The following is a 72,089-nucleotide window of genomic DNA, read 5'->3' on the forward strand; positions in this document are numbered from 1 at the left end:
GCCTGTAGCTCATATGCTGAGAATGCTTGTTTGTAGGCTTCCCATTTTTACCCCAAACGCTTCAAGCAGTCTTACAAATCATCACAGTCTACTTTACTGCATTGGCAAGTAGCCTTGCACCTGTTGCGCATTCTGTTCAGATGCCCTTTGTATGCTGCAACTGATCATTTTAATTTTGCTAACACTGAACCAGACTCTTCTGAACTCCCATCTGCCATTGTCGAGGTTTAATTAGGAGTGTGACACTAATTGTACTTTACTCAGTCCACCCCACAGCACGTCACGGTGTTAGGCAAGAATGAACGAGTCTCAAGGCTCCTCAACAAATTTAACGATTCCCTTTGTTATATTGACTCTACTCTAAATCAAAATGTACACTGTTAGCTCTCAAATCCCAATCGAAATGTGTATCGATGTGAAAGCTTAACCTAGCAATTTCCTGTACAATGCCAGCAAATAATTACAGGCCTTAACCTAGTCTGTGGTACAATTCACAAATCCCACATTAAAATGAGTCAAAGACAGTGAAAAATCACACAATAAAAATGCAGCATACAAATTAAAATCACTTGGTTAGCACAAATAAATTCAACAATTCAACTTGTAAAACTAAATAAAAATGTGTGTAACCAGCTTGGCCTAACTGTGCCCAACTTACTCAGTCTAGCGTGGATGGTTGGATAAGGTAAATCCTAACCTAACTAGTGTGCTATAGCTTAAACCTGGCTTTAGAACTCCCTGTAAATAATAACTAGGTTAAATCTGTCCTAGCTACTATAACTGTTGTAAATATTGCACAAGCCTAGCCTAACTATGGCTACCTTGCAAATCCACTGTAAGTAATTAACACACAAGTCTCCTACTCTGGATTACTTATAATCACTGTAAATAATTAAATTCACAAGCTTCTCTAGCCTACCTGGCCTGCCTGTAAATTACTGCAAATAACAACTTCTGTGTATAGTCAGCTTGGCCTAGCCTCTGTGTAACTTTGACCTAGGTGTGCTAACTTAACCTAACTTTTTTAAACTGGTTCCTAACTGTGGCCTAGCTATGTTAATTTTAGCCTAGCTATTCCACATCATGGTTATGAAGGACCACTTGTGAAAATTTGTCTGGAGTGCCTCCAAGTGAGTCGCCTACCCTGGCAAGCTCTGTTGACACCGAACTCTGAGGTCGGTACCTCAGCATCACAAGTGGCTTATAGGACAGATTTTCATAAATGACTGATGTTGCAAGAAACCTCGCCTGCATGCACGTTCAAAGGACTAACTTGGTGTTGCAGCATATATCCTGATCTTCAACCTCCCTAAGCTTAGCCCCTTTGGACTTCCCCTCAGAAACCGCGTGCAACCTGGAGCCTTAGTTCCTGCAATATTCAATCGATATTAGTGACCTGCCTGCACCTCAGAAATTCCTGTATCCAAGAGGGTGTGTATCCGCTAGTATAATTATGCAGAAACGGACACTAGCTTCTAGGTAGACAAGAGACAAAATCACGTACTGGTCATGAACTGTCGGCTGCACAAAGGCCACAGCTAAAATCACATGCAATTTTCCCCAGACACTGGCCAGAAATCCTAAGAAAAAGTGGAGGTCTTGTCTTACTGTATGGGCCTGACGGAGGAGGTCATCTACGGTACATCGAGGTGCCTCCACCAGATTTGCCCAGGTTTCATATGTGAAGACATGTGGGGGGCGCCGCCTGCTGATCATGGCACATGTTGCTCAAGTGATGTCTGGTCATAGAAGAAAGATCTGGCATCTTTGAGACCCGTGCCTCGTCGTTCAAACTTGGGCTGCCAGTTCTCCCTAGCTAACTTAACCTAGTGTTTTCCTACATTATCGGCCTATTACTACCTATGTTAAGGTCTTAGGTCTACATTATTATTATCTACAGTTGCCTCAATAATCCTAATATTAGTGTACTAACAGTATAAACTACCTACTTCTTCCCTGAAGGGTAAATCTATAAATTAGGAAGTACCTTCCATCTATCTCCGCCAATCTGGGAGAGTATATTTTTGTTTTTGGGTGGGTGTAAGGGCCCTCAAATGGTGTGTTTTTCCCCGTTGGGACTTCTCAGACCGAATAAGTTCCAACATAGGTAATTTACATTATGTATACTTGTATTTATGTGTACCTGTGAGACAGAGATAGACAGACAGATAGAAAGAGAGACAGATTGAAAGAGATAGAATGAGGGAGAAAGATAATTAGATAGAATGGAGGGGAAGCAGCATCTGACCCCATTGTTTTGACAGGCGGTAGGGGGAGTGAGTAATGAGACAATATGTCATTTTGACAGCTGCCAACCCCTGACTCAAAACAATTATAAGCCACACACTGGCACACAAGAAAAGCTTGCTGAATGGAGATAATAGCAGTTATATGAAAGTATCTAGTGACTACATATGTGATAATAGCAGTTATATGGACTATATATGTGATAATAGCAGTTATATGACTATATATGGAGATAATAGCAGTTATATGAAAGTATCTAGTGACTATATATATATTATAGAAACCAGAAGCAAGAAGGGAAGGCAGGAATGAAGGAAGGACAGATGAAGGAATGTAGGGAGAGGTAGGAAAGGAATAGAGGAAAGTAGGAAGGAATGATGACACACAACCATTTACCTAGGATAACTACATAACACAACTGCCTGCTAATACTTTGCAGAAAACTGCTCAGACGAGGTGTTTTGTCTTTGCACATAAAAAAAAAAGTCCACAAAAATGCACACACACTGGTTTTATGTGTGAGGAGTGTAAAACGCCATGTGTATGAAAACATGTTTCAAAGAGTTTCACAAGCTGCAGAACTTCTAGGAATATGTCCAGTGACTGTACATTGGTATATATATTATAGAACAATAGTAATAAAAAATTTTTTGTATTGTTTATTTTTGTAAACAAGTTTTGTAAACAATATATTGATAATTATGTTTGTGTGTTTATTGTGTTGTATACAACGAGTGTATATATGTACATTGCACCTTACTTTGCTCTCACAGGCCACATAAGTTGTGTGAAAAAATAAAATAGTGAAAAAACAAAAAACCTTCAAATACAAGTAAACTAAAGTTTACCTGGTGAACAGCAGTCGCCGCTGTTGCCATACGCGGCTCATTTTCTGCAAACTTCACAGCTCTATATCTCGGTAAGTACTGATGGCAAAAATTTTTTTTTGGACTAAAACACTCAGAAATATAATCTTAACATTTTCATAAGAAATTTTTTTTTTTTCAAATACTTTGCGACATAGAATGAGTTTCAGAAAGGGGCCTGCAACAGTCAAAGGGTTAAATACCATATCCTCTGTTCATTAGTCACATCTCCAGTCCTCTCTTATGTTACTCATGTTTTCTATTTTGATTTTTTATTCACACAAAAAATAGACAATTTACTGTTATGAAGACTATTGCATTATTGTAGAAATGGTATAAATAATATCAGTACACAAGTGAAAGAATATTAGACTCCCCAGTTGACGTGTAGTGGACGTGTGGTGTGATTTGCTTACTCTTGAACATTGGTAAAAATCGAACATTTCTGCTACTTTAAGCTCAATTTCAAGGTCGTTTTTTTTGTGAAACTAATCAGAATCATCTAATGTTTTCCATTCTATCAAATGAGATCAAGAAAACAGGAATAAAGCCATAAATACTATACGAAAATACATCGTAAATTCGGCATTTTAATCCAAAAACACGGTCGGAGTTTTTTTCCTCATTATCCACTGCCTGGTGCAGGAATTTTTTTATACAGTTCACAATGACCACACAGACCCATTCTCTCACATGTGGGCCTACCAGCTTTCTCCTGCTTGATTTCAAGTGGCTAGAATTATTGAGTATATACACATCCGAAACACTGGCTCGTAAGAAGTACATATACGATCAAAACAGTCAAAGGGTTAATTATAATATCAGATCATTAAGCAAACACTATGATTGTGAAGGCTTACTCAGCCCTGTAATAACTTCAGGCAGTATTACCAAGGCTGGCTCCTCCTCAGGAAAATTAATGAATAGAAAAAGAAATAAAAACAAACATAAACACTTTATTATATAGAAAATATAAAATATAAAACACTTAAATATGAAATATTAATCCTACATTAAAGAAAATGAAAAATGAAAAAAATACAAATGAGTCTAGTGATTACTGTTTGGACTGGAGCCCCACACATCACCTTTGGGGAGGGGAAGAAGGAGGGGAAGGGATAGCGGGAGCTAGACTGGCCCTACCTTAACAAGCAGCCGGCAATCAAACTATCACTTTAGGGGTGGGGGAAAAAAGGCGGGAATAGCGGGAGCTTGACTTACCCTACCTTAACAAGTAGCCGGCAATGAAACTACTGTTACTCTATACTCCCTCGCTACTCCTATCTATTGAACTTTTCCCTCACACTCCCCTATACCAAGACTTATAGTCAAGGAGTATAAGAAGAATAGGCGAGGAAAAATTTCTAATATGTGGAAGTCGCGTAAGGCAACAAATCTTCTACTGACTGTCACGACTTAACCAGTCAGAGAAATAATTGGATGAACCATTGATATACACAATATGGAACTTAAAAGCCTGGAGTGCCAATGACCACCTTAAGAGGGGACTGTTGGTTCCCTTAAAAGTTTCTAGGTATATCAAAGGTTTGTGGTCCGTTTCTAAAATGAATTCTTTTCCAAGCAAATAAAATTTAAGTTTGGAGATACCCCACACAAGGGCTAAACATTCCTTTTCTAATGTGGAGTATCTTGTTTCTGCGGGAAGGAGTTTCTGGCTTAGGAAGCATACAGGGAAGGGAGTACCATAATGGTATTGTAGTAACACCACACCTAAGCCAGTATTGGAGGCATCAGTTCTTAAACAAAATGTTTTATTAATATCTGGAATCTTAAGTATAGGGTCTTTCGAAAAGATACTTTTAATCTCATTAAACTTTTCCCGAGCTACATCTGAAAGTTCAAGAGATTCCTTCACAGACTTTTTAAGGAAGTCGGATAAGATGCCTGTAAGATCAGTAAGGTTCGGGATAAACCGTGCATAAAAATTTACAGAACCAAGAAAGCTACGCATGAGCTTCTTGGTTTTGGGGAATTTAAATTCTAATAAAGCTTTGATCTTACTGGGGAGAGGCTGCAGAGAGTTATTAAAAAGTATCAGTCCAAGATATCTAATTTTGTTATACCCAAGGAAGCATTTCTTCGGCTTGGCAGTGAGGCCATGTGAGCGTAACCTACACAAAATTGATGTTAATGTTTGGATATGCTCGTCCCATGTAGATGTCATTACGTAAATGTTATCAAAATAAACTGAAACATTTGGCATATTACCCAAGACCTTTCTCATCAGTCTCACGTAGGTGGAAAAGCGGTGTACTGCTTAGAAGAACGATCTAACATTACTTGATGATATGCCTGTGCAATATCAATCTCTGAAAAGAAGGAAGCGTCATAAAACTTGTGTAGATCGCTATCTATTAAGGGCATAGGCTCAGCATCCCACTGAGTTATAGCATTAAGGCCTGTGAAGTCAATAGCAAGTCTATATGAATTATCCTCCTTCTTAACCATGACTACTGGTGAACAATATGAAGATACTGAAGGTTCAATGATCTTCAGTTTTAATAATTTGTCTACCTCTCGGTCAAATGCATCCCTAAGGTGAACTAGAACTGGGTATAATTTTCGTTTGATAGGATTGTCCGTCACTAAGCCAATCTTATGGATTACCGTGGAGGTAACACCTTGAATATCAGTAAAGACGTCTGAAAAGTTACTCACACATTGAAGTAGTTCATGTCTCTTATGGTCATCCAAAGATTCATTAATATTAATGTTGGTAGCACCCGAGTGGTCAAGAGTCACCAAGTCATGTAGTTCTTTATCATAGTCTAAGTTAGAGGTGTCAATTACACACACTTTACATTCTTCAGTTGTCTTATCAAGTTTGTGTGGAAAAACTAAGTCAAAGTTATTAAGGCAGTTAATCGAATTTCTTCGGTAATATTTCTTAAGGATGTTGATATGATAAAGCTTAGGTTTCCCCTTGACTTCTATGAGGTAATCAACTTTCCCACAAATTTTTAATACTTTATATGGACCTTTCCATGCTACTAATAATTTATTTGACTTGATAAGCAAAAGTACAAGAACTTCATCCCCTACTTTAAAACTTCTCCTCTGACTTTTGGAATCAAAATAGGTTTTGTACTGGTCCATTGACAAGCTTAAGTTTTTCGAAACTATGTCAGAGGTCTCCTCAAGTTTGGATCTAAGGTCAAGGAGAAACTGGTAAGAAGACTGAACCTCAGCATTTACCTCCTCATTAGTCCATAAGTCATGAAGGATGGACAGTGGACCTCTGGCCTGTCTACCATAGAGAAGTTTAAAAGGTGAAAACCCCAAAGAGTCACTGGGAACTTCCCTCATGGCAAACAAAACACAGGGTAGGTAACGATGCCACTCCTTAGGTTTAAGGGAGCAAAGTTTCCTTAAAATGGACTTGAGAATCGAATGCTGGCGCTAAATCCTCCCATTACAGCTGGGATGATAGGGTGTGGTGAAGAGAGGCTTCACTCCCAGAAGTTGGTATAGATGTTGCATTAAGTCAGATGTGAATTGTGTCCCACTGTCAGACAAAATTTCTCTAGGGATGCCCACTCTGGAGAAGATGGACAAAAGGGCTTTGGCCACCTCTGTAGTAATGGTCTTTAAGGGTATGGCTTCAGGGAAACTCGAAGCATAATCAACTAATGTTAATATATATCTGTCCCCCAGATGAAAGTGGAGATAAAGGACCAATGATGTCAATAGCAACTCTTTCAAAAGGTACCGTAAAGACTGGCATTTTGACCATAGGTACTCTCCTGGTACCTCGGGAGGATGACAGTTGGCAAACTTTACACGATCTACAATAGGTAGTGACATCTGAGGACATTTTTGGCCAAAAATAGGTTTCCCTAATTTTATTTAAGGTTTTACGATGCGAGAAATGTCCGGCAACTGGCAGGTCATGAGCCATTTTAAGAACAGTCTCTCTGCATTGACTTGGAACAACTAAGATGGAATAGTCTATCTCATCTGAATTTAATTTGAATACTGACTTGTACAAGATACCTTTTATATATTCAAATTTATATGAAAAGTTTTTCCTTTGGATAACTTGATTTTGTTTAGCGGCATTATGGCAATTCTGAGAAGAGCAATTACGTTGTAACTTGACAAAGGAGTCCTTTGATATATCTAAAGGCTTAAAGTCAGGGAAAATCAAAGGATGGACAGTAGGAGAAGCCTGGGCTTTGGTCTGAGCCCTAGTCAAGACATTTATGGTATCGGAGGTGATATCTTCACTTTCATCTAACAAGTGAACCGGTGATCCTACTACCTCGCTTTCGAGAGTAGCATCACTGGTTTTTAATCCCACATGAATCTCACGAGACATTGTTTCATCTGAACTTTCGAGGGGCTTCTCTGACTCTACAGGAAGAGGATCTGAAACACTTATATCCATCTTTGGTGATGAAAGGTCAACCCCAGAAGGAAGAATGGCACCTTTTACATTACCTATTAGTACGGAGCAAGAAGTGATGGGAGCTAGTACGGCTTCAGACCAACCTGTGAACCATTTAGACCTAATGTAACAACGGATGGTAGGAAAAGTGTCCGTACAGCACAAGTAGTCTGAAAGTATAGCAGAGGAATGAGTTTCTTTAAGATTAGGGAACAGCTTATCAGAAATGACTATACATGTACATCCAGTGTCTCGTAAAATGGTAGATACATTAAGTCCATTAACTGTTCCTGAACAGAAGGGTGCTTGGTCATTACAGTCTTTAAAACATCTTCCAACTTTTTGGACCTTCTTAGAAGGACAATCTGGACGTTTATGTCCCTTAACACCACACAAATGACAAACAGGAATAAAAGAAGTCATTTTACTTTCCACTATAGGCTTTGATTTCTTAAGGTCTGATGAACCCTTGCCCTTAGGGTTCGATCCCTTTAGGTCTTTATAGGAATTGTGAGCCTTAGCATACAGGTCAGCAGCCTCAGCAACTTCCTCAGCTTTAATCAGGTTACGTTCTCTGATGAATGTTCATATCTGATGGGGAAGAGCTGTCAGGAACTGGTCAGCAACCATGAAGTCTCGAAGAGATTCATAACTGTGATCAATTCCTGAACTCTCTATCCAAATGTCGAACAAATGAAAGAGTGTTACCTGTAACTGCTGAAAGTTCTGGCCAGGCTGTAAGGTGGCATACCTGAAATCTTTCCTGTAAGAATTAGTGGTTTTTTGATATGGTTTAAGGATTGCCTTCTTTAGTGGGTTATAATTACATATGATATCCTGTGACAAAGTTGCATAGATATTCAAGGCTGTACCAGAAAATAACATTCCTAACCTGGTAGCCCAGGTGTCAGCAGGCCATTCACAGAGGGTAGCGGTATTTTCAAACCTGATAATGTATGAAGTTATGTCTTCCCCCTCTGTGAAGGGAGGTAAATTAGGTGTTGGAATATGTGCACTAGCTGCACGTTCTTCCATTACTCCTTCATTTAATTGCTGTTGTCAGAAAGTTAACTTTTTATTCTCCAATTCAAGGTGAGCTTGCTCGAGCTTGCGATCCTTTTCTCTCTCCCTTAACTCATATTCTCTATCCTTTGCTCTTTCCTCAAGTTCCCTTAATTTAACTTGTTCCTCACGTACTTTAGCTCTTTCCTCGCGTTCTCTAGCTCTTTCCTCACGATCAAGTCTATCACGCTCTTTTTTGTCTTCTCTTTCGATTCTCTCTCGATCCTTTAACTCATGTCTTTCTCTTTCTGTCTCTCTTCTCTCTCTCTCAATTCTTTCCTGGATCTTAGCACTAATGAAATATTATAAATTTTTCCCTGTTATTCCTAACTTACTTCCAGCGTTCATCCAAAACTGGTATTCATCTATACTTGCAAGAATAACTTAAACTACCAGGGGAAAACTGAAACCGGTATCAAAGAAAATGGAGGGTTCAATTCCTGCTCCGCTCAAACTGTAAATAAACCAGAGGGCTCGATCCCTACTTCAATTAAACAATATGTATTAATGAAAACGAAGGGTTCTATGCCGGCTCCGAGCAAACAGTAAGTAGAATGGGGTCACTTGACCATCCAATCTTCTCACCAACAAATCAAGAGTGTCCTATGACAGTTCCCTTGATATAATATAGAGCCCAATGAAACAAATTGTCACTGGAAAATCTCGGGTCCCTAGAGTCTAATCCTCCAAAGTGTTTCAAGCTCACAAGAAAGGTGGCAGAATTAACTATTATATCCTGCCTGACTTGACTTACAATAAATTGAGATTATAACAATCACTAAATCTTTTAAATACCTGTACCGTACCTGGAGTTTACCTAGAGAGAGTTCCGGGGGTCAACGCCCCCGCAGCCCGGTCTGTGACCAGGCCTCCTGGTGGATCAGAGCCTGATCAACCAGGCTGTTGCTGCTGGCTGCACGCAAACCAACGTACGAGCCACAGACCAGCTGATCAGGAACTGACTTTTGGTGCTTGTCCAGTGCCAGCTTGAAGACTGCCAGGGGTCTGTTGGTAATCCCCCTTATGTGTGCTGGGAGGCAGTTGAACAGTCTCAGGCCCCTGACACTTATTGTATGGTCTGTTAACGTGCTAGTGATACCCCTGCTTTTCACTGGGGGGATGGTATATCATCTGCCAAGTCTTTTGCTTTCGTAGTGAGTGATTTTCGTGTGCAAGTTCGGTACTAGTCCCTCTAGGATTTTCCAGGTGTATATAATCATGTATCTCTCCCTCCTGCATTCCAGGGAATACAGGTTTAGGAACCTCAAGCGCTCCCAGTAATTGAGGTGTTTTATCTCCGTTATGCGCGCCGTGAAAGTTCTCTGTACATTTTCTAGGTCGGCAATTTCACCTGCCTTGAAAGGTGCTGTTAGTGTGCAGCAATATTCCAGCCTAGATAGAACAAGTGACCTGAAGAGTGTCATCATGGGCATGGCTTCCCTAGTTTTGAAGGTTCTCATTATCCATCCTGTCATTTTTCTAGCAGATGCGATTGATACAATGTTATGGTCCTTGAAGGTGAGATCCTCAGATATGATCACTCCCAGGTCTTTGACGTTGGTGTTTCGCTCTATTTTGTGGCCAGAATTTGTTTTGTACTCTGATGAAGATTTAATTTCCTCATGTTTACCATATCTGAGTAAAAGAAATTTCTCATCGTTGAACTTCATATTGTTTTCTGCAGCCCACTGAAAGATTTGGTTGATATCCGCCTGGAGCCTTGCAGTGTCTGCAATGGAAGACACTGTCATGCAGATTCGGGTGTCATCTGCAAAGGAAGACACGGTGCTGTGGCTGACATCCTTGTCTATGTCGGATATGAGGATGAGGAACAAAATGGGAGCGAGTACTGTGCCTTGTGGAACAGAGCTTTTCACCGTAGCTGCCTCGGACTTTATTCTGTTGACGACTACTCTCTGTGTTTTGTTAGTGAGGAAATTATAGATCCACCGACCGACTTTTCCTGTTATTCCTTTAGCACGCATTTTGTGCACTATTACGTCATGGTCACACTTGTCGAAAGCTTTTGCAAAGTCTGTATATATTACATCTGCATTCTTTTTGTCTTCTAGTGCATTTAGGACCTTGTCGTAGTGATCCAATAGTTGAGACAGACAGGAGCGACCTGTTCTAAACCCATGTTGCCCTGGGTTGTGTAACTGATGGGTTTCTAGATGGGTGGTGATCTTGCTTCTTAGGACCCTTTCAAAGATTTTTATGAAATGGGATGTGAGTGCTATTGGTCTGTAGTTCTTTGCTGTTGCTTTACTGCCCCCTTTGTGGAGTGGGGCTATGTCTGTTGTTTTTAGTAACTGGGACGACCCCCATGTCCATGCTTCCTCTCCATAAGATGGAAAAGGCTCGTGATAGGGGCTTCTTGCAGTTCTTGATGAACACAGAGTTCCATGAGTCTGGCCGTGGGGCAGAGTGCATGGGCATGTCATTTATCGCCTGTTCGAAGTCATTTGGCATCACGATAACATCGGATAGGCTAGTGTTAATCAAATTTTGTGGCTCTCATAAAAAATTCATTTTGATCTTCGACTCTCAGTCTGGTTAGCGGCTTGCTAAAAACTGAGTCATATTGGGACTTGAGTAGCTCACTCATTTCCTTGCTGTCATCTGTGTAGGACCCATCTTGTTTAAGTAGGGGCCCAATACTGGACGTTGTTCTCGATTTTGATTTGGCATAGGAGAAGAAATACTTTGGGTTTCTTTCGATTTCATTTATGGCTTTTAGTTCTTCCCGCGATTCCTGACTCCTAAAGGATTCTTTTAGCTTAAGTTCGATGCTTGCTATTTCTCTGACCAGTGTCTCCCTATGCATTTCAGATATATTGACCTCTTTTAGCCGCTCTGTTATTCTTTTCCGTCACCTGTAAAGGGAGCGCCTGTCTCTTTCTATTTTACATCTACTCCTCCTTTTTCTTAGAGGAATAAGCCTTGTGCATACATCGAGTGCCACCGAGTTAATCTGTTCTAGGCATAAGTTGGGGTCTGTGTTGCTTAGTATATCTTCCCAGCTTATATCGGTTAGGACTTGGTTTACTTGGTCCCACTTTATGTTTTTGTTATTGAAGTTGAATTTGGTGAATGCTCCCTCGTGACTAGTCTCATTATGTCAGTCTGAGGCTCCACGCATACATGTCTGAACCTCAATTATGTTGTGATCTGAGTATATTGTTTTTGATATGGTGACATTTCTTATCAGATCATCACTGTTAGTGAAGATGAGGTCTAGTGTATTCTCCAGTCTAGTAGGCTCTATTATTTGCTGGTTTAAATTGAATTTTGTGCAGAGATTTAAAAGCTCTTGTGAGTGTGAGTTTTCATCAGAGCTGCCTCCTGGTGTTATTACTGCAACAATATTATTTGCTATATTCCTCCATTTTAGGTGCCTTAAGTTGAAATCCCCCAGGAGCAAGATGTTGGGTGCAGGAGCTGGAAGATTTTCCAGACAGTGGTCAATTTTTAACAGCTGTTCCTGGAATTGCTGGGATGTTGCATCCGGAGGCTTGTAGACTACCACAATGACTAGGTTTCGGTTCTCGACCTTTACTGCTAAAACTTCCACTACATCATTTGAGGCATTAAGCAGTTCTGTGCAAACAAGTGACTCTGCAATGTACAGGCCAACCCCTCCCCCTTTTGCCTGTTCACTCTGTCACATCTGTATAGGTTGTAACCTGGGATCCATATTTCGTTGTCCAAGTGATCCTTTATGTGGGTCTCAGTGAAAGCCGCGAACATTGCCTTTGCCTCTGCAAGCAGTCCACGGATGAAAGGTATTTTGTTGTTTGTTGCTGGCTTTAGACCCTGTATATTTGCAAAGAAGAATGTTATCGGACTGGTGGTATTGTTGGTACTGGGGGGGGGATTTTTTTTCTGGCATTAGTATCTGTATCCTACCATAGAGAATGATAACTCATGGCTGGTGGTAACCGTCTGTGGTATGCAGCCTTGAAGTTCCAATGGTAGATTCGAGATAGAATTGAATCTTGATTCTGTCGAGTTGTATCCTGGCAGGGTCGCCACTTGTGAAGGCTTACTCAGCCCTGTAATAACTTCAGACAGTATTACCAAAGCTGGGTCCTCCTCAGGAAAATTAATGAATAGAAAAAGAAATAATAACAGACAAACATAAACACTTTATTATATAGAAAATATAAAATATAAAACACTTAAATATGAAATATTAATCCTACATTAAAGAAAATGAAAAATATAAATGATAACTGAATTAAACGCTAATTTAAAACTTGGGTGTCTGGTGTTGGTGACACTGCTTGTTGAAATCGTAGCCGTTGCCGATGATGGGGGGGGTCGCAGGTGTTGGTTACAACCCACTGGCTAGTTCATCACAGTATAGCCTTGAGTATTCTATCCCGATGACAGGAAAGCAGGTTCTTTACCACTGCAATGATGAGGGGTTACGTCCTGCAATTTCATACAGGTGCACTGGTAATTAAATCCAAAAAGGGGAAGTCTCAGGACGTTAGTCCATCTCAATCAGTTCTTCTCGTTGATTGACAGGTGACCCTCTCTGTCATCCAAGCTGAAAAGATAGACAGGTTACCCACTGCTTAAAAAATCACTCTCCATGATAAGTACAATACCTAAAAGATGTGGTGATTATTACAACAGTCAACCTAGAGCAAGACTGAAAGGACTAAGTTTATTATTGGTCAAAAGTGAAGCTTTCAACCAATAAATCCACTAGAATACAAGGTAGGCATGTACTTACAGTAGTGCTGGGAGCTGTGAGTCTAGTGATTACTGTTTGGACTGGAGCCCCAGACGTCACCTTTTGGGGGGGGGAAGAAGGAGGGGAAGGGATAGCGGGAGCTAGACTGACCCTACCTTAACAAGCAGCCGGCAATCAAACTATCACTTTAGGGGTGGGGGAAAAAAAGGCGGGAATAGCGGGAGCTTGACTTACCCTACCTTAACAAGTAGCCGGCAATGAAACTATTGTTACTCTATACTCCCTCGCTACTCCTATCTATTGAACTTTTCCCTCACAATGATGACCTCCAAGAACTACTCATTTCTCTAAATATCAGTATGTTTATCATTACTCTCATTGAAACATGGCTAAAGCCTGATGTTACATACATCTATGCAATACATGGCTACACGACCATACACAATTGTAGGCCAGACCAATTAGGAGGTGGAACGGCTATATACTACTCTGATGAACTTAAATGTATAAATTTTACATGCACAAGGGATGAATATGGTGAATATACATTTGATAAATTTAAATCCAAAGACCTTTAAAAACCTTAAACAGTTGGACCAATCTATAGAGTACCTCACTCCAATATTTACTAATTTAGTGAAAAACTAAGAAACACAATAACTGATGCAGAGATGAACAAATACCACCTGATACTCACATTGGACTTATCATAAACCTCATCCATGACCATGATCAACAAGTAACTGAATTTATAAACAATGAGCAGCTGCTTACTTCTGCCAACAATAACAAAACTGACAAGAATCTCTGAGACAAATGCCTCATTACTAGACCATATCTGGACAAACACTATACACCCATTAAAAGCAGGAATAATCACAGCTAACACCACTGACCACAATCCTATCTTTCTCATAAACAACTTATGTAAATTGCCTCAGGCCACAACTAAGATCACCTTCCGATTACATAATGAGTCATCTGTTAATAACTTTATTACAGCTTTAAGTAACATCGACCGGCAAAATGAGTTAGCAGTCAATCTTGATACTGATGAATGTGTTAATATTTTTTTACCAAAAAACCCAAATCTGATACTGCCAACAAGCTTAATGTCTTCTTGACCATTGAAAAAAAGCTAGCAAGCAAAATCCCAAACTCAGACATTCAACCAAAAGACTATTTCACTGGCAACTACCAAAATACTCTATTTTTAGCCGCAACAAACCCTACTGAAATCTGGCTTATCATCAAAGCACTAAAGAACACGACAGGAGACCTAAATAACTTACCACCACTCATGTATAAAAAAGATTCTCATGTGTTGTCAACAATTATTACACTGCAAGGCTCCAGGCGGACATCAACCAAATCTTTCAGTGGGCTGCAGAAAACAATATGAAGTTCAACGATGAGAAATTTCAATTACTCAGATATGGTAAACATGAGGAAATTAAATCTTCATCAGAGTACAAAACAAATTCTGGCCACAAAATAGAGCGAAACACCAACGTCAAAGACCTGGGAGTGATCGTGTCGGAGGATCTCACCTTCAAGGACCATAACACTGTATCAATCGCATCTGCTAGAAAAATGACAGGATGGATAATGAGAACCTTCAAAACTAGGGAGGCCAAGCCCATGATGACACTCTTCAGGTCACTTGTTCTATCTAGGCTGGGCCGACCTAGAAAATGTACAGAGAACTTTCACGGCGCGCATAACGGAGATAAAACACCTCAATTACTGGGAGCACTTGAGGTTCCTAAACCTGTATTCCCTGGAATGCAGGAGGGAGAGATACATGATTATATACACCTGGAAAATCCTAGAGGGACTAGTACCGAACTTGCACACGAAAATCACTCACTACGAAAGCAAAAGACTTGGCAGACGATGCACCATCCCCCCAATGAAAAGCAGGGGTATCACTAGCACGTTAAGAGACCATACAATAAGTGTCAGAGGCCTGAGACTGTTCAACTGACTCCCAGCACACATAAGGGGGATTACCAACAGACCCCTGGCAGTCTTCAAGCTGGCACTGGACAAGCACCTAAAGTCAGTTCCTGATCAGCCGGGCTGTGGCTCGTACGTTGGTTTGCGTGCAGCCAGCAGCAACAGCCTGGTTGATCAGGCTCTGATCCACCAGGAGGCCTGGTTACAGACCGGGCCGCGGGGGCGTTGACCCCCGGAACTCTCTCCAGGTAAACTCCAGGTAAACTCTCTTTAACAAATCAATTGAATCTTTCTCCTTCCCATTCATACTTAACCCTTTCAGGGTCCATGCTGTAGTTCTTTGGCTTTGAGTTGTAGATCAAAACCGTAGAACTACACCAAAATTCTAGCAGCCTCACATTTAGTGTGAGAAGGCTGGTAGGCCTACATCTAAGAGAATGGGTCTGTGTGGTCAATGTGCGCACTATAGAAAAAATTTGGATGCCTACATGGTGTTGTGTGAACGCTGCCAAAGTTGCTTTGTTCACCATGTCTGGCAGCAAGGAAGCTCTCACTCCCCAGGTGAATTCTGACTCTCCTCTTTCAAACTTTTAGTACAAACACTGATGGAAGTGGATCTTAAGAGGAATTACAGTGGACCCTCGGTTAATGGCATTAATCCATTCCAGAGAGCTCGCCTTTAACCAATTTGGAAGTTAGCCAAATTAATTTTCCCCATAAGAAATACTGTAATGGAAATCCAATTAATCTGTTCTAGACACCCAAAAGTATTAAACAAAATAATTTTGTTTACATGAAATATACATTTCCCTACACACAATGCAATGAGACATGCACAATAAACAATACTGAAATGACACTCACCTTTATTGTGGACTTATTTATGAGTGATGAGACAGGAGGAGGGGAGAGGATGTAGTTGTACTATTGTTTGGAAGGGGAATACCCTTCCATAAAGACTTCAGGTAACAAGTCCTTTTCTGGGGTTACCTCCCTTCTTTGTTTTTTAACGCACTAGGACCAGCTTGAGAATCATTGGACCCCTGTCACACAAAATAACTGTCCAGAGAGCTGTTTCTGGCATCTCTTTAACCCCTTCAGGGTCCAAGGCCAAAATCTGAAGTGGTGCTCCAGTGTCAAAGAAATTTTGAAAAAAAAAAAAAAAAAATTCTTACAGAACTAAAGAGCATATTTTTGTGAAGGTAATAAGACAAAAAAAAAAAAAAGTTCTGATCAGTACTTACCGAGATACAGTGCCAAGAAGTTTGTCAAAAATGATGAGGTGGCAGCAACATCGATGAATTCCACATACGCGCATTACATTATTTAGCGGTTTTTATAGTTTTTTCTTTTCTTTTCCAATTTTTTTCTATTCCTACTAACATTTGGGGCCTGAGAGACCAATACTGTATATAATGTACAGTGGACCCCCGGTTAACGATATTTTTTCACTCCAGAAGTATGTTCAGGTGCCAGTACTGACCGAATTTGTTCCCATAAGGAATATTGTGAAGTAGATTAGTCCATTTCAGACCCCCAAACATACACGTACAAACGCACTTACATAAATACACTTACATAATTGGTCGCATTCGGAGGTAATCGTTATGCGGGGGTCCACTGTATATATATAAACTCACTGTATTGAACACAATAACCGCACTAAAGTTATTATCATATTATTGTTTACCACTGTTGTTTATTACAATAAACATGCACAAATCTTGTATAATACTAATGTTCTATCATATATTTACATATTTACAATCACTGGACATGGTTTTAGAACTGCTGGAGCTTGTGGAACTCCTTGAAACAAGGCACCATGCACAGAGGCACCTTACATTCCTCACACATAAACCGAGTGTCTTTGCATCTTTGTTGCCGTCGTTTTGTTTGTGCACAGACGATGCATCTCTTCTGAGCAAATTTCTTCTGAGTTGAAGGAAGCTGTATTATGAATTGATCACCTTCCCTCCTCAAACGCTTGGGTATATCCTGAGTAATTCGAGGACCTTGTTGTATAGCAGGTGTTCTTACCTGGTACTTCATTATGAGTTGTCTGACAACAGACAAACAAAATTCACCATACGGTGGTCTGTTGCCAGTCTTTATTTGGTACATATTATATGCATTGAGCATTGAAATGTCCATGAGATAGAAGAAAAGTTTCATGTACCACTTGTAACTCTTACGAACACAGTCAACAAAACCAATCTGCATGTCACATTTGTCAACCAAGCGCATGTTTTGTGTATAATCAATCACTGTCACTGATTTTCGAATACATTCATTAGTCACTCGATCAACTTTGCCACTGTCTTGCATTTCATTATGGTGAATGGTTGTCAACAATGTGACATCTCGTTTGTCATGCCACCGTAATGCCATGATGTCATTGGCAGTCATATAATTCTATGTAATTATATGTAACTGTATTGTGTATACCTGAATAAATTTACTTACTTACTTACTTATAACACCTGCACGTCATCACCACGAGCACCTGCGTTCAGCCTGGGCATATGTTTACGATTAGAACGCACTGTGCCACACACATCTGTCTTGTTCACTCGCATGAAATCACTGAGTAATGGACTTGTGTACCAGTTATCGGTATATAATGTAGGCCCCTTACCAAGATAAGGTGCCATCATGTTTCTCACTATGTCACCTGAGATACTCAATAACATCTTTGTATCTTTCAATGTTTTACTTCTCGTGTATACAACAATATCCAACACCAGGCCACTGTCAAAGTCACAGAGTACAAACAGTTTTATACCAAAGTGTTTCCTCTTGCTCGGTATATACTGCTTTAATGACAGTCTACCTTTGAACAAAATCAAAGACTCGTCAATTACAAGATTCTTGAATGGATAAAAGTATATGCTGAACTTTTGTTTGAGATACATGAAAACATTTCTAATCTTGTATAACCTGTCACTTCTGTCAGGCCTGGTTTTGTCAGAGAAGTGCAACATACGTAAGAGTAAGATAAACCTGTTCACTGGTATGATTTCACTGAAGACCGGGGTAGAAATTAGCCGATCTGTGGACCAGTATGCTTTTATATTATGCTTATAGACATGAGGCATAAGCATTATTGTTGCAAAAAGCAAATACATTTCTGCAACAGTCATCTCTTTCCACCTGTGTAGTCTTGACTGTGGTGGTATGATCATATATGCCATGGTGTACTCAAAATACTTATTACTTTCCCTGACAATAGTTTCCATCAATGGCTGGTCAAAGAATAATTCAAAGAATTCCAGTTCATTGGCCGTGGTTCCAAGGGGACAAGTAGGTAGAATTCCACTTTGATAGTCATCAAAGTGGTGAGGCTTGGGAACAAAATTGGGATTTTGCTGCCAATCCCACATACAGTTTGCTGGTGGATACTGGACATTATAGGCTGGTTGTGCAGGTGGTTGTGGTTGTGGTGGGCTGGTGGCTGACGCTCCGCTTTGTCCTTGAACTGACGAGTCAGCAGCGTGGGTCCCACCCTGGGCTGGTGAGTCACGCATGGCGGTGCCACTACCATCACCACTAACACCATCCTCTGATGCCTGTGGTCTATCCATGCCAAGTGTAGCCACATCATCCTCACTATCACTACCTAAAACTGGTGTAGGGCCACGGGATGTACTCTGGGATGTACTCCGGAATGTACTCTGGGATGTACTCCATCCCCTGGGCACAGCATAGGGTACACTACCCAAGTGCATGCAGCAGTGAACATACCGACGCTTCACTGGTGAATATAATTCCTCACTATCACTACTCGAATGATCGTCGAGTGCAATAAAATCACAATCCACATAACTATCATCATCATTACTGAAGTCAGAGGCCTGGCCACGCGAAAATATTAGTTTTCTCTTGCAGTGAGGCACAACCAACTGTGAGTCACGAGTGCCCACACCAGAGGTAGAAGGTTGAGGATCATCAGGGTTTTCTGCACTATTATCGATATCCTGGTCATTCTTTTCGGTCACTAACTGATCAAAGCTGTAGAATTCGTCTTCATTTCCACTTCCATCAGTGTCAGAACTATCATATAGGAAGAGGAGAGTCCCAATTTTCCAGGGAGTGAGAGCTGACTTGCGACGAAGCATGGTGAACAAGGGTAACTGAGCCGGTGTTCCCACAATGCTATGCGGGCGCCTAGATTTTTTGTTAATGGCGCACACCCACCACGCAGACCCGTTCTGTCACATGTAGGCCTATGAGCGCTTTCGCGCTAAATTTGACGGCGCTAGAATTTTGGCGTAGATCTACGGTTTGGACACTCAACGTGAAGCCGTAGATCTACGGGATGGACCCTGAAAGGGTTAAAATTTCCCTAAAATGGAACACAAGAGTGTCATTGTACATGTTGCCAATACAGTTTACAACAGCTGTGTCAGGATAATGTTCATCCATAAATGCTTGCACCTTTGACCACATTGTACAAATCTCCTTAATCTTTGATGAAGGCAACTTCCTCCATCTCTCTTCCTCCACCTCTGAAGCAAATTCCTGAGCTGTGATCTGCTGCTGTTGCACCTGAAGCTCTTGCAGCTCTGTAGTGGTTAACTCTTCATCGTCGTCCTCCACCAACTCTTCCAAATCCTTGTCACTAACCTCCAACCCCATGGACTTCCCCAATGACAATAGATTCCACAACTGGCATAGGCTCCTCAGGGTTAGCCCCAAACCCTTCAAAATCCCTCTCTTGTGCACAATCTGGCCACAGTTTTCTCCAAGCAGAGTTCAAAGTCCTGTAAGTCACTCCCTCCCAAGACTTGCCTATAAGAATTATGCAACTGAAGATACTGAAGTGATCTTTCCAGAACTCTCTTAGGGTCAATTCAGTGCCTGAGGTCACTTCGAAGCACTTTCCAAACACTGCTTTAGCGTACATTTTTTGAAGTTTGAAATGACCTGCTGGTCCAGGAGCTGGAGGAGAGGAGTGGTATTAGGAGGCAAAAACTTTACTTTAATGAAGCTCAACTCCCCCACAATATGCTCTTGCAAGTCACGAGGATGAGCAGGAGCAATGTCCATTACCAGGAGGCATTTGAGTAATAATTTATTTTCCAGGAGGTATTTTTGCACAGTGGGGCCAAACATGTCATAGAACCAATCAAGAAAAATGACCCTGGTGACCAATGCCTTACAGTTTGCTCTCCACATAGTAGGTTGGTAGACAGCAACCACCCAAGGAGGTACTACCATCCTGCCAGGTGACTGTGAAACAGAAACCTGTAAACTGTTTTACATCATGGTAGGATTGCTGGTGTCTTTTTTCTGTCTCATAAACACCCTGAATAACAGGTGTATCTTGCTACTTCTACTTACACTTACATCACACTACACAGGCACACACATCATATATATACAAACACACATCTAGGTTTTTTCTTCTTTCTTAATAGTTCTTGCTCTCGTTTTTTTCCCTCTATTGTCTGTGGGGAAGTGGAAAAGAATCTTACCTCCATAAGCCATTCGTGTGTATGAGGCGACTAAAATGCCGGGAGCAATGGGCTGGTAACCCCTGGGATACTTGAATGTGCGTCGATGTAGCGTGGATGATATGACACAACTGATTGCTGATGTTATGAATGAAAAGAAGTTGGATGTCCTGGCCCTAAGCAAAACAAAGCTGAAAGGGGTAGGTGAGTTTCAGTGGGGATAAATAAATGAGATTAGGTCAGGAGTACCTGAGAGAGTTATAGTTAAGGAAGGAGTAGTAATAATGTTGAAAGATCAGTTATGAAAGGAGAAGAGGGGATATAAATGTGTACATTCAAGGATTGTGGATTAAAATAAGGGCTGGATATGAAAAGTGGGTCAAAATAAGTGTGTATGCACCAGGAGAAGAGAAAAGTATAGAGGAGAGAGAGAGAGATTTTGAGAGATGTTAAGCGAATGTATAGGAACCTTTGAACCAAGTGAGAGAGTAATTGCAGTAGGGGACCTAAATGCTAAAGTAGGAGAAACATTTAGAGAGGGTGTGGTAGGTAGGTTTGGGGTGCCAGGTGTAAGTGATTTAACTTTGTATAGAAAGGGGGTTTAGTTATAGGTAATAAGTATTTCAAGAAAAAGAGGATAAATAAGTATGCAAGATACGATGTAGGGCAAAATGATAATGGGAGCCCTTTGATTGAACTTTGTATAGAAAGGGGTTTAGTTATAGGTAATACATATTTTAAGAAAAAGAGGATAAATAAGTATACAAGATATGATGTAGGGCGAAATGACAGTAGTTTGTTGGATTATGTATCGGTAGATAAAAGACTGTTGAGTAGACTTCAGGATGTACATATTTATTGAGGGGCCATTTGATATATCTGATCATTTTTAAGTTGTAGCTACATTGAGAGTAAAAGGTAGATGGGATAGGAGGAAAATAGAAGCAGCAAGTAAGAGAGAGGTGAAGGTGTATAAACTAAAAGAGGAGGCAGTTAGGGTAGGATATAAACAACTATTAGAGGATAGATGGGCTAGTGAGAGCATAGGCAATGGGGTCAAATACATATGGAGTAGGTTTAAGAATGTAGTGTAAGAGTGTTCAGCAGAAGTTTGTGGTTACAGGAAAGTGGGTGCGGGAGGGAAGAAGAGCGATTGGTGGAATGATGTAAAGAGAGTAATAAGGGAAAAAAAGTTAGCATATGAGAGATTTTTACAAAGTAGAAGTGATCTAAGGAGGGAAGAGTATATGGAGAGAAAAAGAGAGGTCAAGAGAGTGGTGAAGCAATGTAAAATGAGAGCAAATGAGAGAGTGGGTGAGACGTTATCAATAAATTTTGTTGAAAATAAGAAAAAGTTTTGGAGAGAGATTAATAAGCAGAGGAAGCCTAGAGAACAAATGGACTTGACAGTTAAAAATAGGCAAGGAGAGTTATTAAATGGAGAGTTAGAGGTATCATGAAGATGGAGGGAATATTCTGAGGAATTGTTAAATGTTGATGAAGATACGGAAGCTGTGATTTCATATATAGGGCAAGGAGAAATAACATCTTGTAGAAGTGAGGAAGAGTCAGTTGTGAGTGTGGCGGAAGTTGGTGAGGCAGTGGGAAGAATGGAAGGGGGTAAGGCAGCTGGGATTAATGGTATAAAGATAGAAATGTTGAAAGTAGGTGGCGATATAGTTTTGGAGTGATTGGTGCTATTTTTTAATAAATGTATGGAAGAGGGAAAAGTACCTATGGATACCTGGAGTTTATTTGGAGAGGGTTTTGGGGGTCAATGCTCAAGCAACCCAGTCTGAGACCAGGCCCATTGGTGGATCAGGGTCTGATCAACCAGGCTGTTACTGCTGGCCGCACACAAGCTGACATACGATTGGCTGACGTACGATTGGCTGATGTACGATTGGCAGAAAGCATGCATAGTTCCTTTGTATAAAGGCAAAGGGGATAAAAGAGTGTACAAACTTTATAAAACTGGGATGCTTAAATGTGCGTGGATGTAGTGCAGATGACAAGAAACAGATGATTGCTGATGTTATCAATGAAAAGAAGTTGGATGTCCTGGCCCTAAGCGAAACAAAGCTGAAGGGGGTAGGGGAGTTTCGGTGGGGGGAAATAAATGGGATTAAATCTGGAGTATCTGAGAGAGATAGAGCAAAGGAAGGGGTAGCAGTAATGTTGAATGATCAGTTATGGAAGGAGAAAAGAGAATATGAATGTGTAAATTCAAGAATTATGTGGATTAAAGTAAAGGTTGGATGCGAGAAGTGGGTCATAATAAGCGTGTATGCACCTGGAGAAGAGAGGAATGCAGAGGAGAGAGAGAGAGATTTTGGGAGATGTTAAGTGAATGTATAGGAGCCTTTGAACCAAGTGAGAGAGTAATTGTGGTAGGGGACCTGAATGCTAAAGTAGGAGAAACTTTTAGAGAGGGTGTGGTAGGTAAGTTTGGGGTACCAGGTGTAAATGATAATGGGAGCCCTTTGATTCAACTTTGTACAGAAAGGGGTTTAGTTATAGGTAATACATATTTTAAGAAAAAGAGAATAAATAAGTATACAAGATATGATGTAGGGCGAAATGACAGTAGTTTGTTGGATTATGTATTGGTAGATAAAAGACTGTTGAGTAGACTTCAGGATGTACATGTTTATAGAGGGGCCACAGATATATCAGATCACTTTCTAGTTGTAGCTACACTGAGAGTAAAAGATAGATGGGATACAAGGAGAATAGAAGCATCAGGGAAGAGAGAGGTGAAGGTTTATAAACTAAAAGAGGAGGCAGTTAGGGTAAGATATAAACAGCTATTGGAGGATAGATGGGCTAATGAGAGCATAGGCAATGGGGTCGAAGAGGTATGGGGTAGGTTTACAAATGTAGTGTTAGAGTGTTCAGCAGAAGTTTGTGGTTACAGGAAAGTGGGTGTGGGAGGGAAGAGGAGCGATTGGTGGAATGATGATGTGAAGAGAGTAGTAAGGGAGAAAAAGTTAGCATATGAGAAGTTTTTACAAAGTAGAAGTGATGCAAGGAGGGAAGAGTATATGGAGAAAAAGAGAGAGGTTAAGAGAGTGGTGAAGCAATGTAAAAAGAGAGCAAATGAGAGAGTGGGTGAGATGTTATCAACAAATTTTGTTGAAAATAAGAAAAAGTTTTGGAGTGAGATTAACAAGTTAAGAAAGCCTAGAGAACAAATGGATTTGTCAGTTAAAAATAGGAGAGGAGAGTTATTAAATGGAGAGTTAGAGGTATTGGGAAGATGGAGGGAATATTTTGAGGAATTGTTAAATGTTGATGAAGATAGGGAAGCTGTGATTTCGTGTATAGGGCAAGGAGGAACAACATCTTGTAGGAGTGAGGAAGAGCCAGTTGTGAGTGTGGGGGAAGTTCGTGAGGCAGTAGTTAAAATGAAAGGGGGTAAGGCAGCCGGGATTGATGGGATAAAGATAGAAATGTTAAAAGCAGGTGGGGATATAGTTTTGGAGTGGTTGGTGCAATTATTTAATAAATGTATGGAAGAGGGTAAGGTACCTAGGGATTGGCAGAGAGCATGCATAGTTCCTTTGTATAAAGGCAAAGGGGATAAAAGAGAGTGCAAAAATTATAGGGGGATAAGCCTGTTGAGTATACCTGGCAAAGTGTATGGTAGAGTTATTATTGAAAGAATTAAGAGTAAGACGGAGAATAGGATAGCAGATGAACAAGGAGGCTTTAGGAAAGGTAGGGGGTGTGTGGACCAGGTGTTTACAGTGAAACATATAAGTGAACAGTATTTAGATAAGGCTAAAGAGGTCTTTGTGGCATTTATGGATTTGGAAAAGGCGTGTGACAGGGTGGATAGGGGGGCAATGTGGCAGATGTTGCAGGTGTATGGTGTAGGAGGTAGGTTACTGAAAGCAGAGAAGAGTTTTTACGAGGATAGTGAGGCTCAAGTTAGAGTATGTAGGAAAGAGGAAAATTATTTCCCAGTAAAAGTAGGCCTTAGACAAGGATGTGTGATGTCACCGTGGTTGTTTAATATATTTATAGATGGGGTTGTAAGAGAAGTAAATGCGAGGGTCTTGGCAAGAGGCGTGGAGTTAAAAGATAAAGAATCACACATAAAGTGGGAGTTGTCACAGTTGCTCTTTGCTGATGACACTGTGCTCTTGGGAGATTCTGAAGAGAAGTTGCAGAGATTGGTGGATGAATTTGGTAGGGTGTGCAAAAGAAGAAAATTGAAAGTGAATACAGGAAAGAGTAAGGTTATGAGGATAACAAAAAGATTAGGTGATGAAAGATTGGATATCAGATTGGAGGGAGAGAGTATGGATGAGGTGAATGTATTCAGATATTTGGGAGTGGACGTGTCAGCAGATGGGTCTATGAAAGATGAGGTGAATCATAGAATTGATGAGGGGAAAAGGGTGAGTGGTGCACTTAGGAGTCTGTGGAGACAAAGAACTTTGTCCTTGGAGGCAAAGAGGGGAATGTATGAGAGTATAGTTTTACCAACGCTCTTACATGGGTGTGAAGCATGGGTGATGAATGTTGCAGCGAGGAGAAGGCTGGAGGCAGTGGAGATGTCATGTCTGAGAGCAATGTGTGGTGTGAATATAATGCAGAGAATTCGTAGTTTGGAAGTTAGGAGGAGGTGCGGGATTACCAAAACTGTTGTCCAGAGGGCTGAGGAAGGGTTGTTGAGGTGGTTCGGACATGTGGAGAGAATGGAGCAAAACAGAATAACTTCAAGAGTGTATCAGTCTGTAGTGGAAGGAAGGCGGGGTAGGGGTCGGCCTAGGAAAGGTTGGAGAGAGGGGGTAAAGGAGGTTTTGTGTGCGAGGGGCTTGGACTTCCAGCAGGCATGCGTGAGCGTGTTTGATAGGAGTGAATCGAGACAAATGGTTTTTAATACTTGACGTGCTGTTGGACTGTGAGCAAAGTAACATTTATGAAGGGGCCAGGCCAGACTTGAGTCCTGGAGATGGGAAGTACAGTGCCTGCACTCTGAAGGAGGGGTGTTAATGTTGCAGTTTAAAAACTGTAGTGTAAAGCACCCTTCTGGCAAGACAGTGATGGAGTGAATGATGGTGAAAGTTTTTCTTTTTCGGGCCACCCTGCCTTGGTGGGAATCGGCCAGTGTGATAATAAAAAAAAAAATAAGTCTGTTGAGTATACCAGGTAAAATGCATGGTAGAGTTATTATTGAAAAAAATTAAAAGAGTAAGAGAGAGTAGGATAGCAGATAAACAAGGAGGCTTCAGAAAAGGTAGGGGATGTGTAGACCAAGTGTTTACAGTGAGACATATAGGTGAACAGTATTTAGATAAGGCTAAAGAGGTTTTTGAGGCATTTATGGATTTAGAAAAGGCATATGACAGGGTGGATAGGGAGCAATGTGGCAGATGTTGCAAGTGTATGATAGCAGTGAAGAGTTAGAGAATGTAGGAGAGAGGGAGATTATTTCCCAGTAAAAGTAGGCCTTAGACAAGGGTGTGTGATGTTACTGTGACTGTTCAATATATTTATAGATGGGGTTGCAAGATAAGTGACTGTGAGGTCTTGGCAAGAGGTGTGGAGCTAAAATATAAAGAATCAAATACAAAGTTGGAGTTGTCACAGTTGCTCTTTGCTGATGACATTGTGCTTTTGGGACATTCTGAAGAGAAGTTGCAGACGTTGGTGGATGAATTTGGTAGGGTATGTATAAGATGAAAATTAAAAGTGAATATAGGAAAGAGTAAGGTGATGAGGATAACAATAAGATTAAGTGGATATCAGATTGGAAGGAGAGAGTATGGAGGAGGTGAATGTATTCAGATATTTAGGAGTGGACTTGTCAGCAGATGGGTCTATGAAGGATGGGGTGAATCATAGAACTGATGAGGGGAAAAGGGCGAGTGGTGCACTTTGGGGTCTGTGGAGACAAAGAACTTTGTTTGTGGAAGCAAAGAGGGGAATGTATGAGAGTATAGTTATGCCAACACACCTATATGGGTGTGAAGCATGGGCGATGAATGTTGCAACAAGGAGAAGGTTGGAAGCAGTGGAGATGTCATGTCTGAGGGAAGTGTGTGGTGTGAATATAATGCAGACAATTTGTAGCTTGGAAATTAGGAGAAGGTGCGGGATTACTAAAACTATTATCCAGAGGGCTGAGGAGGGGTTTTTAAGGTGGTTCGGACATGTAGAGAGAAAGGAACAAAACAGAATGACTTCGAGAGTGAATAAATCTGTAGTGGAGAAAAGGCAGGGTAGGCATCGGCCTAGGAAAGGTTGGAGGGAGGGATTAAAGGAGGTTTTGTGTGCAAAGGTCTTGAACTTCCAGCAGACATGCATGAGCATGTTTGATAGGAGTGAATGGAAGCAAATGTTTTTTAATATTTGATGTGCTGTTGGAGTGTGAACAAGGTAACATTTATGAAGGGAATCAGGGAAACTGGTAGCTCAGAATCAAGTCCTGGAGATAGGAAGAACAGCATCTGCACTCTGAAGGAGGGGTGTTAATGTTGCAGTTTTATAACTGTTGTGTAAAGCACTCCTCTGGCAAGACAGTGATGGAGTGATTGATGAAAGTTTTTCTTTTTCGGGCCACCCTGCCTTGGTGGGAATTAGCCTATGTGTTAATAAAAAATAAAAAAAAATCATACACAATTTAGTCTTGACGACATTGGGTTTCTTGAACACCGGGAATTTGAGAGTGATACACTAGTAAAGGCTTCACTTTGCAATCCCCACTAGCATTACTACAAAACGTAAGAGTTAGCCTGTCTTTCATAGGCTTGTGTCCTGGGAATGCCTTTTCCTCTTGAGTAATGTAGGTCCTGTTTGGCATTTTCTTCCAAAACAGGCCTGTTTCATCACAATTGAACACTTGTTGGGGTTTTAATTTTTCAGCCTCTATGTACCCCTTAAAGTCCTGCACATATTTTTCTCAGCAGCTTTTTTGTCAGAACTGGCAGCCTCGCCATGCCTTATCACACTGTGTATGCCACTACGATTCTTAAATCTCTCAAACCAACCTTTGCTGGATTTAAATTCACTAACATCAGCACTAGTTTCAGGCAATTTCTTAATTAGATCATCATGCAACTGCCTTGCCTTTTTACATATTATTGACTGAGAAACACTATCTCCTGATAATTGCTTCTTGTTGATCCACACCAACAACAGTCTCTCCACATCTTCCAGTATTTATGATCTCTGTTTTGTAAGCATACTTGCACCTTTTGCAGCAACAGCTTCCTTGATTGCCTTTTTGTTGGTGAAGATAGTAGTGATGGTTGAATGGGGTTTGTTTTATAACCTGGTCAACTCGGAGACAGGCACTCCACTTTCATACTTAGCGATTATCTTTTTCTTTAATTTTATAGTATTTATCACCCTTTTTACCACAAGGTCGGCACTAGAAACTTTTTTGGGCCCATGGTGGCTAATTTAGCAATTGCAAGCACTAAAACCAATAGAATACAAAATGTATCGAAAGTAAGCATGGAATCATCCGCACTGGCTTGTAAACAATGACACGCTAGCTACAGCAGGGCAGCTCAGGTGCTCAGGGCTGGCTGGACATGCTCACGATGAATGCCCATAACTGAGTTCTTGGGCATTAGCCGAGCCAATATTTTGCCACAAAAACACACCACTATCTGATTTTGCATTAGCCGATGCCGTTGTTACCAGAGGGTGCACTATATATTGTTTTGAGCCATATGGTACATAGTACCATATGGTACATTGTACCATATGGTACAATGTACCATATGGTACAATGGTGCCATATCATACAATATCATATGGTACAATGGTACAATATTGTACAATGTACTACATGGTTTGTTGTACCATATGGTACAATATACTATATGGTACATTGTACCGTATGATACAGGGACGCTAATGAAAATAAGTCTGTCTGACTTTTTTGGGTTATCCTAAGTTCTCCAAACATATGTTACTATGTACGATAATCTATGTAACTGTATTTGTGCATACATTATTAAACTTACTTATGACAATAAATATGCACTTGAGTAAGTTTATTCAGGTATACACAAAGACAGTTACATAGATTATCACACATAGCAGCATATGTAAAAAATCCTAGGATAACCCAAAAAAGTCAGGGTGACTTATTTCCATAGGGATTCCTGTATCTGTACCATATGGTACCCTGTACTATATGGTATGCAGTACCATATGATACCCTGTACCATATGGTACCCTGTACCATATGGTACCCTGTACCATATGGTACCCTGTACCATATTGTATCCTGTACCAAATGATACCCTGTACCATATGGTCAGTAAGTGGTGGTGGTGCCAGGAGGCAGTCCAGACTGAGTGTGGGTCTGAAGTCACTGACTCAGCAGTTTCCAGCACAAAGCGCTGCATCATCCACCTCTAGCAACATGTCCAGTGGCTCTACATATGTAAATATATAATACAACATTACTAATATAAAAATATTTTGCATATTTTTTGTTGTAAACAATTATTGTAAAGAAAATCATTATGAAAATATTAGTATGGTTGTGTTGAACACAACGGTACCATATAGTACCATATGGCACCATGAGCATGCAGCTCACTGCACCAGCCCAATACAACAGCATATGCAGAAAGATCCTTGAATAACCCAAAAAAATTCAGGTTGACTTATTTCCATTGGGATTCCTGTAACTGTACCATATCATAACAAATCTTGGTAAATTGCCCCAAGACACTACTAAAGTCACCTTCAGACTTCACAATGAGGCAGCCATTAATAACTTCACAACTGCAGTGACAAACACTGACTGGCACACTGAGCTAGAAATCTATGCAGATATTGACAAATGAATTAATAATTTTCTAAAAAAAGACCCAATACCTCTATAACAAGCACTGCCCTAAAAAAAACTAAACAGATGACAGCTAAGAGACTGAACAGTCCCTGGCTAACACCCAGAATTCTCAAATCCATAAATACAAAACACCTACATGAAAAACAGTACAGAATGGGTCACATAACCAGAGACCAAACAAAACATTACTCGTCAATCCTAACCAGCCTGATAAGAAGGGCAAAAAAATTGTATTATGAGAACAGATTATCCAACTTATGAGGTGATATAAAAAAGGCCTGGAAAACCCTATTAGAAATTCTAGGAACAAAAAAGATATCACGAAATAGTGAAATTAAATTAACAAAATCAGATGAACCCCAACTCCCACCAACTGAAACAGCAGACTCGATGATTTCTTCTCCACTATAGGAAAAAACCTTGCCAATAAAATCCCAAGCTCAGATACCCCACCCAATGACTACCTCACTGGCAACTACCCGAACACACTGTTCCTAGCTTCGACTAACCCATATGAAGTCTCCCTTGTTATCAACACCCTAAAAAACAAGACAGGAGATTTAAATATCTTACCACCCTTCATACACAAAAAAGCATCACAAGTGCTATCACCAATCATTGCAACACTCTTTAACAAATCCTTCGAATCCTCTACCTTCCCTACAATTCTCAAAATAGCAAGGGTCACCCCGATCCATAAAGGAGGAGACCAAACAGACTTCAATAACTATAGGCCAATATCCAACTTATACCCTCTCTCTAAAATCTTCAAAAAATTAATTCATAAGCGAATCTATTACTACCTCATTTCCCAAAACATACTCAACCCTTGACAATTTGGGTTCAGGCCTAATAAAAATACTAATGATGCTATTATACACATGCTAGAATGCATTTACACTGCAATAAAGAAAAAAGAAGTCCCACTGGGAATCTTCATTGACTTACGTAAAGCTTTTGATACAGTTGACCATGGCTTGCTCCACATAAAATTGTCACACTATGGTATAAGAGGGCACTCCCTCAACTACCTAAAGTCATACCTCAGCAACAGAAGCCAATACCTACTATCTGACTTACAACCTGCTCGACTTACGACCACTCGACTTACGACCGTGTTTTTTATGCCAAATTTCTGGGAAATAAACAACTACAGTGGTCCCTCGCTTTTCGTAGTTCTCGGCAATCATAAATTTCGCCAATCATAGGGGTATTTTCGTATAAACATGGGCTCGCTTTTCATAGGTTGACTTGCGAATAGTAGTTCGTCCGGGACGTGTACGCACGGTGTGAGCCGGGGCGGCCTCCCTACCCAGCCAGTCTGGCATTGTTTACCAGTGAGTGAAGGTCCCCTCAAGTGCTCCTACGAAATATTTCATAATAATCCACTCATTTTAGTGCTTGCAATTACTAAATAAGCTACCATGGCTACAAAGAAAGCTCCTAGTGCCAAGCCTGTGGTAAAGAAGGTGAGAAATATGTACAGTGACAAAGTCTTGAGCCATTTTAGGGAAGTGTTAAAGAGACGACAGAAACAGAGCTCTCTCCACAGTTACTTTGCGAGACAGGACTAGAGTGACTCTCAAGGTGGTCCTAGTAGCATTAAGAAACAGAGAAGAGAAGCAACCCCAGAGAAGCAATTGGTACCTGAGGTGTTGCTGGAAGGGGATTCCCCTTCCAAACTGTAAACAATCCAATCTCTCTCCTCCTCCAGTCTCCCATACACTAAGAAGAATCTCCAATAAAGGTAAGTGATATGCTGTTAATGTTTCATTCATCATTTCCCATTGTATTGTTTATGTACTATATGTATATTTCATGTAAAAAATTTTTTTGTTTTAATACTTCTGGGTGTCAAGAATGGATTAATTGTATTTACATTATTTCTTATGGGGAAAATTGATTCGCAAATCGTAAATTTCGTTCATAGTAACGGCTCCAGGAACGGATTAATTACGAAAAACGAGGGACCACTGTATTTGTGTTGTACACAGTGTTTATCCTAAACCTTACAGTATAAAATACAGTACTAACAACATAAAAAGTAAAGTAAAACATGAAATACCAAAATAAAACAATAAAATAAAGTCATTACAAAAATGTTTTGTTGATATTCAGTAGTAAAGTTCGACTTACGACCATTTCGACTTATGACTGGTTTCTCGGAACCGAACTCAGTCGTAAGTTGGATGGTAGGTGTATGTACACAAATGGGGCAAACTCTTCCGCACAGCCAATTACAGTTGGTGTCCCACAGGGAAGTGTCTTGGCCCTCTTCACTTTCTTGTTTACATAAATGACCTACCATATGCTTCGCAACTACTCAAACCCTCACTATTTGCTGATGACTCTACATACGTCTTCTCTCACCCGAGCCCAGTCATGCTAGCCAATACTGTAAATACAGAATTACAGAAAATATCTACCTGGATGAGGACTAACAAACTTACTCTAAACATTGACAAAACCTACTTCATTCAGTTTGGTAACAGAGCTACAGATGTCCCTCTTAACATAATGATAAACGAATCACCTATCACAAAGCTCACAGAGGGAAAATTCTTAGGAATCCACCTTGATAATAGACTCAAATTTCAAACACATATAAAACAAATTTCCAAGAAAATTTCCAAGATCGTAGGCATACTATCGAAGATACGGTACTATGTTCCACAGTCAGCCCTCCTGGCCCTATATTTATTTACCCCTATCTCACCTATGGAATTTGTGCATGGGGCTCAACAACAATAAACCATCTCAGACCACTAATTACCCAACAAAAGGCTGCAGTCAGAATGATAACAAATTCCCACTACAAGCAGCACACTCCACCAATATTCAAAACTCTAAACCTACTCACCATACAAAACATCCATACTTATTACTGCACCTATTACATACATAGAACACTTAACTCTGATATAAACCCTCCCCTCAAATGTCTCCTTACCAACCTCAACAGAACACATGACCATAACACAAGGCACAGATCACTCTTTGATGTTCCTCGTGTCCATCGCACGCTATGCAAAAACTCAATGCACATAAAAGGCCCTAAATGCTGGAATTCATTACCTGTGAATATAAAAGAAACACTATCTGTTTATAAATTCAAGTCTCTTCTCAAAAATCACTTACTCACCCACAACCACATAAATACTGAATAACTGTATCTTACAAATTGTACATCTTAAATGTTTCTAATAATTGTATCACATAAATGTTTAGCCTGAGACCCAATCAAACTTTGTTATTTTTTAATTACATTACCTAACATAATACTCCATTCTACTGAATGGCAATGCATGCAACCATATGACCTGTCTTTGTAAAACTCAAACTAATTGTTACTCAAGCTTAATTGTTATCTGTTTACAATAATGTTTTACCACTGAATACATCATTGCCTAGTTAATCTTAAGTTAATTTTAAGCCTGCCCATAATGCTCTGCATACAAGGGGCTTTGGCATGTTGCACTTAACTGCATTCTTTTGTACTTCTCTGTATCATGTTCAAATAAATAAATAAATAAATAAATATGGTACCCTTTACCATATGATACATTGTACTATGTGGTACCATGGTACCATATGGTACTATATAGTACCGTTCTATTCAACACAATAACCGTATAAATATTAAATAATTTTTCGTGCTCTAGAGGTTAAAATTGGGCTGACACCTCTCAAATAGGAGGCAAAATTGTTGGATGTGCATTCCTGCATAATTTAAGTGTCAGGCGACAGGACAGGACAACTCCAGGAACCTCAGATAAGCTGTCTAATTTATGTTTAAATTCTGGCCAGTAAATTTATCATAAATGTAGGCAAAAGGGGGGTCCTGTACATGACACATTAATCTCCAGTCAAATTGGTGAGTGATATTAAGATATATTTTCCTTCTGTTATGTAAATGTGTGTATATATAATCACTTATTAATTTTAATATACAGTCCACAAATTTATATATTTACCAGAATTCCTGGTGTATGTATATTTCATTTGTAATTAATAGGTCCAGAGCAACTTGTGGATATGACAGTTGTAGGTATCGAAGGGGGACATTTTTGTGACCTAGGTGTCCAAAATTCCTACTTGTCTAACTGATAAATAATAATTATCTTTGTTCATTTACTGTTATGTACATAATGATATATTCAGATAAATGTGATTTTTCACATTTAATATGCCTGTTGGTCCTTCTTGAACCGGAGGTAATTAGTGAAGTCATTAATTAGTTAATTACTTAATAATTATATGTGAAATGACAGGAGGTGGATGTCAGGTTCACAAATTTACTTAATTAACGTGAAGTGGATTATAATTATTACAATATTAATTTGATAAGACAATTCTGGCCAAGATTTATATCAGTGTATGTGTAATTGATAAGCCAAGTGTAGCTGATTATATTAATGTGTATAATATTAATTTTGCCATGCCAAATTCTGGCAAGGATTTATGTTACTTTTTATAATATTAATTTTGATAAGCCGAGTCTGGCTAAAGGTTTGTATTAATGTACATTTGAAGTTTATATTATTTTCTTACATGTAATTGCTAAGCTCAAGTTGCTAGGATTTATTCAAAGGTAAGTTGTACTATTTACCTTTATAAAGTGCATAATTTAGTACATAATCAGTGTTATTAATTAAGTTGAATTTAATACATTGCATTATGGCTGGAAATGAGGAAAATCATATAGAAGACAAACATATGGAATATAATTAACTTGTAAACATTGATTGACTTACTGAATGACTTGACTGACTTACTGAGAGACTTGACTGACTTACTGAGTGAATTGACTTACTGAATGACTTACTGAATTAACTTGACTTACTGAATGACTTGACTGACTTACTGAATGACACTATAGATGTCTATGCCATTCCTGGATACACAGCTGTAGGACAGACCAGCAAGGGGATGTAACAGCTATATGCTACTCAAATCAACTTGACTATCAATATTTCTTGCACAAGGGATGAGCATGGTGAATATATTATAGCTAAATTTAAATCAAAAGACCTGCAAAAATCCCTAACAGTCATAAACATCTACAGAGTACCACAGTCAAACATTTACCACTTTAGTGAAAAATTAGAGAATTTGATAACTGATGCACATATGAACAAAGACCATCCACTACTAACAGGAGATTTCAACATAAATCTACTACATGACCAGGACCCACAAGTAACTGAATTCACAAACACTATGAGCAACTGCTTGTTGCTACCAACAATATCAAAACCTACAAGAATCTCCCAGAACAGTATCTCTTTATTGGACCACATCTGGACTAACACCATATCCCCTTTAAAATCAAGCATAATCACAGACAACACCACAGACCACTACCCTACCTTTCTCATAACCAACCTAGGTAAATTGCCCCAAGACACTACTAAAGTTACCTTCAGACTGCATAACAAAACAGCTGTAAATAACTCCATAGCAGCTACGAATAATGTCAAATGGCATAATGAGCTTGAAACATATACAGACACTAATGAATGTATTAACCCTTTGACTGTCGCAACCCCCAATCCTGAGGTGTCTCCTGGTGTCGCAAAATTTAAAAAAAAAAATAATTTTTTATGATAGAGAATCTTTTCCCAATTGTAATGACACCAAAAAAAAAAAAAAAAAAATTTTATGGAAAACTGACAGAACTATGCTCTAGCAAAGTTAGCGACCGCGGCGATATTTACAAATCGGCGATTTTGCCCACTTTGAGCCCTATTTTCGGCTAATTCCATTGTACCAGTTGACCAAACTCATAACTTTTTCTTTAGAACTCCATTTTTTCTATCGACTGAGTACAAGAAACTGCACATTTACCGATTTCAACTACCCAATAATGTGGTCAGAAATCTGCAATTTGGCCAATTTCACGAAAATTAAAAAATCTGACAATTTCAAAATAAGGTCCAGAATGAACAATGCAGACATTCCTGGCTCTAATATAATATTTTCTTTGTTCATCAGTCATGTCTCCAGGCCCCTCTGATATTACTCTTGCTTTCTATTTTGAATTTTTATTCAAACAAAAAATAGAAGATTTACTGTTATGCTGACTACTGTGATATTGTAATAATTGTACAAATAATGTCACCCCATTCATGACTGCATATTAGAAAGGCTAGTTGGACATTTATTGGACAATGACATCATTTGTTTACTTTTGATCATCAGCAAAAATCAAATATTTTCCCTACTTTGAGCTCCATTTCAAGGTTCTTTTTATAGTAAAACCAATCAAAATCACCTATATTTCTATAACATGTTTTCCTTTCTATCAAATGAGACCAAGAAAACGAGAACACAACCATAAATACTATATGAAAATAGACCACAAAGTTGGCATTTTAATTAGAAAAATGGTCAGAGTTTTTTTTTTCCTCATTATGAACTGCGTGTTCCAGGATTTTTTTATATGGTGCACACTGATCACACAGACCCATTCTCTCACATGTGGGATTACCAGCTTTCTCCTGCTTGATTTGAAGCCGCTAGAATTTATGAGTATATATACGTAAAACAGGGTACCTCGGAAGACGTATATATACAGCCGAAACAGTCAAAGGGTTAATATTAAAAAATGAACTCACAGCTACTCAAACCCATATTATTTTGCAGATGACACTACATACGTCTTCTCACACCCAAACCCAACCATACTCGCCAACACTGTCAATGTTGAATTCCAGAAGATATCTACCTGGATGATGATGAATAAACTTAACCTAAATACTGACAAAACCTATTGCATTCAGTTGCGAACCAGAGCTACAAATGTTCCACTTAACATAGCACTAAATGGATCACCCATCACAAGAATCACCAAGGGAAAATTCCTAGGAATCCACCTAGACAGTAGCTTCAAATTCCAGACACACATACAATAAATTTCCAAGAAAACCTCTAAGCCAGTAGGCATACTATCTAAGATACAGCCACTCCAAGACTCAGTGTGCCATTGTTTACAAGCTGTTGTGGTCGATTCCACTTGTACCTGCGATATATTTTGGATTATTCCAGTGTTTTTAGAAAGCTTCTAGCGCTTTATTATAAAGGGTGAGAAATACTCTCGAAATACTATTGTACCATGGTCAGCTGCTGCTGCATTACCATCAGCTGCTCCTGCAACACCATCAGCAGCTGCTGCTGCTGCTGTACCATAGTCAGTTGCTGCTGCACTATCGTAAGCTGTTGCTTCACCACCGTCAGCTGCTGCTATGGTACAGTCAGCTGTACTACTCGAAGATGTGGAGAGACTATTGTTGGTGTAGCTTATCGAGAATACCAAGAAACAATTAACCCCAGAGGGTTAGCCACCCAGGATAACCCAAGAAAGTAAGTGCGTATTCAAGGACTATCTAACTTACTTCCTTTGGGGTCCTTAATCTTGTCCCACAGGATGTGACCCACACCAGTTGACTAACCCCCAGGTGAACAGGAAAAAATGCCTGGAACTAGTGAATTTAAGGCCAGCAAAGGTTGGTTTGAGATTTAAGAATCATAGTGGCATACACAGTGTGATAAGGCATGGTGAAGCTGAAAAATTCCAACTCCAACAAGTGTTCAATTGTGAGGAAACAGGCGTGTTCTGGAAGAAAATGTCAAACAGGACCTACATTACTCAGAAGGAAAAGGCACTCCCAGGATCAGTCAGCTGCTGCTGTGCCACAGTCAGCTGTTGCTGGACCAGTCAGCTGTTGCTGGATCAGTCAGCTGCTGCTGCACCACAGTCAGCTGTTACTCCACCACAGTCAGCTGTTGCTCCACCACCATCAGCTGTACTACTCAAAGATGTGGAGAGAGTGTTGTTGGTGTGGCTTAACATGAAACAATTACCGAGAAACAATTAACCCTTTCAGGGTCCAAGGCCAAAATTTGAAGTCACGCACCAGTGTCCAAGAAATTTTGAAAAAAAAAAAATTATTTTTTCTTACAGAATTAAAGAGCATATTTTTGTGAAGGTAATAAAACAAAAAAAATTAGAATCTGATCAGTACTTACCGAGATACAGTGCCAAGAAGTTTGTAGAAAATGATGTGGTGGCGGCAACATCGACGAATTCCACATACGCGTATTATATTATTTTGTTGTTTTAGTTGTTTTTTCTTCTCTTTTCCAATTTTTTTCTATTCCTACTAACATTTGGGGCCTGAGAGACCAATACTGTATATAATTGATATATATATACTCACTGTATTGAACACAATAACCGCACTAAAGTTATTATCATATTATTGTTTACCACTGTTGTTTATTACAATAAACATGCACAAATATTGTATAATACTAATGTTCTATCATATATTTACATATTTACAATCACTGGACATGGTTTTAGAACTGCTGGAGCTTGTGGAACTCCTTGAAACAAGGCACCATGCACAGAGGCACCTTACATTCCTCACACATAAACCGAGTGTCTTTGCGTCTTTGTTGCCGTCGTTTTGTTTGTGCACAGACAATGCATCTCTTCTGAGCAAATTTCTTTTGAGTTGAAGGAAGCTGTATTATGAAATGATCACCTTCTCTTCTCAAACGCTTGGGTATATTGTGATGAATTCGAGGACCATGTTGTATTGCAGGTGTTGTTACCTGGTACTTCATTATGAGTTGTCTGACAACAAACAAACAAAATTCACCATACGGTGGTCTGTTACCAGTCTTTATTTGGTACATATTATATGCATTCAGCATTGAAATGTCCATGAGATGGAAGAAAAGTTTCATGTATCACTTGTAACTCTTACGAACACAGTCAACAAAACCAATCTGCATGTCACACTTGTCAACCAAGCGCATGTTTTGTGTATAATCAATCACTGTCACTGGTTTTTGAATACGTTCATTAGTCACTCGATCAACTTTGCCACTGTCTTGCATTTCATTACGGTGAATGGTTGTCAACAATGTGACATCTCGTTTGTCATGCCACCGTAATGCCATGATGTCATTGGCAGTAAACACCTGCACGTCATCACCACGAACACCTGCGTTGAGCCTGGGCATATGTTTACGATTAGAACGCACTGTGCCACACACATCTGTCTTGTTCACTCGCATGAAATCACTGAGTAATGGGCTTGTGTACCAGTTATCGGTATATAATGTATGGCCCTTACCAAGATAAGGTGCCATCATGTTTCTCACTACGTCACCTGATATACCCAATAACATCTTGGTAACTTTCAATGTTTTACTACCCGTGTATACAACAATATCCAACACCAGGCCACTGTCACAATCACAGAGTACAAACAATTTTATACCAAAGCGGTTCCTCTTGCTCGGTATATACTGCTTGAATGACAGTCTACCTTTGAACAAAATCAAAGACTCGCCAATTACAAGATTCTTGAATGGATAAAAGTATATCCTGAACTTTTGTTTGAGATACATGAAAACATTTCTAATCTTGTATAACCTGTCACTTCTGTCAGGCCTGGTTTTGTCAGAGAAGTGCAACATACGTAATAGTAAGATAAACCTGTTCACTGGTATTATTTCACTGAAGGATGGGGTACAAATTAGCCGATCTGTGGACCAGTATGCTTTTATATTATGCTTATAGACGTGAGGCATAAGCATTATTGTTGCAAAAAGCAAATACATTTCTGCAACAGTCGTCTCTTTCCACCTGTGTAGTCTTGACTGTGGTGATAAGATCGTATTTGCCATGGTGTACTGAAAATACTTATTACTTTCCCTGACAATAATTTCCATCAATGGCTGGTCAAAGAATAATTCAAAGAATTCCAGTTCATTGGCCGTGGTTCCAAGGGGACAGGTAGGTAGAATTCCACTTTGAGAGTCATCAAAGTGGTGAGGGCTGGGAACAAAATTGGGATTTTGCTGCCAATCCCAGATACGGTTTGCTGGTGGATACTGGACATCATAGGCTGGTTGTACGGGTGGTTGTGGCGGGCTGGTGGGTGACACTCCGCTTTGTCCTTGAACTGACGAGTCAGCAGCGTGGGTCCCCGCGTGGCACAGCGAGTCACGCATGGCGGTGCCACTACCACCACCAGCCCCACTAACACCATCCACTGATGTCTGTGGCCCATCCATGCCAAGTGTAGCCACATCATCCTCACTATCACTACCTAAAACGGGTGTAGGGCCACGGGATGTACTCCGGGATGTACTCCGGGATGTACTCCAGGATGTACTCCGTCCCCTGGGCACAGCATAGGGTACACTACCCGAGCGCATGCGGCGGCGAACATACCGACGCTTCACTGGTGAATATGTTTCCTCACTATCACTACTCGAATGATCGTCGAGCGCAATAAAATCACAATCCACGTCAGAATCATCGTCATTACTGAAGTCAGAGGCCAGGCCACGGGAAAATATTAGTTTTCTCTTACGTTTAGGAACACCCGACCGTGAGTCACGAGTGCCCACACCAGAGGTAGAAGGTCGAGGATCGTCGGGGTTTTCTGCACTATTATCGATATCCTGGTCATTATTTTCGGTCACTAACTTATCAAAGCCGTAGAATTCGTCTTCATTTCCACTTCCATCAGTGTCAGAACTATCAGACAGGAAGAGGAGAGTCCCAATTTTCCGGGGAGTGAGAGCTGACTTGCGACGAGGCATGGTGAACAAGGGTGACTGAGCCGGCGTTCCCACAATGCTATGCAGGCGCCTAGATTTTTTGTTTACGGCGCACACCCACGGCGCAGACCCATTCTCTCATATGTAGGCCTATGAGCGCTTTCGCGCTAAATTTGACGGCGCTAGAATTTTGGCGTAGATCTACGGTTTGGACACTCACCGACCAGCTGTAGATCTACGGGACGGACCCTGAAAGGGTTAACCCCAGAGGGTTAGCCACCCAGGATAACCAAAGAAACTCAGTGCATCATCGAGGACTGTCTAACTTATTTCCATTGTGGTCTTTAAACTTGTCCCTCAGGATGTGACCCACAACAGTCAACTAACTAACCCTGGTGAACAGGAAAACATGCCTGGAACTAGTGCTCATATTGGTGAATTTAAGGCCAGAAAAGGTTGGTTTGAGAGATTTAAGAATTGTAATGGCATACACAGTGTGATAAGGCATGGTGAAGCTGAGAAATTCCAACTGCAACAAGTGTTCAATTGTGAGGAAACAGGCCTGTTCTGGAAGAAAATGCCAAACAGGACCTACATTACTCAGGAGGAAAAGGCACTCCCAGGACACAAGCCTACGAAAGACAGGCTAACTTTCTTGTTTTGTTGTAATGCTAGTGGGGATTGCAAAGTGAAGCCTTTACTCATGTATCACTCAGAAAATCCCAGAGTGTTCAAGGAAAACAGTGTCTCATTGCTCAACAATACTCTTCAATAAAGGTAAGTGTTATTTTAGTACAGTATATACATATATACAGTGGACCCTCGCCTAACGATATTAATCCGTTCCTGAGAGCTCATCGTTAGCCGAGTTAATTTTCCCCATAATAATGGAAATCCAATTAATCCGTTCCAGACAGCCAAAAGCATTAAAAAAAAAATTTCATGAAATATACATTTCCCTACAAAGAAAACAATAAGACATGCACAATAACTACATAAATGTTAAAATGACACTTACCTTTATTGAAGAGTATTGATGAGTGATGAGACACTGTTTTTCTTGAACACTGGGATTTTCAGAGTGATACATGAGTAAAGGCTTCACTTTGCAATCCCCACTAGCATTACAACAAAACATGAGAGTTAGCTGGTCTTTCATAGGCTTGTGTCCTGGGAGTGCCTTTTCCTCCTGAGTAATGTAGGTCCTGTTTGGCATTTTCTTCCAGAACAGGCCTGTTTCCTCACAATTGAACACTTGTTGGGGTTGGAATTTCTCAGCTTCACCATGCCTTATCACACTGTGTATGCCACTACAATTCTTAAATCTCTCAAACCAACCTTTTCTGGCCTTAAATTCACCAATATGAGCACTAGTTCCAGGCATGTTTTCCTGTTCACCAGGGTTAGTTAGTTGACTGTTGTGGGTCACATCCTGGGGGACAAGTTTAAAGACCACAATGGAAATAAGTTAGACAGTCCTCGATGATGCACTGACTTTCTTGGGTTATCCTGGGTGGCTAACCCTCTGGGGTTAATTGTTTCTCGGTAATTGTTTCATGTTAAGCCACACCAACAACACTCTCTCCACATCTTTGAGTAGTACAGCTGATGGTGGTGCAGCAACAGCTGACTGTGGTGGAGTAACAGCTGACTGTGGTGCAGCAGCAGCTGACCATGGTGCAGCAGCAGCTGACTGATCCAGCAACAGCTGACTGGTCCAGCAACAGCTGACTGATCCAGCAAAAGCTGACTGGTCCAGCAACAGCTGACTGTGGTGCAGCAGCAGCTGACTTATCCAGCAACAGCTGACTGGTTCAGCAACAGCTGACCGTGGCACAGCAGCAGCTGACTTATCCAGCAACAGCTGACTGGTTCAGCAACAGCTGACCATGGTGCAGCAGCAGCTGACTGATCCAGCAACAGCTGACTGGTCCAGCAACAGCTGACTGGTCCAGCAACAGCTGACTGTGGTGCAGAAGCAGCTGACTGATCCAGCAACAGCTGACTGGTCCAGCAACAGCTGACCATGGTGCAGCAACAGCTGACTGATCCAGCAACAACTGACTGGTCCAGCAACAGCTGACGGTGGTGCAGCAGCAGCTGACTGTGGTACGATAGTATTTATCACCTTTTTTACCACAGGGTTGGCAATAGAAGCTTTCTTTGGGCCCATGGTGGCTTATTTAGCAGATACAAGCACTATAAACAATGGAATAATACAAAATGTATCGAATGAATGCATGTAACCGGCCACCCTGGCTTGTAAACAATGATGGCAAGACAGCTGAGGCGCTCAGGCTAGACAGACAGGTTCGGGACGAGTCATATTGTTCAGAAACAGCTGATGGTGGTGCAACAGCAGCTGATGGTGGTGCAGCAGCAGCTGACCGTGGTGCAGCAGCAGCTGACCATGGTGCAGCAGCAGCTGACCATGGTGCAGCAGCAGCTGATTGTGGTGCAGGAGCAGCTCACTGTGGTTCAGCAACAGCTGACTGTGGTGCAGCAGCAGTTCACCATGGTGCAGCAGCAGCTGACTCTGGTGCAGCAGCAGCTGACAGTGGTTCAGCAACAGCTGACTGTGGTGCAGCAGCAGTTGACCATGGTAAACCAGCAGCTGACTGTGGTGCAGCAGCAGCTGATGGTGGTGCTGCAGCAGCTGACCATGGTGCAGCAACACCTGACTGCAGTATGATAGTATTTCTCACCCTTTTTACCACATGGCTGGCATTAGAAGCTTTCTTTGGGACCATGGTGGCTTATTTAGCAGTCACAAGCACTATAAACAATGGAATAATACAAAATGTATCGAATGTATGCATGCAACCGGCCACACTGGCTTGTAAACAATGATGGCAAGGCAGCTGAGGCGCTCAGGCTGGACAGACAGGTTTCGGAGGAATCACGTTGGGTGAGTTTTTTATCGTTAAGCGGGCCAAAATTTTTACACTCAAATGCTTCGTTAGGTGGATTTAATGTTATGCGATGCGTTCATTAGGCGAGGGTCCACTGTGTGTGTGTGTGTGTGTATATATATATATATATATATATATATATATATATATATATATATATGTATATATATATATATATATATATATATATATATATATATATATATATACACACAAGCACTGATCTCTTTCGAATGCTCTCGCGAATTCCTTGCAATATATATATATATATATATATATATATATATATATATATATATATATATATATATATATATATATATATATATATATATATATATATGCAATAAGATCACAGTAAACAGGTGATTTCAAAATATGCAAAACAACCACTCTGAAAGAATAGAGAAATTCCAAGCGCTTTCGTGACTACTCACATTATCTCCACAGATAATGTGAGTAGTCACGAAACCGCTTGGAATTTCTCTATTCTTTCAGAGTGGTTGTTTTGCATATATATATATATATATATATATATATATATATATATATATATATATATATATATATATATATATATATATATATACAGTGGACCCCCGCTTAACGATTACCTCCAAATGCGACCAATTATGTAAGTGTATTTATGTAAGTGCATTTGTACATGTATGTTTGGGGGTCTGAAATGGACTAATCTACTTCACAATATTCCTTATGGGAAAAAATTCGGTCAGTACTGGCACCTGAACATACTACTGGAATGAAAAAAGTTCGTTAACCGGGGGTCCACTGTATATATATATATATATATACAAAGGGGACAAAAGAGAGTGCAAAAATTATAGGGGGATAAGTCTGTTGAGTATACCTGGTAAAGTGTATGGTAGAGTTATTATTGAAAGAATTAAAAGTAAACGGAGAATAGGATAGCAGATGAACAAGGAGGCTTTAGGAAAGGTAGGGGGTGTGTGGACCAGGTGTTTACAGTGAAACATATAAGTGAACAGTATTTAGATAAGGCTAAAGAGGTCTTTGTGGCATTTATGGATTTGGAAAAGGCGTATGACAGGGTGGATAGGGGGGCAATGTGGCAGATGTTGCAGGTGTATGGTGTAGGAGGTAGGTTACTGAAAGCAGTGAAGAGTTTTTACGAGGATAGTGAGGCTCAAGTTAGAGTACATAGGAAAGAGGGAAATTATTTCCCAGTAAAAGTAGGCCTTAGACAAGGATGTGTGATGTCACCGTGGCTGTTTAATATATTTATAGATGGGGTTGTAAGAGAAGTAAATGCGAGGGTCTTGACAAGAGGCGTGGAGTTAAAAGATAAAGAATCACACATAAAGTGGGAGTTGTCACAGTTGCTCTTTGCTGATGACACTGTGCTCTTGGGAGATTCTGAAGAGAAGTTGCAGAGATTGGTGGATGAATTTGGTAGGGTGTGCAAAAGAAGAAAATTAAAAGTGAATACAGGAAAGAGTAAGGTTATGAGGATAACAAAAATATTAGGTGATGAAAGATTGGATATCAGATTCTAGGGAGAGAGTATGGATGAGGTGAATGTATTCAGATATTTGGGAGTGGACGTGTCAGCGGATGGGTCTATGAAGGATGAGGTGAATCATAGAATTGATGAGGGGAAAAGGGTGAGTGGTGCACTTAGGAGTCTGTGGAGACAAAGAACTTTGTCCTTGGAGGCAAAGAGGGGAATGTATGAGAGTATAGTTTTACCAACACTCTTATATGGGTGTGAAGCATGGGTGATGAATGTTGCAGCGAGGAGAAGGCTGGAGGCAGTGGAGATGTCATGTCTGAGGGCAATGTGTGGTGTGACTATAATGCAGAGAATTCGTAGTTTGGAAGTTAGGAGGAGGTGCGGGATTACCAAAACTGTTGTCCATTATTATTATTATTATAATCAAAAAGAAGCGCTAAGCCACAAGGACTATACAGCGCTGCAGGGCAGGAAGGAAGCGAGGGCATCAGGTGGCAAAAGGGAGATGGATGAACAACATGTTACGGATAACAGCGGGGCAGTGGATGGTGAAAGGGTAAAGGGCAGCAAGAGACTGAACCAGAAAGGGCTGAGGGGAGTGCGAAAAGTATCATCAGAGTTTGTGGAGTAAATCAGTCGTTGTCAAGAAGTCAATGAGAGAGTCAGGATTAAAGGAGGGTCCATCAGCAAGAAGGGAAGGTAAAGAGAGAGTAGGAGAACGAAGACGACGTTGGAGGTAAATTCTGCGTGCTCGTTGATAGAGAGGGCAGTCTAACAGAATGTGGCTAATCGATACTGGAACTTGACACTGCTCACAGAGAGGAACAGGGTGCCTCTCCATGAGATACCCATGAGTAAGACGAGTGTGGCCAATGCGAAGGCGGGAGAGAGTGGTCTCCCAACCTCGGCACTGATGACAAGAAGACGGCCAGTAACCTATGCTCGGTTTAATAGAATGAAGTTTGTTACCGAGCAGAGTTGACCAACGTTGTTGCCAACGGGTGCGAAGGTGGGTAGCTATTGCAGCAAAATAGTCCAGAAATGGAACACCTCGATAGGAAATTGGTAGGTCATATACTGCTGACCGCGCAGCAGTGTCTGCCTGTTCATTGCCCTGTACGTCGACATGACCAGGGACCCAACAAAAAACAATATCTTTATGTTTGGTAGAGATACGGCGTAGCCAAAGTTGGATACGGAGAACTAGGGGATGAGATGTATCAAATTTTCGTATAGCCTGTAGAGCACTAAGGGAGTCTGAGACTACTACAAATGATGACACAGGCATAGATGCGATACGAATAAGTGCTGCAAGAATGGCATACAGTTCAGCAGTAAAAATGCTAGCTGAAGATAGTAAATGCCCTCGTACGACGCTGTCCGGAAACACTGCTGCGAATCCGACGCCGTCTGAAGACTTAGAGCCATCTGTGTACACAGCGGTGGCATGAGAATGGGAGTGGAAGTGATCAAGAAAAAGAGAGCGGGAAGCCACCGTAGGCAGTTGAGCTTTCGAGCAAGGGAGTGAGAAAGAACAGACCCGAACAGCTGGAACTTCCCAGGGGGGTAGGGAAAAGTGAGATGCTACATGAACATATAAAGGTGGTAACTGAAGGGAAGACAAGAGTGAAAGTAGGCGAAGAGAAAAGGGACGGAGCAAACAGGGGCGGCGAACGAATAAAGAATGTCTACTAATATCGGTGACCATTCTATAAATGGAAGGATTGTGTAGATCGTGAGAGCGTACATAGTAACGAAGGCAATGGGCATCACGGCGATCAGACAAGGATGGAACATTTGCTTCTGTATAGAGGCTCTCAACAGGGGAAGAGCGAAAAGCACCAAGGCACAAACGTAAGCCTTGGTGATGGATAGAGTTAAGGCTAGAGAGAGTAGCAGGAGAGGCCGCGGAATAAATCTGGTCACCATAATCGAGTTTCGATAAAACGAGGGCTGAATGTAGGCGAAGCAGAGTTCGACGATCAGCTCCCCAGGAAAGATGAGCAAGGGTTTTAAGAAGGTTTAGCCGGCTGTGACAAGTTGCCTTCAGAGAGGTAATGTGAGGTTTCCAGGTTAACCGACGGTCAAAGAGAAGGCCTAGAAACCTGACTGTATCACGTTCGGGGATACGGGAGCCATAGAGATACAAAGGATGATCGGAGATAACAGAGCGTCTAGTGAAAGTAATTTGGTGAGTTTTGGTACTTGAAAATTTAAACCCATGTGTGGTGGCCCAAGTGGAAACACGGTCGACCGCATGCTGGAGAGAAACTGCAATAAGGTGACAGTCAGCGCCTGCACAAGCAATAGCGAAGTCATCAACATAGAGTGATGACCAAATAAACTGTTGTCCAGAGGGCTGAGGTGGTTCGGACATGTAGAGAGAATGGAGCGAAACAGAATGACTTCAAGAGTGTATCAGTCTGTAGTGGAAGGAAGGCGGGGTAGGGGTCGGCCTAGGAAAGGTTGGAGGGAGGGGGTAAAGGAGGTTTTGTGTGCGAGGGGCTTGGACTTCCAGCAGGCGTGTGTGAGCATGTTTGATAGGAGTGAATGGAGACGAATGGTTTTTAATACTTGATGTGCTGTTGGAGTGTGAGCAAAGTAACATTTATGAAGGGGTTCAGGGAAACTGGCAGGCCGGACTTGAGTCCTGGAGATGGGAAGTACAGTGCCTGCACTCTGAAGGAGGGGTGTTAATGTTGCAGTTTAAAAACTGTAGTGTAAAGCACCCTTCTGGCAAGACAGTGATGGAGTGAATGATGGTGAAAGTTTTTCTTTTTCGGGCCACCCTTCCTGGCACTGCCAGGACATAAGCCTATGAAAGACAGGAAAACTCTCTTGCTCTGATGTAATGCTAGTGGGCATTTTAAAGTGAAGCCTTTACCAGTGTATCACTCTGAAAATCCAAGAGTGTTCAAGAAAAACAGTGTTGCCAAGAGTAAATTGTGCGTGATGTGGAAGGCATGGGTCATGAGGGAAATTTTCCTTGATTGGTTCAATGAAGTGTTTGGTCCAAGTGTGAAGAAATACCTCCTAGAATAAAAAAATACTGTCACTCCAGTGCCTCCTGGTAATGGACAATGCTCCTGCTCATCCTCCAGACTTGGATGACCATTTGTGTGAGGAGTTTAGTTTCATCTGAGTGAAGTTCTTGCCCCCTAATACAACTCCTCTTCTCCAGCCCATAGACCAGCAGACCATTTCAAACTTCAAAAAACTCTACACCAAAGCAATGTTTCAGTGGTGCTTTGACATGACCTCGGACACTGAATTGACCCTAAGAGAGTTCTGGAGGAATCAATTCAATATCCTCAACTGCATAACCCTTATAGGGAGTGACTTCCAGGACGATGAACTCTGCTTGGAGAAAATTGTGGCCAGAATGTGTCCTCGACAAGGATTATAAAGGGTTTAGGGTTGTTCCTGTTGACCCTACACCTGTTGTGGAATCTATTGTGGTATTGGGGAATTCCATGGGGTTGGATGTGAGTAGACAGGATGTGGAAGAGTTGGTGAAGGCCCACAGCAAAGAGCTAACCACTGAAGAGCTGCAAGATCTTCGTCTGCAACTGCAACAGAGCACAGCTGAGGAAATTGCTTCAAAGGAGGAGGAAGAGAGATGGAAGAAGGTGCCTTCTTCAAAGATTAAGGAGATTTGTGCAATGTGGAGTACGGTGCAAACATTTGTGGAGGAACATCACCCTAACAAAGCTGTTGCAAGTCATGTCGGCAAGATGCACAATGACAATGCCATGTCCCAATTTAGGCAAATCTTAAAGAGATGCCAGAAACAGAGCTCTCTGGAACAATATTTTGTGTGACAGGGGTCCAGTGACTCTCAAGTTGGTCCTAGTGCCAATAAAAAACAAAGAAGTGAAGTAACCCTGGATAAGGACATGGTATCTGAAGCCTTTATGGAAGGGGTTTCCCCTTCCAAACAATAAGTTCTCCCTCTCCCCTCCTCCCTCTCTTCCATACACCAACAAGTCTTTAATAAAGGTAAGTGTCATGTTAAATGTTAATTTATATATGTTATTAGTGCTTCATAATATATTTGTCATTATTTTCTGTACCTAAATCTATATTTAACCCTTTGACTGTTGCAACCCCCATCCTAGAGTGTCTCTGTGTTGCAAAATATTTGAAAAAAAAAAATATTTTTTTTTAGGAAATGATAGAGAATCTTTTCCAGATGGTAATGACACCAAAAGTACAAAATTTGATGGAAAACTTACGGAATTATGCTCTTGTAAAATTAGCAATCATGGCAATAGTTACAAATGAGTGATTTTTCCCACTTTGAGCCCTATTTTCAATCAATTCCATTGTTCCGACCAAACTCATAGCAATTTCTTTAGAACTCTATCTGTTCTATTGATTGCATGCACGAAACCGCTAATTTACCGATTTCAAATACCCAATAAAGTGGTCAGAAATTGGCAATTTGGCTAATTCCATGCAAATTAAAAAATATGCCAATTTCAAGATAGTGTCTAGAATGAACCAGAGAGACATTCCTGGCACTAAAATAACATTTTCTCTGTTCATTAATCACCTCTCTGGGCCCTTCTTATATTACTCTTGTTACTATTTTGAATTTTTATTCACACAAAAAATAGAAGATTTACTGTTATGCAGACTACTGAAGTATTGTAATAATTGTATAGCTACAGTGGAACTGCTACTTGCCAGTTTAATCCATTCTGTGGCCTTGTTCACATCTAGATTTGCTTGTTTGCAGAGTCAATTCTCCTCATTTAAATTAACTGAAATGGAATTAATCAGTTCAAGTGGAATGCTATACAGTGGACCCCGGTATTCGATATTAATCCGTTCCTGAGAGCTCATCGTATGCTAAACTTATCGAAAGGCGAATTAATTTTCACCGTAAGAAATAATGGAAATCAAATTAATCCATGCAAGACAACCAAAAGTACTATGAAAAAAAAAGTTTTACCACATGAAATACTAAGTTTAATGCACACAAACTGAAGAAGACATGCACAGTTACTACTCTACTAACAATAGAATACATGACACTTACCTTTAATGAAGATCTGGTGATGACTGATGGGAAGGGAGGAGGGGAGAGTGTCAAACTTATTGTTTAGAAGGGGAATCCCATTCCATTAGGACTTGAGGTAGCAAGTCCTTTTCCGGGGTTACTTCCCTTCTTTTAATGCCACTAGGACCAGCTTGAGAGTCACTGGACCTCTGTCACACAACAAATCTGTCCATAGAGCTCTGTACCTCCCATTCCTTTATAATTTGTCTAAAATGGGCCACAACATTGTCACTGTAATAGCTGTGTTAGGGTGATTCTCATCCATAAAGGTTTGCAGTTCAACCCACTTTGCACACATTTCCTTAATCTTTGAAGTAGACACAATGGATTCCACAACTGGCATAGGCTTCTCAGGGTTAGTCCCAAACCCTTCAAAATCTTTCTTAATTTCCATACTAATTCTCACCCTTTTTACCACAGGGTTGGCACTAGAAGCTTTCTTTGGGCCCATACCTGGAGGGTACCTGGAGGGTATTCCGGGGATCAACGTCCCCGCGGCCCGGTCCACGACCAGGCCTCCCGGTGGATCAGGGCCTGATCAACGAGGCTGTTACTGCTCGTAATCCAACGTACGAACCACAGCCCGGCTGATCCGGCACCGTCTTTATGTATCTGTCCAGCTCCCATGGTGACTTATTTTGCAGAAACAAGCACTAAAGACACTGTGATAATATTGAATGTACCGAATGTATCCTTAGATGCGAGCACACTGGCTGGCTTGTAAACACTGGCACTCAAGTGGACGCGGCCTGGACAAATCGCATTTGGCGGGTTTTGTAACGAGTGGCGAGGCAAAATTTTTGCGTTAAAATGTATCAAATACCGAATTTAACGTATACCAATGCCATTGTATACAGGGGGTCCAGTGTGCTTCAATAATTTCCTGGACATCAACTCTACGGCTTATTTATCTTTCAAAATTCATCATATATGACATAATAAACAATATAAATAATATAGAAACCTGATATATATTTTAGAATGTATCAAATATGTCATGTGACAAGTGGTGGTAGTAGTGGTGGTGGTTGCTGGTGGTAGTAGTGGTGGTGGTTGCTGGTGGTAGTAGTGGTGGTGGTTGCTGGTGGTAGTAGTGGTGGTGGTTGTTGATGGTAGTAGTGGTGGTGGTGGTTGCTGGTGGTAGTAGTGGTGGTGGTTGCTGGTGGTAGTAGTGGTGGTGGTTGCTGGTGGTAGTAGTGGTGCTGGTTGTTGATGGTAGTAGTGGTGCTGGTTGTTGATGGTAGTAGTGGTGGTGGTGGTGGTTGCTGGTGGTAGTTGTGGTGGTGGTTGCTGGTGGAATAAGTGGTGGTGGTTGCTGGTGGTAGTGGTGGTGGTGGTTGTTGATGGTAGTAGTGGTGGTGGTGGTGGTTGCTGGTGGTAGTAGTGGTGGTGGTTGCTGGTGGTAGCAGTGGTGCTGGTTGTTGATGGTAGTAGTGGTGGTGGTTGCTGGTGGTAGTAGTGGTGGTGGTGGTTGCTGGTGGTAGTAGTGGTGGTGGTTGTTGATGGTAGTAGTGGTGGTGGTTGCTGGTGGTAGTGGTGGAGGTGGTTGTTGATGGTAGTAGTGGTGGTGGTTGCTGGTGGTAGTAGTGGTGGTGGTTGCTGGTGGTAGTAGTGGTGGTGGTTGCTGGTGGTAGTAGTGGTGGTGGTTGCTGGTGGTAGTAGTGGTGGTGGTTGCTGGTGGTAGTAGTGGTGGTGGTTGCTGGTGGTAATAGTGGTGGTGGTTGCTGGTGGTAATAGTGGAGGTGGTTGCTGGTGGTAGTAGTGGTGGTGGTTGCTGGTGGTAGTAGTGGTGGTGGTTGCTGGTGGTAGTAGTGGTGGTGGTTACTGGTGGTAGCAGTGGTGCTGGTTGTTGATGGTAGTAGTGGTGGTGGTTGCTCGTGGTAGTAGTGGTGGTGGTTGCAGGTGGTAGTAGTGGTGGTGGTTGTCGATGGTAGTAGTGGTGGTGGTTGCTGGTGGTAGTAGTGGTGGTGGTTGCTGGTGGTAGTAGTGGTGGTGGTTGCAGGTGGTAGTAGTGGTGGTGGTTGCTGGTGGTAGTAGTGGTGGTGGTTGCTGGTGATAATAGTGGAGGTGGTTGTCGATGGTAGTAGTGGTGGTGGTTGCTGGTGGTAGTAGTGGTGGTGGTTACTGGTGGTAGTAGTGGAGGTGGTTGTTGATGATAGTAGTGGTGGTTGCTGGTGGTAGTAGTGGAGGTGGTTGCTGGTGGTAGTAGTGGAGGTGGTTGTTGATGTTAGTAGTGGAGGTGGTTGTTGATGGTAGTAGAGGAGGTGGTTGTTGATGGTAGTAGTGGAGGTGGTTGTTGATGGTAAGTGGTGGTGGTTGTTGATGGTAGTAGTGGTGGTTGCTGGTGGTAGTAGTGGAGGTGGTTGCTGGTGGTAGTAGTGGTGGTGGTGGTTGCTAGTGGTAGTAGTGGAGGTGGTTTTTGATGGTAGTAGTGGAGGTGGTTGTTGATGGTAGTAGAGGAGGTGGTTGTTGATGGTAGTAGTGGAGGTGGTTGTTGATGGTAGTAGTGGAGGTGGTTGTTGATGGTAGTAGTGGAGGTGGTTGTTGATGGTAGTAGAGGAGGTGGTTGTTGATGGTAGTAGTGGAGGTGGTTGTTGATGGTAGTAGTGGAGGTGGTTGTTGATGGTAATAGTGGTGGTGGTTGCTGGTAGTAGTATTGGTGGTGGTTGGTGGTGGTAGTAGTGGAGGTGGTTGTTGATGGTAGTAGTGGTGGTGGTTGCTGGTGGTAGTAGTGGTGGTGGTTGCTGGTGGATAGTAGTGGTGGTTGCTGGTGGTAGTAGTGGAGGTGGTTGTTGATGGTAGTAGAGGAGGTGGTTGTTGATGGTAATAGTGGTGGTGGTTGCTGGTAGTAGTATTGGTGGTGGTTGGTGGTGGTAGTAGTGGAGGAGGCTGATGGTGGTAATAGTGGTGGTTGTTGCTGTTGGAAGTAGTGGTGGTGGTTGCTGGTGGTAGTAGTGGAGGTGGTTGTTGATGGTAGTAGTGGTGGTGGTTGCTGGTGGTAAAAGTGGTGGTGGTTGCTGGTGGTAGTGGTGGTGGTTGTTGATGGAAGTAGTGGTAGTGGTTGGTGGTGGTGGTAGTGGTGGTGGTTGCTGGTGGTAGTGGTGGTGGTTGCTGGTGGTAGTAGTGGAGGTGGTTGTTGATGGTAGTAGTGGAGGAGGTTGTTGGTGGTAGTAGTGGAGGTGCTTGATGGTGGTAATAGTGGAGGTGGTTGCTGGTGGTAGTAGTGGAGGTGCTTGATGGTGGTAGTAGTGGAGGTGCTTGATGGTGGTAGTAGTGGAGGTGGTTAATGGTGGTAATAGTGGAGGTGGTTGCTGGTGGTAATAGTGGAGGTGGTTGCTGGTGGTAGTAGTGGAGGTGCTTGATGGTGGTAGTAGTGGAGGTGCTTGATGGTGGTAGTAGTGGAGGTGCTTGATGGTGGTAGTAGTGGTGGTGGCTGCTGGTGGTAGTAGTGGAGGTGGTTGCTGGTGGTAGTACTAGATGTGGTTGCTGGTGGTAATAGAGGAGGTGGTTCCTGGTGGTAATAGAGGAGGTGGTTCCTGGTGGTAGTAGTGGAGGTGGTTGCTGGTGGTAATAGTGGAGGTAGTTGCTTTAGGTAATAGTGGAGGTGGTTGCTGGTGGTAATAGTGGAGGTGGTTGCTGGTGCTAGTACATGATGTGGTTGCTGGTGGTAATAGTGGAGGTGGTTGCTGGTGGTAATAGTGGAGGTGGTTAATGGTGGTAATAGTGGATGTTTTTGCTGGTGGTAGTGGAGGTTGGTGATGGTGGTAGTAGTGGTGGTGGTTGATGGAGGTAGTAGTGGTGGTGGTTGATGGTGGTAGTAGTGGTGGTGGTTGATCGTGGTAATAGTGGAGGTGGTTGCTGGTGGTAATAGTGGAGGTAGTTCCTGGTGGTAGTAGTGGAGGTGGTTGATGGTTGTAGTAGTGGTGGTGGTTGATCATGGTAATAGTGGAGGAGGTTACTGGTAGTAATAGTGGAGGTGGTTCTGGTGGTAATAGTGGTGGTGGTTGCTGGTGGTAGTGGAGGTGGGTGATGGTGGTAGCAATGGTGGGGGTTAATGGTGGTAATAGTGGAGGTGGTTGCTGGTGGTAATAGCAGAGGTGGTTGATGGTGGTAATAGTGGATGTAGTTCCTGGTGGTAGTACTGGATGTGGTTGATGGCGGTAATAGTGGAAGTGGTTCCTGGCGGTAGTAGTGGAGGTGATTGATGGTGGTAATAGTGGAGGTGGTTGCTGGTGGTAGTAGTGGAGGTTGTTGATGGTGGTAATAGTGGATGTGGTTGCTGTTAGTAGTACTGGATGTGGTTGCTGGTGGTAATAGTGGAGGTGGTTGCTGGTGGTAGTAGTGGAGGTGGTTGATAGTGGTAATAGTAGAGGTGGTTGATGGTGGTAGTAGTATATGTGGTTGCTGGTGGTAATAGTGGAGGTGGTTGAAGGCAGTAATAGTGGATGTGGCTGCTGGTGGAAATAGTGGAGGTGGTTGTTGGTGGTAGTGGAGGTGGGTGATGGTGGTGGTAGTGGTGGTGGTTGATGGTGGACCCTCAGTTAACGACATTAGTCTGTTGCAGAGAGCTTGTCTTTAACCGATTCTGTCGTTATCCGAATTAATTTTCCCGATAAGAAATAATGGAAATCCAATTAATCAGTTGCAGACACCCAAAAGTATAAAACAAATTCTTTTTACATGAAATATATATTTCCCTACACAGAAAACAATGAAACATGCAGAATAAATACATTAATAATTAATAAAATGACACCTTTATTGATGGCGTATTTGATGAGTGATGAGATGGGAGGAGGGCAGAGGATGGAGGAGTTTAAATTGTTTTAAATTGTCCATTTTGAAATACTAGTAACTGATGGTCAAACACTTTGAGTACTTTCCTAATCTGAAGACTTTGAGTTTAGTCTTGTACAACATACCAGGTGGATGTATGTACCTGACTGAGTCTCTTGATCCAAGGAGATGGAAATACTGTTTATGAGTTCTAACTCTAAGACAACGAACACTAAAATTCCTATTAGGATTATAATTTCCCATAATCACTCTCTCGTAGTACAATTATTTTCGTGATGTATGCCAAAGTGAAACAGTTAATTGATACTCTGACTTTGTCTGAGTTGACTACATTAAAACTTCAGACGTGTTGGCAAGTAGCCAAATATCTCGGTGTGACGTATAACAGGAATTACACCGCAGAAACTGTCAGAGCGTTAATTAAAGATATATTGTTTCCTGCTCATACAGAGATGTCTGATTATGATTCAGATTCAGAAAGCCTATTGTCACAATTAGGAAGTATGACTCTATTTGATGACGTAGAAGAAAGAGCAACTAAGGCAGAAGTGTCTGAGCCTAGTGAACCTCCGCTCACACCTTCCCGCCTCACTGACACAATAGTACAGAGTATAGCTGGTTGGTTGACGCAGCCACAAACTAGTACAGTGTATGTTACACCTGTATCTACTTATCCTAGACCAGATCTAGACTCTAGAGACGCCTGAACGAGGTGCCCGACCTAAGGACAGTCCAGAAAGACATGTTAATTTCCCTACTCCTCCATTACCTACTGGTCCTATCTCTCAGGAACAGTTTGAGAGGTTTGAACGCCTCATTATGTTGCAGACTGCACAAATAGAGGCACAGAGGAAATTGAATGAAGAAGATTTCCAGAGAGAAAATGTTCGTCTGGGAAGACAACGGTCTGATAGATCACAGGACACATTTAATGTGCAGAAAGCTGCATCCATGGTTCCTAAGTTTTTTGAGAGTGACTTAGACACCTATTTTGATATGTTTGAGAACCAGGCACGTGCTATGAACTGGCCACATAAGCACTGGGCAACACTGTTGCATACAGCGTTGACAGGAAGAGCTCAAACTTGTACTGCTGCTTTACCATTTGCCAAGTACATTAGTTATGACGCTGTCAAACAAACTATTCTAGAGACATATAACTTGTTACCTGTAAGTTATCAAAGAGCATTTCGTACGTTACAACGACGACAAGATCAAACTTGTGTAGAATTTGCTCGTGAGAAAAAAGTTGCTTTTGAGAGATGGTCTAGAGCTGCCAAGTGTAACAACTACAACAGCCTTGTTCAGTTGTTACTACACCAAGAGTTTAACAACTGTATGCCTGCTGACATACAAGAATATCTGATCAATCATACTACCTCGGATATTCTGGAAACTGCAGCATTAGCAGACAATTACGAGATTTCTCACAAACTTGTACGTACTAAAACACACAGAAACAAGGTAACTAAAAATTGTCCTAGAAGTTGGCAACCTAAATCAGCTGCTCATTGCTGGCCTGATGTACCTGCTACTGTAACTTCTCATACCTTTACCAGGAAAACTCACAATCCTGAATCTGTCTCTGTGGCTAGACAGAAATCTGATATCAAGAAGAAGAAAGTTAAATGTACATATTGCAACAGAAAAGGACAAGCTAGAGAGTATTGCTATAAGTTCGAAAGAGATACGAGAAACAGTCGTGCGGCTGTCGCCCCCACACAAGTCGTATCCTCTTCCGAGCAAAAAAGCCACCAAAATCCTAGCAATACCTCTGAACCTACTGTTTTAGATAATATTACTCAGGATAGATGACTAGCGTCAGAAAGTGTATCTGATGAAAAGATTCATTCAGCGATGAGTCCTTACTTTTCAAGAGGTAGAATAGGATTTGACAAATCACATCTAACTGAAATAGTTACTTTCAGAGACACTGGCAGTTATCTCACGTTATTAAGAGAAGATGTACTGACCATAACTGATGATACCTACACCAAGACAGATGTATTGTTAGAAGCCTATGGAGGGGCTGTTATAAAAGTGCCTTTGCACAAAGTTTATATTGAAACAAGCTATTATACTGGTTATATTTCAGTGGGTATATCCAGTGGTGTATTTCCCATCAGGTCAGTGGACTTGTTGATAGGGAACGATATCCTTCATGCTGGTATATGTAAAGAACCACTTGTGATTGATAATAACACTGATGATAATTATGCCATTGAAGCTTGTAAAGAGAAACCTATTTTATTTCCTCTCAGCGCAATTACTAGAGCTATGTCAAAGATTCAACAACCATCCTTGTCTCCTGTTGAGTTAGTGGATGACAATGATTTGGGGTTGAATATGTTGTTTAGTGTATCTCTGCGCCCAGGATCATTAACATTGACTCCCCCCGGTCATCAACCTAGTCAGGACACAACTGACGTTAAATTTCTAACTCATGATGATTTAATCAAGGATCAGTTTGTTGATCAGTCACTGGAAAGACTGAGAGATATTGCAGTTACTGAGAGTGAAGCAAAGGATCTCGATAATTGTTACTATTATAGTAACGGTGTACTGATGGAGAAAAATACTTGTAAGTTGTCAGCTGATAGTGTTTCCACCACAGTCAAGCATCTCGTTGTGTTACCAGTTACATTTCGTGAACAAGCCATTGATTTTGCTCACAATAGTCCCATAGGAGGACATTTGGGTGTCAAGAAGACACTCGGTAAACTAGCAAAACATTTTACTTGGCCAAAGATGAAGGAAACAGTAGCTGACCATGTGCGACGTTGCCACGTGTGTCAAGTGACAGGCAAGCCAGCACACACGCCTCCACCTGCGCCTCTCATTCCTATCACCGTGGATGGTGAACCATTCTCACGTCTTATTATTGATTGTGTTGGTCCTTTGCCTAGAACCAAACTAGGAAACCAATACTTATTCACTATTATGGACGCTGCAACACGCTATCCCGAAGCTATTCCTATGAGAAAAATTAATGCTCATGCTATTGTGAGAGCGCTGATGAAATTTTTCTCCCAGGTTGGATTGCCACTAGAGATACAATTACTAGACGATTTTCTTAGTAACCTTGGGATTGATAAAGCTGGTGATATTAAAAACATGATTTTGCATTTCCCTGAATTGTTCGGTGATGTTCCTAAGCGTTGTACTCTGCGTGTACATGACGTTGATGTACAGGGAGCATCACCCATTAAGCAATCACCATATAGGATGAGTCCAACAAAGCATAAAGCATTGAGAGAAGAGGTTGATTTTCTGTTATCTCACGGACTTATTGAACGCAGTAAAAGTCCATGGGCATCTCCCTGTATTTTAATGCCTAAACCTGACGGTAGTTTCAGGATGTGCACTGATTACAGGAAAGTGAACTCTGTCACCTTGCCTGATGGTTATCCTCTACCTCGCATTGACGACCTTATTGACCGTGTGTCAGGAGCCCAGTTTGTCAGCCGTTTAGATCTCTTACGAGGTTATTATTATGAAGTCCCGCTTACTGAACATGCTCAAGAAATATCTGCTTTTACTGTTCAAGATGGATTGTTTAACTACCTCGTCACCCCCTTCGGCCTATGTAACGCGGCTTCTTCATTCCAACGTATAATGAACGAGTTGACCCACAACTTAGAAGGAGTAGAAGCCTACCTTGACGACTTAGTGGTGTACAGTGACGAGTGGGAACAGCACTTGACGCGTCTCAGAGCATTGTTTGAGAAACTGGCGCACTACAACTTCACTGTTAACTTAGCTAAATGTAGTTTTGGTCAAGCCAAGATTACCTATCTAGGCTTTTGTATCAGCCAAGGTGAGGTTGCTCCTATTGAGGCTAAGGTTTGTGCAATTTCTGAATTTCCAGTGCCACAGGATAGGAAGGGAGTACAGAGATTCCTGGGTATGGCAGGATATTATCGTAGGTTCTGTCCAAACTTTTCTCAGATTGCAGCTCCTCTCACTGAGCTTACTAGTAGCAAAGTTCAGTTCACCTGGACTAGAGATTGTTCAGACTCGTTCAAAAGGTTGAAGCGCTTGCTATCCTCTGCTCCTGTGTTGAAAAGTCCTAATTTCAATCTTCCCTTCTTTTTACATATAGATGCGAGTGGCTATGCAGTGGGTGCTGTGCTGCTCCAACAGTCAACATCCACTGATATTCTCCATTCTATATGTTACTATTCATCTAAACTTAAACGACACCAGAAAAATTATGCCACTATTGAGAAAGAGGCTCTAGCTCTTGTGGTGTCCTTTGAACATTTTGACGAGTATTTGGGCACTTCCCCATTTAAAATTTACGTAATTTTATGCCCAAATACCTTTTGTTATTTGCTATGTCAAATTCAGTAAAGTAACTTAATCCCTCCAGCCCATATTAACTATGTATACTCATGTCATGTCTAATTATTATATTTATATATTCACAGTATTGTTGTGTGAGGAGGAGACATAAGCTGAGTGTTGAGTGGGTAGTGTGGTGTGGGTGATGTACTGCGTGATGCAACGCTGTCCTGCCGAAGACCCCCCCCTCACTACACACCTTAAGCTGTTTCATACTCCGATGTCCATACTGCCTAGCATTCCACAACCACTACTTAAGAGTGGAATGCAGTCTCCTCTACTATGATCGAGCCTCTAAGTGCCCTCCTCATCTACGCTATCCTGTCTCTACACTGATGTACATAACCACGAGTATGCAGAGATACGATACTGTGTACTGCCCTAGTACTAGGGGCATATCCTAGTGACAGACGCTGTGAAATGATAGAAGTGCTTGGCACGAGAGTGACTCTGATTAATATTTATATTAAATTGTATTGATATGAGTAATCGGTAATAATGTGAAAGACATTAATGCAACTCCTAGTGCGACCATCTGTCGTGTTGGGGGGGTGTTGCAACCCCTGAATGGTTGCAATGATTATTATGTATATATATAATTATTACTTTTTCATTTAATTTTATATTGCTTATATTTGCGATAATAGCTAAATCGTAAATGTATTGCTTTATATTGTTATTTGACGTAGTTTCCTTTGTTAGGTAGGATGAAACATATTATGTGCTCAGTTCAAGTCTTGATTGTCTAACTACTGTAATTATCGCTGTTTGCTCGTTATATTGCCGGCTTCTTGCTGGGCGACTGCTGTCCACGGAGCTATCACGTGATCGAGGGGAGGGGGGTGTCCTCACCTCGCCTGAAGTATTCAGTCTGATCTAGACTCTCTTGGTGGTTGGACAGATTGTCTGTCTCATTATTCTTGTTAGTTCTGTAGAACTCTGTTCACAGAACCTTGTATAGACTTAGTGATTTTCGACGTTGTACTGAGGTTGTGTGTCTCATAGACACTCTGAGTAACTCAGGTCCTGAACTATAGCTTCTGACTTAATTTGTACTGGTTTCTGTGTATTATCACAGTCGGGGATTTTCTTATGCTGAACTTAGATTCAGTATTATGGGAGTTTTGTGACTTTTGTGGAGGATCTGCTGATGGTCCCTACTTAGTGTCGTTATATTATCTCCTTGTTCCTGATTCTGTGTCGCAGTTGCTTGTTGTATTGCTATTGGGTTTAGCATTCTTTTTGTTGTTCAAGCAGACTGTTCTGGTTGCCAGTCGGTCAAGAAGTTACTTTATTAGAGGACTTTGTCAGTCACTTGTTTAAGTCTAGTCGAGTCGTGAGACATAGTGAACTACTTAGAGCACTTACACACATACACACAAACTTGTACATATTTGTAATATCTTATTAAATGTTAATGTACCAGACGGTACTTAAGAATTATAAATGTGATATGTGCTTTCAGCACAATAATATTCAACTCGAGAGATGTGATATTATTTTGATTACTGTGATTAATTTAATTTAATTTAATTTGATAATATACCTCTAGACTTAATAAATTTATTAAATTTTAATTTCTCTAGTTAGTAGCCTACCAGTTGTAATCCTGAAGCTCTATTGAATAATACTGATTTCTAATGGATAATTGGACAAGGATACTGACTACTTGTTACGAAAACCCAGTAACAGGCTGGATGCTAGAAGGGCAGTCCTTTCTAGTGTTCACTGGAGATCTCTAAGCTTTTAGAATCGCGTTTTTTGTAACAAGGAGGTTGCTGGTAGTAATAGTGGAGGTGGTTCTGGTGGTAATAGTGGTGGTGCATGCTGGTGGTAGAGGAGGTGGGTGATGGTGGTAGCAATGGTGGGGGTTAATGGTGGTAATAGTGGAGGTGGTTGCTGGTGGTAATAGCGGAGGTGGTTGATGGTGGTAATAGTAGATGTGGTTCCTGGTGGTAGCACTGGATGTGGTTGATGGCGGTAATAGTGGAAGAGGTTGCTGGCGGTAGTAGTGGAGGTGATTGATGGTAATAGTGGAGGTGGTTGCTGGTGGTAGTAGTGGAGGTTGTTGATGGTGGTAATAGTGGATGTGGTTGCTGTTAGTAGTACTGGATGTGGTTGCTGGTGGTAATAGTGGAGGTGGTTGCTGGTGGTAGTGGTGGAGGTGGTTGATAGTGGTAATAGTAGAGGTGGTTGATGGTGGTAGTAGTATATGTGGTTGCTGGTGGTAATAGTGGAGGTGGTTGAAGGCGGTAATAGTGGATGTGGCTGCTGGTGGAAATAGTGAAGGTGGTTGTTGGTGGTAGTGGAGGTGGGTGATGGTGGTGGTAGTGGTGGTGGTTGATGGTGGACCCTCAGTTAACGACATTAGTCTGTTGCAGATAGCTTGTCTTTAACCGATTCTGTCGTTATCCGAATTAATTTTCCCGATAAGAAATAATGGAAATCCAATTAATCAGTTGCAGACACCCAAAAGTATAAAACAAATTCTTTTTACATGAAATATATATTTCCCTACACAGAAAACAATGAAACATGCAGAATAAATACATTAATAATTAATAAAATGACACCTTTATTGATGACGTATTTGATGAGTGATGAGATGGGAGGAGGGCAGAGGATGGAGGAGTTTAAATTGTTTGGAAGGAGAATCCCCTTCCGTAAGGACTTTAGACACCAAGTCCTTTTCCGGGGTTACCTCCCTTCTTTGTTTTTTAATGCCACTGGGACCAGCTTGGAAGTCACTGGACCCCTGTCACACCAAAAATCTGTTCAGAGAGCTCTGTTTCTAGGGTGTCTAAGATTTCCCTAAAATGGGACAAAGCTTTGTCATTGTAGATGCTGCCAGCACAGCTTGCAACACCTGTGTCAGGGTGATGTTCATCTACTTTGCACAAATGTCCTTAATCTCTGAAGATGGCAACTTCCTCCATCTCTCTTCCCCCTCCTATGAAGGAAATTCCTGAGCTGTGGTCTATTGCTGTAGCACCTCAAGATCTTGCAGCTATGTAGTGGTTAGCTATTCATCATCGTCCTCCACCAACACTTCCACATCCTTGCCACTAACCTCCAACACCATGGACTTCCCTAATGCCACAATAGATTCCACAACTGGGTTAGCCCCAAATCCTTCAAAATCCCTCTCCTGTACACATTCTGGCCACAATTTTCTCCAAGCAGAGTTCAAAGTCCTGGAAGTCACTCCCTCCCAAGCCTTACCTATAAGGTTCATGCAACTGAGGATAATGAAGTGGTCTTTCCAGAACTCTTTTAGGGTCAATTCAGTGTCTGAGGTCACTTCAAAGCAGTTTTGAAACAGTGCTTTGGTGTACAGTTTTTTTTTTTGAAATTTGAAATGACCTGGTGGTCCATGGGCTGGAGGAGAGGTGTGGTGTTAGAGGGCAAAAATTTAACTTTGATGAAACTAAACTCCCCCATAACTCGCTCTTTCAAGTCTGGAGGATGACCAGGAGCATTGTTTATTAACCCTTTCAGGGTCGAGGGGCCCTCTCCTAAACTTGTTCACAGAGTCAAAAAAATTTCGGAAAAAAAAATTTGTTTCTCTTATGAAGAGATGGAGAATCTTTTCCCGATCATAATGACACCAAAAGTATGAAATTTGATGGAAAACTTATGGAATTACGCTCTCGCGAAGCATCGAATGAGTACAAAAAACCACCCATTTACCGATTTCAACTATCCAGTAAAGTGGTCAGAAATTACCAATTTTGCCAATTTCACACAAATTTCAAAGGATGCCAATTTCCAAATAGAGTCCAGAATAAACAAGACAGACATTCCTGGCACTAAAATAACATTCCTCTGTTCTTTAGTCACATCCCCAGGCCCCTCTTACATTTCTTTTGCTTCCCATTCTGAATTTTTATTCTCACAAAAAATAGAAGATTAACTGTTATGCAGACTACTGCATTAGTGTAGAAACGGTATAAATAATATCAGCGCACTTGTGAAAGAATATTAGATTCACCAGTTGACGTGTATTGGATGCATGGTATGATTTGTTTACTTTTGAACTTTGGCAAAAATCGAACATTTCTGCTACTTTGCATTCAATTTCAAGGTACTTTTCATTGTGAAACCAATCAAAATCATCTCAATTTCTGTAATATGTTTTCCATTCTATAAAATGAGATCAGAAAAGCTAGAATACAACCAAAAATACCATACAAAAATACAGTGCAAAATCACTGTTTTAAACCAAAAACACAGCTAAGTTTTTTTTCTCATTACGCACTGTGTGCTGCACACTGACCACATACACCCATTCTTTCATATGTAGGCCTACCAGCTTTCTCTTGCTAGATTTGAAGGCGCTAGAATTTAGGCGTACTAGTACGTCAATAACCCTGGTGCGTAAGCCATACTAGTACATAGGAAACCCGGAAAGGGTTAACAGGAGGCACTGGAGTGGCAATTTATTTTCCAGGAAGTATTTTTTCACACTGAGACAAACACATCATAGAACCAATCGAGGAAAATGTCCCTAGTGACCCATGCCTTACTGTTTGCCTTCCACATCACACATAATTTAGGCTTGACAACACTGTTTTTCTTCAACACTCTAGGAGTTTCAGAGTGATACAATCCTCTGCAATCCTCATTAGCAATACTACATAACATAAGAGTTTGCCTGTCTTTCATAGGCTTGTGTCCTGGGAGTGCCGTTTCCTCCTGAGTAATGTAGGTCCTGTTTGGCATTTTCTTCCAAAATAGGCCTGTTTCATCACACTTGAACACTTGTTGAGGTTTTAATTGTTCAGCCTCTATGTACCCCTTAAAGTCCTGCACATATTTTTCAACTGCATTTTTTTGTCAAAACTGGCAGCCTCACCATGCCTTATTACACTGTGTATGCCACTACGATTCTTGAATCTCTCAAATTAACCTTTGCTGGCAACTGCCTTGCCTTTTTACATATAACTGACTGTGAAACACTGTGGCATGCAAAGAGTACATAACCTTTATTCGGCGCATGTACACACCCTCATTTATAGGCTATCTCCCCCAACCAGCGAACCAGGTTGCTAAGAGTTGATGATGGGGCCCCGTCGTTCAACTAGTGACCAGGTTCTAGCCAATAAGAAGATGGTTTTGGCAATCGCAGAGGTTATGTGGGTACCACTCTCCTGTCTGCCCTTGTCATTCCCATTCTAGAGCTGGTTGAAGCACGGTCTGCTATCTTGTGGCTTCTATTTCTGCCTTGCTTACCATGGAGTGCACTATACTTATCACTGTACAAAGTGTACATATTGCTGTTCTAAATTGGTGAAGGATAATATAAGTCTAAACTTTTTCTGCTGTGTTTATTTTGCTCCCATTACTCCTGGGATAACAGGCCATTTGGAATCCTGGGTTGTAATATGGGTAGCCTGTCCAAGAGCTGGAGCTGAACTTAGAGAAACGGTTGAGCTTAGGGTGAAGCTTGTAGCAGGAACATTGTGCAGCTTGCTGTCTGGCATTGCATTAGCTTTGCCTACGCTTTACAAATTTTGTCAGTTTTGTTATGGTCAGCCTTGCTATTGTGTGATCGTTCAACAGCTCGCTACTAGCTTGTTCGGTGTGCTCGCTTCGCTACGGTCAATCTTCTAGAACAGTGTAGCTGTCTGGCATTGCTTTACAAATTTTGCATGTCAGTTGTTACTAGCATGTTCGGTGTGGAGAATTTTGCAGTCGGCTTTGCTTGTATGCATATTCTGCAATTGTACTGTGCATAGCTAAGCGTGTTCTGCAAATTAACGTGTTACGTTGGGGTATTCTGCAATCGTACTGTGCATAGCGAATAACTTATGCCACCTAGACGAGTCAGACGTCTGGTGTCGGCATATACTTTGCATAACCTACCTAAATTGTCCCTACAGCGTTGTTGGAAAATTGCTCGTTCCATTGGCATTAAATACAAACGCACTCTCACAGCTGCGCAACTGCGTTCACTGATTGCTGACAAACTTATAGAAGAAGAGATGGCACATCAGACTCCTCCCTCTATGGGAGATAGGGCAAAAACTACTATGTTCTCGCAGGAGGAAGATGATACACCTACGGAGCAAAATGGTCAGTATAGTGCAGCTGGGTTGTCTCAAGGTGAATCAGCGTCGTTGGCACTTGAGCTGGCAAAAATCAATCTTGAGCAAACTAGGGAACAGAGAGCATTCGCAAGGGAAGAATTTGATAGGGAAAGAGAAAGGAGGCAGTTTTCGCATTCTGTAAATGATTTTAGTTTACAAAAGCAGTACAGCTTGTTCCCCGCTTCAATGAGGCCGAACCAGAACAATTTTTCGAAAGGTTCGAAAATCAGGCTCGAGCCTTGAGGTGGCCAGAACAGCATTGGGCATCGTTGGTTCATACAGCATTATTGGGTAAGGCACAGGAATTTACGTCAGTATTAAATGACGCTGAATTTTCTGATTATCAAGTAGTGAAGACCACAGTGTTGGGAGCATATACATGTATCCCAGCCAAATACAAAAAGATTTTTAAGCTGGGCAGACGACAGCTTGGTCAATCCCTAGTGGACTTTGTGAGACAGCAAACCAAAGCTTTTACCAGCTGGTATAAAGCAAGTGGTGTCTCTACCTTTGAGGAGCTGGTACAGCTTATTCTGATTGATAACCTGCTGGAGTCTGTGGGACCAGAGGTTCGAGTCTTTCTGCAGGATCGTGACTTAACCACTGCATTGGAGGCAGCCAGGTTGGCTGATACCTTCGAAACTAACCGCTCCTTGTCCGAGCGGTCCCGTCTCTTTTCAACAGCCTGGCATGAGCAGAGATTGTCAACCTTGGAGAATGAAGTGCCAGCCAGAGGGAGAACATCTACGTCAGCCAACTAAGTCACCTGGTGAGCCACGCTTCTCAACTTATGGTCCACCTGCGGAGAGGCAAACTGCTCATGGTGCATCTCGACAACAGTATCCAGAGAGACACCAGCCAGAACGACACCATTTGCAACGTCAGCAGGGAGTAAAGGGCAAGCCTGTCATCTGCTTCCTTTGTAACAAAGTAGGTCATATCCGTCCCAACTGCCCCCACAAACCCCAACCCATTGGGAAAATCTCTAATATCCCTAGTAACATGTCCCCTAGAGAAGTAGAAAAAGGTATGGCCCCTTATTATTGCAAGAGTCTTATTTCCCTTCAGGAAAACTCAGAAACTGAAGTAAAAACCTTTAGAGACACTGGAGCATATTGCTTACTTATAAGAGAAGGAATATTACCCTTTTCAGAGAACACTTCCTTGAATTCCTCTGTTTTATTGGAAGCATTTGGAGGAGCTATATATTCTGTCCCTTTGCATAAAATTTATGTACAGTGCAAATATTACACTGGGTACTTGACTGTAGCTGTCTCAAAAAGATTCCCCATGAAAGATGCCAAGTTATTACTGGGTAATAACATTACTACTGTTAGTGCGTGTCCTGAACCTATAATGAGTAATTCTTCTCCGGTGTTGGCCATAACTAGGGCAACATCCCAAGGGTTGTCTGGAGAGAATGTTGACCTATCCTTGGACTCCAATCTCGGAATAGCCACGTTGTTTTATGAGGCACACCGGCCGGAGCCTCATAAATCAAGTGAACAGACCCCGATCAAGCCTTCCTATTCCCAGGTTGCACGATTGCCAGATGTCTCTGTTTCCATGCCCGAGGGACTGTCCTTCCGGGAGGAACAACGAAAGGACCCTTCTTTAAAATTCGCTTTTCAGGCAGCCATGGGTAAATCCTCTTTGGGTCATCTGGTCAAGTATGAAGTTAAAAACAATTATTTGATCTGCACTGAGACTGGTAAGGAGATAGAGGGCCGGCAATTGTTTAACAGGTTAGTGGTTCCAACAAAGTATAGACCTCAAATATTAAATATAGCTCATAATACGTCATTAGGAGGTCACTTAGTAATTACAAAAACCTTGTATAGAATCACAAAAGAATTTTATTGGCCAAAATTAAGGAAAGATGTGAAGAATCATATTAGGTGTTGCCGAGAATGTCAGCAAGTAGGGAAACCTGGACATTCCATTAAACCTGCACCTCTCCAACCTATACCTGCTGATGGAGAACCTTTTGCAGATTTAATTATAGATTGTGTAGGTCCACTACCTAGGTCAAAGTCTGGAAATCAATATTTATTTACGATTATGGATAAAGTAACCAGATACCCTGAAGCAATTCCCATGCGTAGTATTAATACTAAAGCTATTCTCAAAGCTTTAACAAAATTAATTTCTTGTTTTGGCATTCGTAAAACTATTCAAAGTTATCAAGGTACTAACTTCACTGCCAAAGCATTTAGGGAAGCATTAACTAGGCTAGGGATAATCCACAACTTATCCACTGCCTATCATCCGCAGTCCCAAGGTGCCTTGGAAAGATTCCATCAGACGTTAAAAACTATGATGAGAACTTTTTGCATGCACTTTCCTACAGACTGGGATGAATCACTACCCTTGTTGCTGTTCTCAGTACGAGAGACGGTACAAGAGTCTACAGGGTATAGTCTGTTTGAGCTGATCTTTGGGCACAATGTACGAGGTCCTCTTCGGGTGCTCAAAGAAGGATGGATGGGAGAAGACGTTAGCTCAACACTCTACAACATGTCTTCAAGGTTGCAGGTAGCACGTCAGTTAGCCAAGGCTAACCTAAAGACAGCTCAAAGTATATTGAAACAGAGGTATGACAGAAGTGCAAAATTCCGCTACTTCCATCCAGGAGACAAGGTGTTGGTGCAGGAACCTATACCTGGCCACACCTTGAAAGCTAGATTTACGGGACCTATGCAGATTGTAAGTAGATTATCTGATGTAAATTATGTGGTAGCTCCCATTGATAAGACCTCAAAAACTAAAACTTACCACATTAATCAATTAAAATCTTTTCATACACCAGATAAAGTCCCAGTAATGACTCTGTCCTCTACCTCTGAGGACAACTCTGACTCTTTGCACTCTATCTCTGAAATTAATATTAAACTTTCAAATTCTGTCCTCCTCAAGGATCCTAGCCCTTTAATGGAGGGATTATCTGAAACGCAAGCAACAAATTTAACGGAGCTTCTACAGTCATATCCTAATATTTTTTCGGATGTGCCGAAAAAATGTACGTTAGGTTATCATGATGTAGATGTGGGAAACTCTAAACCAATTAAACTCTCCCCCTACAGAGCTAATCCTGAAAAGCAAAGGCTACTTCAGCAGGAAGTAGAATTTTTGTTAAAGCATGGTTTAGTGGATGAGGAGTCTAGTCCATGGGCTTCACCGTGCATCCTTGTGAACAAGGCTGATGGAGGGTTTCGTATGTGTACAGACTACCGTAAGGTGAATGAGGTCACAATTACAGATGCTTACCCTCTTCCTCGTCTGGATGACGTAATTGACTTTGTGGGTAAGGCTACTTTTGTGTCCAAGTTAGATCTCCTTAAAGGCTACTATCAGGTACCTTTGACGGATAAGGCGAAGGAAATCTCTGCCTTCGTAATTCCAGGAGGTCATTATCAATACACAGTTACCCACTTTGGAATGAAAAATTCCCCCTCTTCATTCCAGAAACTTATCCATCAGGCTATTAACGGACTTGAAGGCACGGCAGCATACCTAGATGATATTGTTGTGGTGTCTTATACTTGGGATCAACACCTACTTAGGCTTAAGGCTCTTTTTGAGACCTTTAAGAGTTCCCATTTAACAGTTAATTTATCTAAATCTTCCTTTGGCCAGGCCACTGTCACTTTTCTAGGCCATGAAGTAGGTAGTGGTAAAGTTGCACCTAAACTTGCTAAAGTTCTTGCTATTAAAGATTATCCAGTTCCTCATGATAGGAAATCTCTTCAACGTTTCCTAGGCATGATAGGATTTTACAGAAGATTCTGTAAGAATTTCTCAGGTATTGTAGCCCCTCTTACCTCTCTTACCAGTCACAAAGTTCCCTTTAATTGGATCTCAGACTGTAACACTGCTTTTAATAAAGCAAAAAGATTATTGTGTACTGCACCCATTCTCTTGTCTCCAGACTTCTCCAAACCTTTTTCATTACAGGTTGATGCTTGCGAGTCTGGGGTTGGGGCAGTACTATTACAAATCGGGAACAAGGAGTTGCAGCCTGTAGCATACTTTTCAGCCAAGTTCCAGCCACATCAGAGGGCTTACTCCACCATTGAAAAAGAAGCCCTCACGCTGGTACTGGCTTTGGAGCATTTCGATGTTTATGTGGGCCAGACATCGCAGGTGGTCACAGTCTATAGTGATCACAATCCTTTAGTATATCTCCAAGCCATGAAGAACCACAACACAAGGCTTATGCGCTGGACGCTAAGGCTGCAGCCCTATAATATTTCCATTAATATATTGCCGGCAAAGAAAATATGTTGGCAGACTCTTTATCTAGAGTCTAATATTTTTATTTATTTAGGTTAGGATGTTATTTGTGGTAACCCCTTTTCACGCTCTTTTTTTTTATCCCCTGGTGTGGGGTTTTTTTTTTAGTGAGGGGATGCGGGCTACCGTCCGCCTTTATCTTGGACCTATGCTAGCCTGTCTGACTGCTGTCTCACTCTAAGTTTAGGGTTTGGCTTTTGGTCATGAGAAAAGCTAAGCTCTATCTAAGAGTTGGATGGTGGAGAGGAAAGGCGGTCCCATTATTTTGTGCTATGGCGACACGGTTACCACTGGGAGGTGGCAGCCTAATCCTGAGCCTTCTCGGGGTGGGGGTGTGGCATGCAAAGAGAATGTAACCTTTATTCTGCGCATGTACATACCCTCATTTACAGGCTATCTCCCCCAACCAGCGAACCAGGTTGCTTAGGGTTGATGATGGGGACCCATCGTTCAACTAGTGACCAGGTTCTAGCCAATTAGAAGATGGTTTTGGCAATCGCAGAGGTTATGTGGGTACCACTCTCCTGTCTGCCCTTGTCATTCCCATTCTAGAGCTGGTTGAAGCACGGTCTGCTATCTTGTGGCTTCTATTTCTGCCTTGCTTACCATGGAGTGCACTATACTTATCACTGTACATAGTGTACATATTGCTGTTGTAAATTGGTGAAGGATAATATAAGTCTAAACTTTTTCTGCTGTGTTTATTTTGCTCCCATTACACCCGGGATAGCAGGCCATTTGGAATCCTGGGTTGTAATAAACACTATCTCCTGATAATTGTTTCTCATTGATCCACACCAACAATGGTCTCTCCACATCTTCGAGTACTTGCTAAATCTGTTTTGTAAGCACATTTGCATCTTTAGCAACAACAGCTTCCTTGATTGCCTTTTTGTTGGCCAAGACAGTAGCGATAGTTGTATGGGGTTTGTATACAACCTGGCCAGCTCAGAGATACGAACTCCACTTTCCTATTTTGCGATGATCTCTTTCTTAAATTCAATAGTATTTCTCACCCTCTTTGCCACAGGGCTGGCACTAGAAGCTTTCTTTGGGCCCATGGTGGCTTATTTAGAGTTATGAGCACTAAAAACAATGGAATAATAGAAAATGTATCGCATGTATGCGTGGAATTGTCCTCATTGGAATGTAAACAATGGCACACTGGCTGTACATGGAGTAGCAGGGCCGCTCAGGTTGCACGGACACATTCGGGACGAATGATTTTAACCGAGTTCTTTGTCATTAACTGAGCCAATACTTTGATGTAAAAACATATCATTATCTGAATAACAAAAAAGGCACAATACCGTGACTGGAACAATACACAAATAACCTGCATATAAAAGAGAGAAGCTTACAGCGACGTTTCGGTCTGACTTGGACCAATGACAAAGTCACACTGCGAATTTGTCAATGGTCCAATTCGGACCGAAACGTCGTCGTAAGCTTCTCTCTTTTATGTGCGGGTTATTTGTGTATGTCATTATCTGATTTTTAGCTTATCCGATGACGTTGTTAACTGAGGGTCCACTGTATTAGAGTACAGGTACCATCCGACTCACGACCAAGCTTGGTTCCGACCAAGCGGTCGTAAGTCAAAATGGACATAAGTCAAACCATACTACTGAATATCAATATCACATTTTTGTAACAATTTTATTTTAGTGTTTTATCTTGGTATTTAATTTTTTACTTTACTACTTTTATGCTGTTAGTACTGTATTTTATACTGTAAGATTTAGGATAAACACTGTGTACAACACAAACATTTGTTTATTTCCCAGAAATTTGGCATACAAAACATGGTTGTAAGTCAAGTGTTTGTATGTCAAGCAGGTCGTAAGTCAGATGGTAGGTGTACATATAAAATACACAATAAATTTAAAACACTTTAAATTTTGGAAAGTTTACAGACATAATGGAGAGATGTGGAGATCACTGAGAACGTAAAAAAGCTAGGTGGCATGAGGTGACCACATTTGGGTTAGAAGGGGGACCATATAGTGAGTTTTGGTCTTAATATTTTATGTTCGTATTAGTGAAACACCATAAAGTGGAGCCCTACTGTATAAGTGTTCCTTTTCAAAGTACAGTGGTACCCTGAGTTTTGAACTTTCTTCATTCCAGAAGGCTGTTCAAGTGCCATTATCGAACAAATTTATCCCAATAAGGAATAATGTAAATTAGATTAGTTTGTTTCATACCCACAAAAATACACTTACAAAAGCACTTACAATAATACATTTACATAATTGGTCGAGTTGGGAGCAGTTGGAACCTCGCTGTACCACTGTACCTTCAGTGATATACTGTACTGAGCAATGGCCTTTGATCTGTGCATGTCAGGTGAAGAATGTTCAGTAAACCTTCCATATAATGGACCTCAATACAATGGACTTATTATTACAGCCTCTCCTCAATTAACGACGGAGTTCCATTCCTAAGACCACATCATTAAATGAATTTGTCGCTAAGTGAGGAGCATTCTATAATGGTAGTGAGTTTGTGTCAACCATCTTTGATATTGTTTTAATGTCACCTATGCACCATTTATAACATTTCTGGAATATTTTTCAATGTTTATACAGTAGTGTACTGCATACTGAAATAAACAGAATAGAGGAAATCAGCTATAATATAAATTATTTAGGTATGAATACCGGTCAGAGAGCCTGTCGTAAGTCTGAGGCATCGGTAAACTAGTATGTCGCTAAGTGAGATGAGGCTGTAGTTAAAATACGCTGGGTAAATTGTACTTTTAACTTCTATATTTTCAATGTTTATGCAACATACCTGCAAATTGTGTGTGCAGCTCTATATTAAATGCAAATGGCAAGTCAAAGATCCTTTTTAGATGCAGTGCCTGTTAGTTTAGTTAATATATAGATTATTCTGTCTCCATGATAGTGTGTTCTAAGAAAAAACTGAAAAATAGACTAAAAAAATCCAAAAACAAGATGGTGATTCAACCTTGACCAGG

Source organism: Cherax quadricarinatus, chromosome 93 (assembly GCF_038502225.1).
Source record: "Cherax quadricarinatus isolate ZL_2023a chromosome 93, ASM3850222v1, whole genome shotgun sequence".
NCBI lineage: Eukaryota > Metazoa > Arthropoda > Malacostraca > Decapoda > Parastacidae > Cherax > Cherax quadricarinatus.